Raw genomic sequence first — 58,144 nt, 5'->3', positions numbered from 1 at the left:
TAACCAACGTTGATCAAATGTTAGCCAAAATCAAAGTTACCGGTCAAAACTTCATATTTTTAAAATAAGCATACATTTGGATATGTCATTCAATTTCAACAAAATTGGTTTTAACAAAATCAACTACATTAAAATTACCATCTTACCCTAATCAACCAAACCCATAAGATTACTACTCCATTAAACTAAAATTGAAAAACTGTAAAAAAAATAAAACCTAAACATCATTCTCAAATTAAACTGTGTGCAACTGATGAAACTAACACACAAAGCTATTAAACATAAGTTACAGTAGCAGATGATAAATAGACAAAGAAAATGATAATAAACGATTAAAACAAAGTTAAGAAATTAACCAATTCATTCGTTCCATTTCCCATATTGTGCGCCTCTCCATCTCATAGCATCCGTGTGTTTATGGATTGTGCAACATCAAAATAATCGAAGGTGGACGGTGGTGAAAAATGTGTGAAGGAATGGCGGCCGTGGTTTTTTTTTACTTTGCGTAGGTTTTTTTTCCGTCTTCTCACATGTGATTGTATGCGTTTAATCACATATAATATATGTGGAAAATATTTATCTTTGTGTTCTCGATTCAATAGTTGTTCTCGTGTATATAATAATATGTGATTATATGTATCTAATCACATATGATTTATATAGACATCATTATTTTTTGTTCATATAAATCATATGTGATTAAATACATATAATCACATGTGATTATATGTATTTAATCACATATGATTACAGTTGACAAAGAACAATTACTAGATCGAGAATGTGACAATGAATCTTATCCACATAAATCTTATATGATTGGATACATATAATCACATGCGGTTATATGTATTTAATCAGATGTGATTTATGTAGACAATATTTATTTTTGCAGTTTCGATTTGTAAACGGATAACTTAGAAATAGACATTTATCATTCAAATGTTTATTGTATGATCCATATATTTAGGATCTGATTTCTATCTCTCTGTAACATTTACTTATAAATACAAACACATAACCCTATTGGGTTTTCACGGCTAATAGATATTTCTACTTGGTATCAGAGCCAATTCTAGGGCTATGAATTCTTTTCTTCCTTCTCTTCACTTCGGCTACTGGTTCTCCATCCAGTACTTGTCATGTTTACCTCTTCTTCTTCAATCAACTCTGCTAAGATTGCCACTGCAATCTCATGCAAACTCACACGCACAAACTTTCTCTTATGGAAGGCCCAAGTAGTCCCGATACTTCGAGGTGTCCAATTATTTGGATACCTTGATGGTACCATACCCAAACTGCAGCCAAAATCACTACCGGAGCAGGCGAAAATGTCACAGAAGTCGATAATCCTCACTATGCCCTCTGGTTTGTTCAAGATCAAGCGATCATAGGCACACTTCTGTCCTCTATGACAGAAGAAGTTCTCGCCCAACTTACAAGGTGTTCCAACACATCCAAAGAACTTTGGACCTCTTTACAAACGATGTTCTCAGCCCAGCATCGAGGCAACTCCATTCAGATACGAACTCAACTCTCCACAACTAAGAAAGGCGACATGACAACTTCAGAATTTTATCACAAGATGACCAGTCTTGCTGATACCATGGCCAATATAGGTCATCCAATGACCGATGAAGAAGTTATTGGATACATCCTTGCTGGGCTTGGACCAGGCCACGGTGATTTGGTCACTGCCATCACAGTAATGAGCACTCAAAACCCGGTAACCCTACCTGATTTTTACTCCTATTTAATCGCTCATGAGGCACAGACCAGTATGGTGAATAACATGCCCGAGTTCTCAACCTCTGCTAACACTGTGACTTGTCAAGATCAGAATCCCCCACGACGAAACAACAACAATAACTCTTACAATAACAGAGGCAACTATCGTGGTGGAGGCAACAATTGTGGGCGTGGACGAGGCAGGGGCAGAGGAAACGGCGGTCTAAGGTGCCAGGTATGTGGGATTCTTGGTCATGGTGCTTTGACTTGTCGCAATCGGTTCAACCATGCTTATCAGAATGAAGACTATCGTGGTGGAAATAGTGCAACCACTAGCATCTACAACACTGATCCCCACTGGTATGTTGATTGTGTAGCAACAGATCATTTGACAAGTGATTTGGATCGTCTCACTGTCCATGACCGCTATCAAGGCAAAGATCAAGTACAAGTTGCTAATGGCACAGGTTTGAATATCTCTCATATTGGTCATTCAAAAATTTATGGTTTAGGAAAAACTCTTGCTCTTAAAAACATTCTTAGAGTTCCTCAAATTTCGAAACACCTACTTTCTGCTCATAAACTTGTTTCAGATAATCCTGTTTTTATTGAATTTCATGATCATGCTTTCTTTGTTAAGGACAAAACAACGAAGAAAATCCTCCTGGCCGGTAAAAGCAAAGGCGGTATGTACCCGGTTCCACTTCGTCACTCACCATCTTATCAAGCATTTGCAAGCTCTAGAGTGACAAGGACACAATGGCACCAATGGTTGGGACATCCAAGTTCAGCAGTCATTAGTTCCATTTTAAAGTCTAATAAATTAGGAGTGTCTTTTGATGTTAATAAACACTTGGTCTGTGATGCATGTCAAAGATCCAAGAGTTATCAGTTACCTTATAAACATTCTTTGCATGTTTCTTCTTTTCCTCTTGAGCTAGTCCACACGGATGTTTGGGGACCAGCTCAAGTTTCTAGTGGCGGTTATAGATACTATGTTAGCTTTTTTTGATGATTTAGCATATTTACTTGGATATATCTTATCAAACAAAAATCTGATGTTGAGCAAATCTTTTACAATTTCCAACACCATGTTAAACGCCTTTTGAACACCAAAATTCGCATGGTGCAATATGACTGGGGAGGAGAATATCATAAACTTAACAAATATTTTCAAACCATAGGTATCTCACATCATGTCTCCTGCCCACATACCTCCCAACAAAACGGTATTGCAGAGCGCAAACACCGTCACATAGTTGAAACAGGTTTGGCTCTACTTGCTCACTCTTCACTTCCACTTCGTTTTTGGGATGAAGCCTTTTTAACAGCTTGTTATCTTATTAATCGTATGCCAAGCCCAACTACTCACAATATTGCTCCAATTACTCGACTGCTTCACATCACTCCTGATTACTCATTTTTAAGGAACTTTGGATGTGCGTGTTGGCCAAGTTTACGAAAATATAACTCTCACAAGTTAGATTTTCGGTCCAAAATGTATATTTTTCTTGGCTATAGCTTTATGCACAAAGGGTACAAATGCCTTGATAGAAGCACCGACAGAATTTACATCTCTCGTGATGTCATCTTTGACGAATCTCGTTTTCCTTTTGCATCCACATCCAACAATCATACACAAGTCTCATCAAGTGATCTTGTCTCTTTTCCTCCATTAGAACCAGAAATTAATAACGACCATATGAGCAGGTATGATCTCTCTTTGCTATCCCACACTTCTCATGCAGGTACAGGTTCATCACAAGGCCTTCCCACCATGATCACTCATCAATCAACTACAACAGCTCCATCTGTAGCACCCATTATTGTGCCATCACAGCCACCTTCATCGCCACCCTCTCCACCAGTTGTGCAGCATGACGAACAAAGTAATCACCCAGCTCCCCCATCTCTAGGTGTCTCATCTCCAGCAATCAGTGACCAGCCCTCTCCTTCTCCACCAGGAGTCACTACTAAAGGTCAAGCAGGTATTATACAACCATGGAAATTTACTGATGGCACGGTCCTCTATGATGTCACTAGACGAGCTTTTATGGCTGTTCCTACCAATCATCACAGCGCCTATGCTGATCCGGCATGGCGCCTTGCTATGGAAGACGAATTTTTAGCACTCCAGCAAAATCAAACATGGTCTCTTTTCCCTCAACCATCAGGGGTTAATATAGTGAGCTGCAAATGGATATTTAAAGTTAAAACTAAACCCGATGGGACTCTTGACAAATGCAAGGCTCGTCTTGTCGCTAGAGGTTTTACTCAGCAACATGGAATGGATTTCCATGACACCTTCAGTCCAGTTGTCAAAGTTGCCACAGTTAGGTTAATTTTTTCCTTGGCTGTCTCCAAACAGTGGCCTCTCCGTCAAATCGATGTTAGTAATGCTTTTCTCCATGGTTTTCTCAATGAAGAAGTATACATGCAACAGCCCCCCGACTTTGAGGACTCTACTAATCCTAGACATGTTTGCAAGCTTCATAAATCCATCTATGGCCTAAAGCAGTCCCCTAGAGCTTGGTTCTCTCGGTTAAGTGAGAAACTATATCAGTTGGGTTTTGCTTCATCAAAGGCGGACACATCCTTGTTCATATTTCACCATGATCGAGTCACCATTTATATGCTTGTTTACGTCGATGACATTGTCATCACTGGTTCCTCGCCAGTTGCTATCGACAAACTGGTTCATGCTCTAGCGAGTTCCTTTCCCATTAAAGACCTTGGTCGCCTTAGTTACTTCCTTGGACTTGAGGTACTTCACAACTCAGGGGGAATCACACTTCTACAACATAAATATGCCATTGATTTGCTACACCGAGCTCATATGGAGAATTGTAAAAGTATCTCAACTCCTATGTCAGTAACAGATAAGTTATCCCTCAATCATGGCACACCACTTTCTGAAGAAGATGTGTTCAAATATCGAAGCATGGTGGGTGGATTACAGTACCTTACATTAACACGCCCTGATATTTCCTTTGATGTGAATAAGGTGTGTCAGTTCTTGTCTAAACCCACTGAAATTCACTGGGAAGCTGTCAAACGTATACTGAGATATGTAAAGGGGACAATTGATACTGGGCTGCGTTTTACTCGATCTACCTCAACACTTATAAGTATTTTTACTGATGCAGATTGGGCAAGGTGTACAGACTATCGACGATCTACTGGTGGTTTTGCAATATTTCTTGGTCCAAACTTAGTATCATGGAGTTCTCATAAGCAACCAACTGTGGCCCGATCCAGCACTGAAGCTGAGTACAAGGCACTCGCAAATGGTAGTGCAGAAGCTACATGGATTCAGACATTGTTAAGAGAATTAGGAGTACCGCAGCCAAGGCCTCCTGTGTTGTGGTGTGACAACCTTGGTGCAACATATTTAACAGCCAATCCTGTTTTTCATGCACGAACGAAGCATATAGAGGTAGATTTTTACTTTGTAAGAGAAAAGGTGGCTATAGGTGTTCTTGATGTTAGATTTATCTCTTCTGGTGATCAACTAGCGGATGGACTCACAAAGCCGATGACTAAACAAATGTTACAGCATCTACGACACAATCTAAACCTTGTATCCGTTAAGATTGAGGGGGAATGTAAACGGATAACTTAGAAATAGACTTTTATCATTCAAATGTTTGTTGTATGATCCATATATTTAGGATCTGATTTCTATCTCTCTGTAACATTTACTTATAAATACAAACACATAACCCTATTGGGTTTTCACGGCTAATAGATATTTCTACTCGATTGAATAATTTTTTTTGTGTATTTAATCACATGTGATTATATGTATATAATCACATATGATTTGAGGTGGACAAGATTCATTTTTGCCTTCTCGATTCAATAGTTGTGCTCATGTACTTAATCACATACGATTATACATATAATCACATGTGATAAAATACATGAGAACAACTATTTAATCAACAAAATCAAAAATGAATTGTATCCACATAAATCATATATGATTAGATTCATATAATCACATGTGATTAGATTTATTTAACCATATATGACTAATTTGGATACATATTCATTTTCATTTTCTTTGTTTAATATTTGTTATCTTGTATATAATCTCATATGATTGTATGTATATAAACACATATGATTTATACAGACAATATTTGTTTTTCCCAAATAAAATCATATTTGACTAGAAACATATAATCACATCCGATTAAATGTATTTAATCACATATGATTAAAGTGAAAAAAAAAAAACAATTACTGAATCGAGAACGCGAAAATGAATCTTAGCCATATAAATCATATGTGATTAGATACACATAATAACATGTTATTATATATATCTACTCACACATGATTTATTTGGACAATATTCATTTTCGTGTTTTCGATTCAATAGTTTGTTCTCGTGTATTTAATCGTATGTGATTATACATATCTAATCACATATTATTTATGTGAATAAGATTCAAATTCACATTCTCAATTCAATATTTGTTATCATATATTTAATCATATGTCGTTTATGTATTTTATCACATACTATACGATTAATATGGACAAAGAACAACTATTGAATCGAAAACACAAAAATGAATATTGTGCATAAAAGTCATATGTGATTAGATCATATAATCACATGTGATTTAATACACGAGAACAACTAACGAATTGATAACGCAGAAATGAATCTTGTTTCCTTGTCTCACTAGAGAACAAACTACATTCTGTCTTTCCTTGTTCACTCTATCGGATTAGGGTATCCATGAATAGTAACATAAAACAAGTAATACTTACATAATATAAGAGTTACTGTAACTCACCTCCTTGAACTTGGAAATTAGCTAGCGTGAGATAGATGAATCCTTTCCTTTCCGAGAACCTACACATCAATTATAACATTATTTAGTTTGTGCTTTGTTGTATTACTCTTATAAAACTTATACACATATTTCCTTATTTTCTCTTTGATTGTAGTACTCTATTTGGGATCTGGTTTCTTACATTTCAACCCATTATTAAATTTTGATAAAATAACATTGTTAAAGTTCCACCTTTTATATTTTCAGAAATATAAAGATCTCATTCTAATGATTTTTGGTTGATTTTATATTAAATTTACAAGTTAGTAACTTTAAGTTGTCACTTTCTAGACCACTCAACACTCTTGGAATAAACTGTACCAATCTACTACAAATTACATCAGACCCTTTATATGTGAGAAACTATACATCCATATCTAACTGTAGGCTTTGGAATTTTGGTATTTGGAGTTTTGATGAGTTTATTATGATTTTTTGAAGACAATGCATGAAATTTATGACTACATGGACCAACCTGAGAAGATTTTACCCCTTAAGGATTTGGAATTTCGAAATGTGATTCAAAGTTTGAAGAAACTAGACACACTAATATTTTTAGAAAACTAAGTCTCTTGATTTTTAGGTGTTCTTATTGACTTGTAAAAATTTTAGAAGTTGGAGGACAGATTTGGGAAAATTGATCATAATAGCTTTTAAATCACGTGTGGTGTTCTATTAAGGACTTAATGGTTAAGCCCAATATTGTAATATATCGTTTGTTAAATAAATAAATAGATAAAATCGGTGAATGAATTGTAGCCCTAAAATCCATAATATTTATCGGGGTGTTGGTTTCGGGGAAATGGCATGATTTAGAGTTTCGGGGGTTAAAGTGTAATTTCAGAACTTATTTTGTAAAGATTTTCAGTAGTCAGAGGTGTTTGGTATCATTTGGACTTAAAATGAAAGGAATTACAGGAGCATGGGTGTAATGGATAAATATGGGAGTTGTTTCGAAATTATTTATCGAGGGAGGGACCATAGTTGTCATTATGGAAATAAGTTTGGGATGGAGCCGGGTATATAGCACTCCCGTAACCCTAACCATAGGAGCGATATCAGCCACCACTTCCACCCTTATGTCTCCCCCTTCGTCTCCGACGCTGATACCACCCGACTTCAGCCCGTTTCCGATCATCAAACGATGGCAAGCGACCACGAGATGGCCTCCACCCTCACTTCCTCAACTTCCGGCACGCACCACCATCGTTGTTGAGATCGCCGCCGCCTCCTAGCCGTTGTCTAAGTTGCGAACCACCGACTACGCCACCTCAGTGCCTCCAATGATGGAAGGATTGATGAACCAGTGGTTGGACGTCGGGGCAGAAGAGGCTAAAGAGACGATGCGATGTTGCTGCCGACGAAGACGTCCTGGATACAGTTTCATTGTCACCGAACCGCCGAAGCCACCTGTCGATTCTGCTGGGGATCGAACACCGCAAACCTGTACTGCCTGTTCCGTTGAAGACCAAGATTGTCGTCGCTTCTTTTGTGGTGGAGGACGAAGACCGACGGTGGGATGTCGGGAGTGAAGGGGCAAGCCATTGCCGCCGTAGCCACTGTTGTGACCGCCTTCCAGCTCCATCTGCCGCCGGTAACATCGATTATAGGCGCTATTGTTGTTGCTGAACCATCGTACGCCACCATGATGTGGGTGGTTGTGTTCATTCCCGAGCAAGAGACGTGTTTTGTGTTCGTGTTTCAATTGTAGTGTGTGGTTTGTTTGGCCAGAAAAACCAAGAACAACTACCACCACCACTACCACCGTGAGGTGGTGGCTGCCACCATCTACCACCACTGGTCACCACAATGGTGGTTGTGTGTGTGATTATATTTGTGTGTATGATTTTTATTAGGATATGTGTTGTAAATTGTAATCAGTGCTAATATAACCAAAAGAAAACTCATAACCATGGTGGTGGCTGCCGCCACCAGCCGCCGTGTTGGGTGACAGTGTGCTTTGTTTGTGTTTAGATTTCGTTTGGGATGCTTGGACAAAAATGGACTAGAACCATAACCACCACCATGAGGTGGTGGCCGCCGTCGTGAGCCGCCATTGACCACCACTACCCGAGGTGGTAGTGGGTGGTGCCCGACTTGTTTAACCCTAATGGGCCCAATGAAGCCCTAATTGACCTAAAAGCCTAACCATGTGACTAATTGGCAAGTATTTGGGTTGGAAACCCTAATTGGGGTTCCCTAATGTCATGAAACCCTAATTTTGGGAATTGAGCGGGACCCCCACTAGAATTATTTACTAAACTTAAAATATTAGTTAATACTCATTTGCATTTAACCTAAGTAATATTGGACTTAATGGATTAAGTCCTTAATGGGTTAAGTAGGAAGACTTAACACTAATCGTCATTTCATGTGAAACCCCTAATTTCACGTGGGCCTTAAGTTGGGCATTTCTTTTGGGCTTTGGTGATTGGGTTATTGATGGGCCATCCAAAAACAAGCATATGGATTAGAATATTTAGATGGGCTTTAGGATAAGGCCCATTGGAAATGCTTGGGCCTAATTTGGAAAATTTGGCCATATTTGGGCCTTGGTAATTATGGGATATTGGGCCATTGGAGTACCAAGATTTTGGACTAGAATAAAGGGATGGGCCTTAAGGAAAAACCATGTAGAGGTTTGGGCCTAATTTGGAAAATTAGGCCATATGTTGGGCTTTGGCCCATTACTTGACTTTTGGGCCTTTAGAGTGTGAGTTGGACCTTGGACTTGAATCAAGCTAGGTTTGGGGTAAAGTAGTCTTTTACCCCAAGTATGGACTTATGGTTATGTATTGGAACCCAATTATTAATTGGGTGTTGTTTTGATGATTGACAGCTAGGGAATCTGTCAACCAGCAGCTGAAGTTTATCCACGGGACTTCAGCAGTGTGAGGTAAGTTATCCTCACTATACTAAGGGGTCAAAGGCACCAATGTCGGCCCATTGGATTTGATATCCCAGTAGTTGATGATGTGTTGAATATGAGATAGTTATACATGCTAGTTTGCTATGCCAGTTTGGTAGATCTGTAGGACTACTTGTGTCATTGTTTGATTATATGTATGTGTAATTAGCTGTATATGTAGACATGTTGCGTGGGTAGGGTTAAGGTTGCACTGCTTCGTGCGGTGACCAACAAACCCTGGAGTAGGGATGAAAGTGGGTCCAAACCCCGAAACCATTTAACGATATTTTTTAGAACTGAAACCGGACCGGTTTATATGAACCGGTTCCGGTTCGGTTCCGGGGCAAGTGGGTCTAGAACCGAAAAACCCGGAAATAGGAAAGTGGGTAAGGTAGAACCGGGTCAAATGGGTTTAGAACCAGAAAACCTGGATTTTTTTTTGTAATTACCTCAATCGCATAATCTTTCAACCGTTATAAAAAAAATTAACAAACAAAAAATTACATTTAAGTTATTAGGTTATTGACGACATTGATTTTTTTTTTTTAAAGTAACTAGATATAACAAAGTTGGTTTAAAAAAATTATATTTTGGAGAAGGTATTACATGATAATATATTAGCAACTTTCATTTTGACTTTTCTTGGTTAAATGTATCAAATTTCATCCCTACTATACGTCATATTTGATAGTTGATATTATTATTATTTTTTTATTTTTTTTAAGAAACCGCTGTGGTTTTGGTATAAATATATGTGAATTTTGGAATACGTCAGCTTGGTGTTCTAGACACTTATAGTATGAAACTTTATGTGGTACTTTTGGAATTTATATCTTACTTTTGTTTTGTTTCTTTGGTGCCCCTTTTTTAGGAAGTGAGATCGAGTTAATAAGAATACTGTGGAACCCATTGCCATTACTGTAATCTACACAAAACGTGAGAGGCTCTAATGAATTCAATACTAAAGTACAAGAACAAAAGATTGGGACTTCATGGTATTGGATAATTTATTTTGGGTTGTTTGTTTTAATTTAAGATATATGGAAATTCTAAATTGTTAATTAATTATTTATTTGCAACCACACTAACTTGTCTTTTTGTATTCTGGAGCTTGACGACTTCAATTTTGAAAATATGAACATAAAAGCAAGAGACAATTTTTTTGACATTAACGATCTTTTGATTTTCATGTTTTGTCAACATCTCACAACTTCTCATTATAAATAGGCCCTTCCACCTCTACATTTTCACTTAACTTATTATTCACTAAGTTGAAGGTTTTAAATTGTTTTTTCTTTTCAAGAGCATTCATGGAAGCTAACCGCCCAATTCAAGTATGTTTCTTTTTAATTTTATGCAAATATGCATTTAAAGTAATTGACTATACTTCAATTAGGTTCCGTTTTGAATCTATTAGTTTTATGTCTTTGATACTTCATTTTTTTACATGTTTTAAATCTACCTATATTTTTTTACTTAATTTGTTTCGCATTTGAAATTGAAGGAGAGTTCCACATGTTGGCAACATTTCGATATGTTGTGGGTAGTAGAAGATGATGGGGTTGAATGAAGGCAAGCAAGGTGTAAGTATTGTTTCGCTACACTTAAAGCCGATCCATCAAGACACGGTACAAGTAGTCTTAATAGACATTGTCGTACATGTGCCAAAAATCCGAATAATATAGCTAGGTAATAAGTTTTGTGCTTTTAATTTATTTGGTAATATTTTTATAATACTAAATATGTTAATTTTTGTTTTGTGTATAGAGATTGAAGATGCGTTAACTAGACAAGATGGTCAAGGAATAAGTGTTGTTTTGTTCTTAATTGTTTAAGAATTTTGATTTGAATTGTTTTGAATATTAGACTTTGATTTTGAATTGTTCAATAGGTACCATGAACTTGGACCCAACCATTGTCCCTTTCTTCGATTGTGTTATGTTCTTTTCATTGTTATTTTACCACAACATTGATCAAAAAGAAACATTCATTAAAATGATTATTAAAATGACGAATTGCATTGATAACAAGCATGCGAAAGTAACAAGAACAAGTTGACTAAGACAAAAATTACAAACCACATGCACGCACAATACCAAACAAGTAAATTTTGATTCAAGTTCAAAAACATTAATCAACCAAAACACACTTACAAACCAATAATCATTTATCAACAAAAAAAAAAGTATAACTACTCGTTAATATCTATCGGCCTTTTTCCATTTCCATTTTGGGTGCGTATGGCGTCTTCCAACTCTAATACATACCAGAAAAAAAAATTAATGTGAAAGATAGCATGAAACAAATGTTTTGTTATTAGATAATAAAATGAATTTGTTTGCTACCTTTAGCTATGTCATCATCTTTAAGAATGTCATCGATGTTGTCAACAATCGGCTTCTTTGATTTCCTCACCCAATCTTGGGTGCAAACCAAAGCCTCTATTATAGGTGCGGACAAGTTTGCTCGGTAACTATCAATTATGCGACCGCTTGTACTAAAAGCGGACTCGGATGCCATTATAGATATTTGAATGCCCAAAAGATCTAAAAACATAAACATATAATGTTAAATTATACTACATTATAATAAAAAAAAATATAAGTAATTAAAATTATACCTTTTGCCATCCGCGAGAGAATTGGGTAACGAGATGCATTATTTTTCCACCAAACCAGTATATCAAAGTCCTTAACGCCTTGGGCTTGTCCTTCGTTCAAGTATCGTGTTAATTCCGTTTCCTTTGAAGCCGATGAATTCACCGATTGAGCAAAATAGTCACCCACAAAGTCGTCGTCATCATCATCAATATGCACGATATCTTGACTACCACCGGTTTCAAATGGTACATTAGAGTTGGTATTGTAACAATTAAAAAAGTTCTCAAATCCCGATTCAATATCCTTGATTAAATACTTAGTCTTCACAGTAATATCTAATTCGGAAAGGGGTTTATTTTCCGACATCTTGTACTTGATTAATGTTTCAAAAGGATGTCTAAGAAATTCTGTCTTCATTCGCGGATCCAAGATAGTCGCAACGTACATGTAGTCATTCAAATTTTCAAAATCTCCCCAATACTTCTTATATTTATCTATCATATCCTTCCCAATTGAATAAAATCGTTTGTTTTTCGACCAAACCCGTATATGTTTGTAAATGCCACATACATCTCAAAAAAACCGATTTGCCAATGGTTTTGGAGTCGTCGACACCAATTCTGTTTTGACCTTGAACTTCTCAAGAAAGAAGACCATTGCTCGACAAGTTACAAAATCTTCACTCACGGGGGTTACCACATCTCGTGCAAAGGAACGATCTATGAAAAAAATGTTACAAAAAAAAAATAATATATCATTTTTTGGGGGGCTGTAAATGACTCCGTACATATGCAAATAAGGTGTTTCCAAAGTCTATAACTATTGTCAAACAATGAACTACAATTTTAGAAAAAAAAAATCAGCTCAAACGGACTCATAACGAAGTAGATATGACAGTTTAAAGTTAACGAAAAATTCTAAAATAATGATGTTAACAGATTCAAAACAGCTTTGATATATCATTTTTGGAGAGCTGTAAGTGACTCAATACACATGCAAATTAGGTGTTTCCAAAGTCTATAACTATTGCCAAACAGTGAACTACAATTTAAAAAAAAATCAGCCCAAACGGACTCCGAATGAAGCAGATATGACAGTTTAAATAAGGCTAAAAATTCAGCAGCAATGCAGAAAAAAAAATTACCTTCCATTTCATACTCGTAGAAAGCTTTTTCTAAATCCACTGCGATCTTCAATAAGTCGTAAGTTGAGTTCCAACGAGTGGGACAATCGTTGCACAAAAATTTGGTTGATTCCACCCCAACGGCTTTCATGCACTTTTTAAATAGAGCAATCCGTTGTGTCGACTTTCTAATATATCTTACGACGTCTTGCAAACATTTAACACTCTCGTCATTTTTATTCATCCCGTCTCTCACAATTAGATTGATAATGTGTGCCATATACCTAACGTGAAAGTGTTTTCCTTCATTGTACAAGTTTGGTAATTTGTTTTTTAGAAACTCCATTGCTTTGTCATTAGAACTTGCATTATCAACCGTACAAGTCATGACATTCTTAATACCCCACCCTTGAATACATTTCAACACTTCTTTTCTAATATCTTCCCCCCGTTGACTATCTAATTCTTTAAAGTTGATTATCCGTTTGTGCATCTCCCAATTATCATCAATAAAGTGTGCGGTAATGACAATATAATGCACCCTTTTACTCGGACTTGTCCAACAATCGGTGGTCAAATGAACCGTGTTAAGGGGATTACACAAGAATGTTACCAACTTATTTCTTTCTTCTTGATAATAAAGTGACACTTTTTTTGAAATTGTTGTTCGACAAGGTACAACCACCTTCCCGTTTAGTGCGTTTGTGTATTCAATAAAGACCTCATTTTCTACAAATTTAAAAGGTAGACCACCCACTACAAACAAATTCAGCATAGCCTTTTTAATTCGCTTGTCGTCATGTTTCCAAGTGCTAACACTACCCTCCCCGGTTGGTTCTTTTTTAAATTGTAACGTTTGTTGGTTTTTCAATTTCTCGGGGTTTTGCTTACAATTCTTTGCATGCTTATTTAAGCTAGACGTACCGGTATTATTCATGTCGGCTTTGAGAACCCTCTCACACCATTTGCACTTTCCATGCCAAACTCCATCAATAAAAATCTTCTCAAATGATTTCCAACAATCGGACCTTGTTTTCCCTACTCTTTTTCTCTTTTGTGTTGGTTCCTCATTAATTTCTTGTTGAGTGTTGTCAACAAACACCTCATCATCATCAAACTACAATAGATAACAATAAAAACACAATTAAAATACAATAACACAATCTTAATAACAAAATAGTTGTTCTATTCATATTATTGCAGCAAAACATCCATCTATCTTTAAGCAAAAAGGCTTGAATAAACTTGCAATTCATAATATTAACAAAAAAAAGACTTTTGCTTTGTTATTAACAAATTTATATGTTTGAAGTTATTAAATTTTACTTAAAAAGTTGTATATTAATATATCATTTTACTCCAAATGCAATAGTGAAAAAGACCCATTTGACTGATTAATTCCTAAAGAGGACCAAAATACCCTTTAGTTAGCCCCTCAATTTTACTCCATTTGTCTTTCATTTTCCAGCTTAGCCAACACAGAAACATGAAAAAATATTAGACATGTCTATTTTAACAATAAACCAAAAAAGAGCATATTGCCAAGCTCAAGGAAAAGACCATAATGCCCTCGTGTGAAAGGCATGAGAATGGGACCAAAAACGTTAATAACTTCATTTCTAAAGTTATATTATGAATATCACCAAAAAACACATTCTTTTGCTCATCAACACTTTTAAAAGTTCATAAAAATAGATCTTGAAGTGTAATGCAGTATGGGTAAAAGGTGAAGATATAGACACCCATAGCCTTTTAATTTCCCTTTCATTTTCAAGTGAACAGGTACGTCTATCTTTTTGTTAACTTCTTTAATTCCATTTGATTTACCTCTTTCTGTAGTTATTCCATCATAAAGATTCTATATGGGTTTGGTGTAGATATAGAAGTCAATAAATGATATTTTTTCCAACTAAATCTGTCAAAGAAATTGATTGATTCAAATAAAAAAGATTTTACCATAACATGCTACTTGTATTTGATTCTGTCAACATATAGTTTCTACTCATAATTTGATCAAAGTCAACAGATTTGTGTTCTTTCTTTATTTCGTTCTTTCTTTCAATCAACACTCAACAAATTGTTTTTATGTTGAAATTTTATCAAACTCAACATACCCCATTTGCTAGACATGTCTATTTTAACAATAAACCAAAAAAGAACATATTGCCAACCTCACGGAAAAGACCATAATGCCCTCGTGTGAAAAGCATGAGAATGAGACCAAAAACGTTAAGAAACAGTAAAAGACCCATTTTATTACAAAATACAAATTGAATTGAATTGAAACATGAAGACCTGTTTTACTACTCAATTATCGACTCTAGTTCAAACTTCAAACTACATGGCTTAAGCTTAAGAGTGAAAGTAATAGGCTAATAGCAAACTGTGATTCCCACAAGGAAGTAAAAAAAAAACACAAACTTCATAACACATGAAATAAAAATTCTTGGCAACTTACTTGTGTAGATTCATTGTTATCTACCCAATTGTCCACCATTGGTCTTTAATTGATTGTAGGAGATTGATTTGAAGTTCAATTGGGAATGAATGGAAGTTGATGTTTTGATGATCGTTAACTTGGACTTGAAGTTCGATGGATTGGAAGCACAAGACGGGAATGTTTTGTTGATTGCCCTCGTCGATCGCCCACAGAGAAAGCTAGAAAAAAAAACGAGTCACCGATCACTTAGAATTAGATCGTCGATTCAAGTCGCCCAATTACACGAACACTGGAAAAGAAACTGATGGTATTCCGGTTCTACAATAAGCACGTTGCCTATACCCGGTTCCACATTAAACCTAATCCGGTTCTTTGACTCACTAAACCCGGACCCGGTCCATTAAACCCGGTTCCGGTTTTTTAAACACAAACGGTTCAAAAACCCGAATTAACCGGACCCGTTGGACCCATACCCGAAATACCCGGAACCCGGATAAGAGTAATTTTGAAACCCAATACTCGGACCGTTTAAGTATTTTCCGGTTATACCGGTTCCGGTTCCGGTCCGGTTTTCCGGTTTTATGACTCATCCCCACCCTGGAGTATGTCAGATATGAGCTGAGGGTCAGGAAGGCATACCATACTCATATTGAGGACTCATTAGCATACCATATACGAGTTAAGGACCAAGTTGTATGCCAAACTCGTACTGAGGGCTTGAGGGTATTGGAGCATTCCAGTTGCGAGCTGAGGGCCAGAGGAGCATGCCAAACTTGCACTGAGGGCTGATCAGTTATATTTCAGTCTTAGGACTAAAAGGGGTAAGCCAGTCATAAGTTGTCGGCTCAAAAGCAAACCAGACTTATGATGTGGGCTCGGAGGCAAGCCAGATGTGAGATGTGGGCCCAAAAGGCAAGCCATACTCACACTGTGGGCCCATGGGGTAATCCAGTATGTAGATCTGTGGACCCATTACATGCTATTATTATGTGTATTATTTTTTATGTATCGGTATTTTGGGGGAACTCACTAGGCTTCGGGCTTACAGTTTCTGTTTTGGTTTCAGGTACTTCAGATGATCGTGGAAAGGCGAAGGTGTGATCGTACAACTCCTCATATTTTTATGATTTTGATTTCTGGGATACTTTAACATGAAACTATTTTGAAAACACTTTGTAATTATTAATGGTTTTTAATTGGTTGAAAAAGTTTTAAATTTGTTTGAATTTTATGGATGTTACAAATACACCTCTCTGCTCATAATCTTTAAATGCTTGCAAATAAGCTAAATTGATATTCTGTGTTGAAATATCAAGATTCATACCTGTAGTATGTATTATACTTGTATTGTTGGAAGTGGTTGTACATGGAAATCCATTTGTAACAAGTTTAATATGTGTACAACTATGAGTATTGTTGCAAGAAGTTAAAGTAAAGTTAGTTTGACACAGGGAATCGACTCTCCCAAAGCATCCAAAACCTGTAAACCATTACCAGCTTAATTTCCACCATATCATAATTAATTTAAAAGTTGTTAGAAATCGTAGGATTACCTTTGACTAAACAAGACAAATATTGTAGATGACTAAGGCACAATTGCTTCGATGGAATTCTTTTAAGATAAAAAGGTCGTAGAGATCAGGTATTACCTTGTCATCATGTACACTAGGTGATGTCATAGGGTTTGATTTAGGCAAAACTGCTCTTTCAAGCATTTAGTCGAATACCTGATGTGCAAGGCTCATTTCCCCTTTTTGCTATCATATTTAGAGTACCGCAGTTGACCAAATAACTTCACAATAGGAGCAAGTAAGAATCATTTGACCCATTGCATTTTCCACTTTGGATATATTAAACCTGAAACATGCAAAATGTATTTAGATTAAGCTTCGACAGGTAAACCATGTACCAGAGGTGCGTATGAGAAGAGACCACCAACGAACTGATTTCTAGTTGTAATAGCTAAGATTAAGCATCACATTTGTAGATCGGTGGCATGATTTCCAACTTCTGATGCTTAAAAAATTGCTCAAGATCAAAACAGACATAAGCAAATAGAGAACTTATGATGCGTCGTAATAATTTTATAAGAGTATTTCTGAAAGAAAATAATACGCAACTGATATAATGGATTGTGAATTGTAAGGTTCATAATGGATAGTCTGCATTGTAGCCCTCCTTTTTCTGAATTGCTTCTTAAAAAGAAAACAAACATCACCTAATAGCTAGCATTTTCTTTGAGCTGAACAAAGCAAAATCTGAGAGTAAAGTTTGGAAATGATAGCCTCTCTCTCGGTAAGCTGCTGCCGGAAGTCGGAGACTCTGATTCGAGATCGAGAAACCAAACAGATCTAGAGAGAATGAAGAATCAATTGTCCGATGATTCTGGCGTCGTAATGATGATTCCGACAATGTTATGTGGTTCTGGCATCATTACGATGGTTACAGTTGATGTCGATTGATGGTGATGGTGGTTGAGATTACCTCAAGAGATACGTAGAGAGAGAATGAGAAGAGAGATATGTAGAGAGAGAAAGATGAGAGATACATAGAGAAAGAATGTCTAAAAAATGCTCTCAAATCTTTTCGTTTTAGAAAATATTATCATTTGAACATACCCCGATTGAAAATTGATCATCAGTTGGTCCATGTCTCGACCTTCAACTGACTAACTATTTATAACAATATCTTTAGTATTTCTCAAAATCATATTTTTCATATTCCAAAAGATTGCTATTCTGTCATATTTTTCTTTTCACATACGCATGGCATGCGATCAAAGATAAAGTATAAAATTAGATGAACCAATGAGACCCATGTCAATTGTCAAGTACAAAAGAGTTTCCATTTTTTTAATAATATAACCCAATCTTATTCGGTATGACAAAACGGGTAACGAAAAGACAAATCCACCTCTCCATTCAAACCCATTATCCGCGTCGGTCGTTGTCCATGGAACTTCCATGTTACCTATTCATCTATAAACAAACATCATACTTCGACAACTGTCTGTCGATTCATCATCTCTCTCCTCCTTACTTTTCGCAACTCGCATCACGTCTACGCGATTATGACAGACAAGTCTCATGGTCGAGTAGATGCATATGAGGACGCATCAAGATCCTGACACGTACATTTACATAAATGTATCCGTGAATTAGCCTACAACTGTGATCCATGGTATTAGTAGATCGAAAAAGATAGAGAATTTTTATGACTTCTGATCTGGGTATCGCGTAAACTTTATGCGTTTTGGAATTTAATTAAATTCTGATTTAGAAGATGGCAGGTAAAGCGAAGGACACAGATTATTTCGCGATCGAAGACGATTATGATGACAACGAGAATGATGATATAGAAGCAAATAACAGTGATGATGATGACACCGATGATGCTTCCAGTCGTAGATCGTCGTTTTCTCAAGCTACCGGTCAATGGCCACAGAGTTACAAGTTAGTTTCAGTTTCATCTATTGCTTTCATATGCTTCAGTTTTGGTTTTTTTTCTTGACGTTTATATATATATGCCTGTTTTTTTGTGATTTACATTTATTTATTTTGTTAATAATCTCGAACACAATGCCATGTAGAAATGATAAGCCTATGTTCTATGATGGTTTGCAGTAAAATTAGGGTTCAACGTTGATTTTAGAAGTAGTATATATTGAACTGTTCGCTTGTTGGGTTCTTAATTTACTGATATTATAAAAAAGAAATTGAAAAAAGATGAATTAATTTTGTTTAGTTTTTTGAAGTCTTATACCCACAATATATCGATCATTATTGCAGGTATACACTTGATTCGTACTCAATTTCAGCAACACCAAGTGTGGCATTCCTTAGACGCCCATCGGGTTCTATATATTCAATGTATGAACCGGGGATTGATAGTAGTACCGCTAACTTTGGTGATAATATAAAGTCTAAGTTGCTGATAGAATGTTCAAAGGTTTTTAGCAAAGAGGATGTAGATAGGATTTCAAGAAAGATATCAACATGGTCAGGAAAGGGTTCTTTGCCTGATCAACTAATCGATGAGCTTCCCATTGCCTTTGGATGTAGCGTCACTCAGACTGTTTTCAATTGTGAGAAAAGCTCAAAATCATATATAACATCTTATCACGTTTTTGTTGATCATTCTATTAATCAGACTTTTACTGGTATATGTGTTGTATCAGCGGTGAATGTGATGGTTGGAGTTGGAGTTCTTTCTATGCCAAATACAATAGCTACCGCTGGCTGGGCTGGCGTAGGAATCCTACTCCTTTTTGCAGCAATATGTTGCTACACGGCTTATCTCATGAAACTTTGCTTCGAGAGTAAAGAAACCATTCAAACGTATCCCGATATTGGAGAAGCTGCATTTGGGAAATACGGACGCCTTACAATAGCAGTAAGTTTAATTTATTTCACTTGGTGTCCAAGATCACTAACTTATGTCGACAATAGTGTATTTGTTGCATCTTTGTAACTTATAAGAAAGATGATCTCGTTGCAACATAAATCCAAGCAAGATTGGTTTGAAAAGTTAACCACTCTATTTATTGTTAATTAATAGTTTCAGTTCGATACTGATTAATCCACTCAATTCTTTTCGTGCAGATCATTTTGTACACGTCACTCTATGTAAGTAAACTATTTCTTAGTTGTCCATGATTGGTTATTTTATAGCTCAAACCTTGATTTTGGCTATTAAAATTTAGGCATATTGTGTGGAGTTCATTATATTGGAAGGAGACAATCTCACCAGTTTGTTCCCTGGTGTATCGCTGCAATGGGGTAGCGTCAATACGGACCCGGTTCACATGTTTGCAGTTCTTTCTGCTGTGGTTATGGGATCCACGCTTTTAGTAAAAAACCCCCGAGTGATCTCATTATTTTCAGGTAAAGTTTATCATCATTAATGGTGTATATATTTCAGCTCTCCCGTTGTTGAGTTAAGAATATACAATCTTCTATCGATTTGCATGCAGCTACTGGTGTTGTGGCTACTCTTATGGTCATCATCTGTGTATTTTGGCTGGGTACAGTGAATGTGGGCTTTCATGAAAGAGGTCCACCCATAAAGTTGGGTGGCATTGCTTTCGCACTTGGTATTTATGGATTTTGCTTTTCTGGACATTGTGTGTTCCCAAATATATACCAGTCAATGGCAGATAAAACCAAGTTTACCAAGGCAATGATAATATGGTGAGACACTTTTAATTTCAATATCAATCTAAGTACTACTTGAGAAAAACGTGAAAAACTTCTCTAGAACTTGATGAGTGATGTTTCATTACTGGCTATGATATATCATAACTCTTGATCAACCTTCCACTCGATTCTTTTGCAGCTTTATTTTGTGTCTTCTGATGTATGGGAGTGTTGCAGTTGCGGGTTTTCTCATGTTTGGAGAACAATCGTTGTCCCAGATAACATTGAACATGCCTGAGGATGCAGTTGCTTCTAAAGTTGCTTTGTTGACTGTAGTAAGTGTTCATTGGTTGGTTTATTTTCATGGTTTTACTTTCGATTATGGATTTTAACATACTTTTACATATTTACAGATTATCAATCCGGTCACGAAATATCCTTTTTGTGATATAATATAACTTATAATTAAAGAAACGTAAACTTTTAATTCCTGTATTTCCAATCCCTCATGTGATCATTTCTTTAAGGTCTACAATGGAAGTTTTAAATTCATATTTGAAATGGATTTTTTTACCACAAGAGGATTATGCAAACTATTTAACAGTCGCTCCTTAACATTTCATACGTATGCCCTGTTGATGAACCCTTTGGCAAGTGCCATCGAAGAGCTGTTTCCTGCTAAAGTTGCACGTAGCAATTGGTGTTTTATTACTCTACGGATTGCACTTGTTGCATCCTCTGTCTGCATTGCGTTATCTATTCCCTTCTTCGGTATTGATCAATTAAATTACAGTGTCTTTACAATAATTTCACAACCACATTGAATGATACAGATGATTTTGTTTCTTGAATACAGGTCTTGTGATGGCTTTGATGGGTTCAGTCTTATGTATTTTGGTGGTAAGCATGCAATTTCGAGTTTAGCATTTCGTATCCTTGTTCGTTTTGTTTTATCTCTTATCATGGCTCATACGTACGTGTTTTTGGTGCAGTCTCTCATATTGCCATCTCTATGCTTTTTGATGATCAGTGGGAGTAAGGCCACGACTACGCAGGTAAACTATAAGACATAATCTGGATCATTTAATCAAAAGATTTTGTACTTCTATCCTTGTTCTTCGAAATTGACAATGAGGGTTGTTAAAATGTTTGCAGATTGGTTTGAGCATTTGTATTATGGTGTTGGGCATCGTTTGCATGGTCGTGGGAACGTACTCATCATTGGCAGATATAGCAAATGAACTCTAAATTAAGACTGCACAGTCTGGCTTAATTGTCCCATGCCTGTCTTTTTGTTGTAGTACTTCCATACATACTTTGGATCAATAAACATCATGAGTCGAATCTAGCATAGAGGCTACGAGTTGAAATCTTGGTCGAAGTTTGACTCCGGCAGCTCTAGTTTTAGATTTTTCGACTTGTGTCATTATGAATTTTGACAGCTCTTTCTCGATTCATACCATATTGCGCCAGATCCCCAATTTGCAATTGAAGACTTTAAAAGCGGAATACTTCTTTTCATTATTTTTAATAGCTCAAATAATCTTATAACAAATAGCCTTGTTTTCTTTAAGTCTCCACCATTGTAACCTTATAATAAATAGCCGATAGGGAAAGATTGATAGTCCTTAAACTTCCAATCCTACTTCCAAATCTAATAGTATAAAATGTTGTGTATTGAGTTTACAACTACATATTTTCTTGACCATAGGGTTGATGTAGATTCAAATGATTTGTTTTCTGAATTGAAATTAAGAAGTTTTCAATACTCCAGGTTGTTATTTGGAATGTTTACATTGCATAGACTCTTATTGACCTCTCAATTTGTAAAGAGAAGTTTTTGAAAAATTATTTGACGTCATCATTATCACAAATAAGATTGAATGATTTGACTACATGTCCAGAATGACATATTGAACCGTATTGATCTTGATACAACTATTAGGCTGGAGGGAGTGGTGCCACCGAAACCGCACTCCCTCCCCCGCCACATCAGCGTCATGTCATCTTTTACCACTCAAGTGTGGTTTCTTGCCACACTTTTCATTTCTTTTATTTTTTTGTTTTTTTTAAGTATTTTAATTTAATAAAACTTTTTTTAACTAATTTAATTTAATATACCTTCTATTTTAATAAAAAAAAAACATAATTCTTCATTACTTGAAAATTAAAAAAAAAAAACAGTGCATTGCGTTACCAAAAAAAAAAAAAACCACACACATGACATTTAAATAACCTTAGAAACTTAAAAAACATAAATAAAATAACTAAAGGAGAGTGGTGATTTAAAAAAAAAAAAAATTAAGAGAGAAGATTGTGTTGTGAAAAAAAATTAAATTTGATATGTGTATATATATAGGAAGGAAAGAAAAAGCAAAAGAAAAAAAAATAAAAAAAAATAAATGAATATTGCATTCAACGGTCAAATAATGACCAACCAATCACATTTCACGGTCTTCAAAGGCCGCACTGCGGTCTTAACCGCAGGAAACCGCACCCTGGGGGCGGTGTTCCCTGCTGAGGTGGCAGCCAAATGCGGTTTGGGACCGCACCACACCGTGCAGCCTTACTAATATCATTGGAATTAGCCATCATGCATATGATGGCTAGATTCCCACTTTGTAGGTTAGGGAATGATTTGGTGGTTTCCATCCATCTCAACCATTAAGAATATCCTTTCTAATCTCTATACTAATAAAAGAGTAGTCATTTTGCCAAGTGTTATAATATTAGAACTCCTAATTAATATGATGTCACTTGTTATTCTATTAATTCTCTATTTTAAATTCATTAAACCTCCTAATTAATGTGATGTTATTTGTCAATATATTTATTCTTTATTTTAAATTTTAAATTTTATATTATTGTTTTCATTAGTTTACAAATAAAAAGAGTCTAATATATATAATAAATGAATTCCACATATTTATTTGAATCAATAATTATAATTTTACATAACTAACAAAAAAAATCTCTTAATTAATAATGTATTTAAAATTTTATACAAAATAATTAATTAATAATTTTAAATTTTTTTACTATGAATATTTAATTAATTTTGTAATCGTGGTTTCCACGGGTTATAAACTAGTAAATGAAAATATTTTTGTCACATGATACTCTCTCATTAATTTGGACATATGTCATTTTTTGGTATTTTTGAATACATGTTTTTTTCCATGTGTCATTTTCTCATTGTTTGTCTTTCTTTAATTAGCACATCATATTTATACCTCAATTAATAATTACCTTAATCGAAAATAACCATTAAATTACAATATTACAACTCATATACTATTGAATATGTTTCTTTTTAAATTCAAATTTTAAATTTTAAATTTCAAATTTAAATAAATTTTTGTTTAAATCTTCATATTTAATTTTTTTTGTTTTATTTAACTCGTATAACATACGGGTCTCACAACTAGTGTTTACTATATATGTGTTCACATTAAGAGGGCGCTTGCTATAAAGATCACTGGCTATATGCAAGGTTATAAATGTTATAATCTACAATGAGTTAGACAATTAATCACAACAATCTTAATCAAATTATAACTACAACTTAACATTGTATAAAAAATGAATCTTATCATGTAACCCAAGGCGACGCATAAGATATCAAAACAATTGGAGTCGTCTTTTTTGATATGGGTAACTATTACTCTAGAATTTGTTTTTTGGATTGCAACAATACACAAGTAGGCTTTTTTCATTGATTTGTTTGGATGAACTCATTTCTAGCATTGGATTTTATAACTATAGATATATTATATACGTGGTGCTTGAGATAAGATTGCCAAAACCTCAACCAACAAATATGTTAGTAAGAATTTGAAGCCATGAATGCGATTTTAAAATATTAGTTATATGAAATATCAAGCCAAAACACTTTAGGCCCAATCTATGCTAATACATGTGAAATGTATTTTCCAAAAGGGTTGTATGAAATATCAAAATTCAAACAATTTAAGACTAATCATGTCAAATTTTGAAATTGGTCCTAGACCGGCCTAAATTGATCCTAAAATGGACTATAGTGATTATAACCAATCCTAGTCCTAGACTGGGTATCTAGTTCTTAAATAATTATGTTTTCGGTTTAAGTACCTATTTAAAACATACTTAAATAAGTTCGAAACTGAAATTATCGAACTGAAATTAGTTTCGGTCCTAAACTAGTTAAAGACTAAAATCGGTTGAAAAGTACCATCAAATCAATTAGTGTGTAGTTTTATATTATAGATTAAAATCAACCATGTGATATGTCTTTCTTTTTTTTTTTTTTCTTTTTTGGGTAAACATGCAAATTTATAGCTAAACATAATGAATGGATTGATTGTCTATGAAAGCTACCACTATGAATTAATTGATAAAAACACATTATACATGCTTCTCTCACTTGTCAATGGTTTTAAAATTGATTAAATTATTTATTAAATATTCTTCAAATTGTATAAAGCACAAATGAATCATGCAGTGAAATCTGAAATTTAATGAATGCTCTTTAATGATTTTATCTTGTAATTTATATAACAATATTTTCTTTTAAAGTTCTAACCATCTCACTTTCATCTATATTCACTATTGGTTACCAACAAACAAACGAGTGATATGTGTCCAAGTCCTCAACAACTAATTAAATAAATAGTAGTTATATTCTCACATTACTTTTTTATTAATAAAAGTAGAAATACTTGATATTTTATTATTGTATTCTAGGAAGTTTTAACTACGAGGAAATCAATGACTTTGATTATATCTTTTATATATTGAGGAAGAGTAATTATGAAACTTTGAAGATTGAATATTTAAAATATTTGAAAGACCGAAAAATTGAATATTAAGGTGCCTTTGGTTTGCTGGAATTTAACGGAATTCGGAGGAAAATGAATCTAAATCCTTATATTCCAATGTTTGGTTCAACTTTATATGATGAAATTGAAATCTTAAATGAAAAAACTTTCTATTAAATATGGAAAAATACTTTATTTTCAAGAAAATGATGGAATTAATTCACTACCATCATCACCCACCTCACCCTCACCATCACCGTCACCATCGACGCCACTACCACCATCTACCATCTCTACCACCACCATCACCTCTACCGTCACCACCACTACGATCTGGACCACCACCACCACATATCATCATCACCGCCTCCACTTTCACCACCGCTACTGCTACTGCCATTACCACCACCACCACCACCACCATCCACCACCGCCACCACCTACCGTCACCGCTACCACCATCTACCACCCCACCGCCACCACCACCACCACATATTACCGCCACCACCGCTACCACCAACGCCACCACCACCTACCATCACAACCGCTACCACCTACTGTCACCGTCGACACCATCACCACTACCACTTCTACTGCCAATTCCACCATTATCACCACCACCACTATCAACCCCCACCACCACCTCCCACCACCTCCCACCACCACCTAGCACCGCCACCGCCATCGCCACCACTTATTGTCATCATCATCACCATATACAACCCTCGCCACCGCCACCACCACCCATCATCCTCCACCGCCACAATCGCTACCATCACCATCACCTATTATCTTCTTCGTCACCATCCCCACCACTAGGGGTGTCTAAAAGAACCGCAAAACCGAAAAACCGAGCCGATCCGGTCAATCCGAAACTGAAAAAACCGAAACCACAATAAACTGAAACCGAACAAACCGGGTACATACAGGTCGGTTTCGGTTTTTATATTTAGATATCCAAGGATACCCGAACCACATAGTAGCATAAATCACGTTCATATGCTTTTTATCAACTCTAACTTATTTATCAAATGTATATTTTATGTCTATGTACTTATTCATAAGATATTCATAAAATGTACGTTTTTATGCGTAAGAGTTGAATTTTTTATTTTTATTTTTGTGAGTTTTTGGTTTTTGTAAAGAAATGATTGAAATAAAGATAGTAGTTTCGATTGATTATTATTTTTTATATTGAATGGATACCCGTGAACCGAACCGTGGTTACCCGTCTTTATATGGTTCAGTTCGGTTCGTTTTTTTAGCAATTCGGTTCGGTTTCGGTTAGTGTATGCAAGGTACCCACCCCGTTGTCACGGTTCACAATTTTATTAATATCCGATCCGAACCACCCCGTGAACACCACCACCACCACCTACCACTGCCACCGACATGGATGCTCAATTAATAAAATGAAAATTTACTATTTTATAGGTTATATAATATATCTATACATCTAAGATAGAAAACAAAGTAAACTTAATTTAAACACACAAAAAAAAGACAATTCTGCCATTTTACATGGATTACAATTCTATTTTCTATCAACCAAACATAGAGCGTGTTTGGCAAAAGTAGTTGTTAGCTGGAAGCGGGTAGCGGTTAGCTGGTAGCGGGTAGCTGGTAGCGTGTAGCTGCTAGCTGGTAGCGGGAAGCTGTAGCTTTTATTTGTTATATGAATGTTTGGCAAAAGTAGCTGGAAGCTTTTGAAATATATAAAATTACATAAAAGGACAATTGATTAAAAATAAAAAATATATATATAAATATATTTTTAAGGGTAATTATGGAAATTGATTTCAAAAGCTCTGGAGCGTTTTGTTAAAAGCTACATGAAGTAGCTTTTAAAATCGGAGCGTTTTGTTAAAACTAAAAGCTAAACGCTCGTACTGCCAAACGAAGTGTTTTGTTTAAATCAGAGCGTTTTGTCAAAAACTAAAAGCTAGAAGCTCCCAAACGCTTCCAAAAACTCCGTGCCCAACATGCCCATAATCTGGAATTAATTTTAACTTCATTTCTTGTCAACCAAATAGTATATGAAATTTGATTCAAATTCCTGACATATTCATTTTTGAATTCCAATTTCTTTACACACATTCTGCAAACCAAAAAATATCTAAGAATTATGAGTAAATTACACGAATGGTCCCTATGGTTTAGGGTAATTTGCGCGTTTGGTCTCTAACTTATTTTTTTAACTCGAAAGGTCCCTATTGTTTGTTTTTGTTACTCGCTTGGTCCCTATCTTACCTAAAAAACTTATTTTGCCATTGGTTTTTTAATTTATTTAAATAAAATACCACCAATCTCATCCACTCGTCTTATCTTACATACCCCATCATTTTCACTATTTAAATAATAATATTTTTCGGTAAGATATGGACCACTCATGTAATTTACTCAAGAATTATATATATTTCACTTTTGAAACTATAATATAAAATTAAAAAAGAAATATATTCTTGTAGGTATTATGAAAATTATATTACATAAAAATATTAACAATTTATTTTATATAAAAGAAAATCCCTTCACGATGAAAAAAAACCAAGGTTCTAAATGGCGTGTGCCGTGACTTAGCAGCAAGGTCAAACCTATGATATGGTGAGCCTTTGCGAGTCAATGACGTTTTTCAGTACGTGATAAGTTTATATACATTAAAACAAATAAATCATATAATTATAGAATTATATTAAATATATCATGTTTTAGAAGTGTTATATTATCATTTAATATAAAAAAAATTAACAAAAAAAGTCAATTGTTTTAGGTCCGATAAAAAAAAATCTCGCGTCTTGAAAAGAACTCATGTCATAACGCGATAAGGCGCGCCTTGACACGTTATTTAGTCATCAGGTTTAACAAACCCGTCTTAAATATTTTCGTAACGGCTACACCATGACGTGACTATTAGAATCATGAAAAAAATGACCCATACTAAAACTTGCTTGAACATGGACGAAAAGAAAAAGTAAAGAAAAATTGGATCGAAACCGGTCTTTAAAAAAACTCATATATTTTTTTTTTCATGTTTAGAAAAACAGAACCATTAAAAGTAAAATTGAAAATCATATTTGTTCATCTCTCCTCCCAATCCAATATATTTTTATTCCCACAACATAACATTTTGGAAATGGTAACTTTGCAAATCCTAAAAATTTAATCATTTTCCTATATTCCGCAATAAGATAAGATTTGATATGTTTTTGTGAATATCCATGTATCAGTTATTTAAAATTTAATAATCAAATGAATTGTTAGTTGTTTTGTAAAAAGAGATGGGGAGACGAGGGCAGGGCGATGAAGGCGGATGTAACGAATTTGATAAACCGATCACGTCCGGATGCAAAAGCCAAAGGAAATCAAGGAACACCACTAATATCCCATTTGCTGGTATATAACGCTAAAGCCAAACGCCATTCTTTTTTCCATTTCATTCCCCCATTTTTGATTTTTCTCTCTCGCTCGCTCTCTACTTCCCACTTCTCCACCTCCCAAACAACCAACAAATGGCGGAGCAGCTCACCGATGATCAGATCTCTGAGTTCAAGGAAGCCTTCAGCCTATTTGACAAGGATGGCGACGGTATGTTACGTCTTCCCTTATGTGACTGTTTTGTTATTGATTTGTATTTTTAATGGTGTTTCTCCATAGAATCCTATTCATAGTTTCTGATAACCTTTATATAGATGTCATTCAACTTTTTTTTTTTGAGCGAGTTTGTCTTCGTCTGATTTAGATCACGATTTGCCTTTTGAATTTCGTAAACAATTCGAAATTGCTTTTTCTGGATAGGTTGTGATTTGGATCGTCGATGTATTGACAAAATTAGAAAGAAAAACAAAAAGATAAGTGAGCAACACATATCGGGATCGAATTGAGTAATCATCGTTAGCCTATCTAGATTCTTTTAATTAATAGTTGATCTGATACTCTGATGATTATATATCATTTCTTAATGGGGTAAATGCCTTGTCCGTACATGCCGAACAGGGAATTCCGTGTTTTCTTGTAAGATTGGTTGCATATATTCAATGATTTTTGTCTGGAATAGAATCATAAAAACAAAAATCCTTCAATTATTTAGTCGAATTCGAAAATTGATTTGAAAACTGGCATGAATATATAGGTTGCATCACCACAAAGGAGCTCGGAACTGTGATGAGATCCCTAGGGCAGAATCCGACGGAGGCTGAACTCCAGGACATGATAAACGAAGTTGATGCTGACGGAAACGGAACAATCGATTTCCCGGAGTTTCTAAATCTGATGGCGAGGAAGATGAAGGACACAGATTCCGAGGAAGAACTGAAGGAGGCGTTCAGAGTTTTTGACAAGGATCAGAACGGCTTCATTTCTGCTGCGGAGCTGCGTCATGTGATGACGAATCTTGGGGAAAAGCTTACTGATGAAGAAGTCGATGAGATGATCAGGGAAGCTGATGTTGATGGTGATGGCCAAATCAACTACGAGGAGTTCGTTAAGGTTATGATGGCCAAGTAATAACCCTATAACCCTATATCTCTTTTCTTAAAATTAGTATTGTTTTTAAGGGCAAAAAGGGTTTGAAAAAAACGTTAAAACCTCAAGAGGATGATGACGATGATGATATGATGATGATGATTGAATATTGATGATGATGATAATGTTTATTCTACTGGAGGCCATGATGTTTAATTATGATGTATGTATTGTTGACAATTATATTCACATCTCCTTTCCACTTCCCCTCTTGTTCGTTGCTATTTCTTAAGATTTTTCAGGCCAAAACTTTCAGTTTGTTGTTTCGTTTCTAGGAATCGGTGGACTTGTTAACATATTTTTGAATGGTTTATTCATAAAAATGACTCTTTTTTTGGCATACTATCATAAAATATGACTTTTTTATTTTTTTGTAAAATGAATTATGCGAAAGTATATCAGTTTGCGAAATTTCTTATGGCGGAAAACAATTTGCAAAATCATAGATTGGACGAAGTCATTGACCCAATAGATTTTATAGTCGAGGAAAGCATATAAATACCACTTCATTAGTATATGTGTGTGTACATATGTTAAAATCCAAAAGTCAAAAGCTAAACTTTCTCTTTACATTCGGACAATAAGGAGAAAGTACAAACGAAATTTAAAGTCTCTCAAACCATAAGCACGTTAGGGTCTTGAAATGGAAGCAGGAAATGGCATCAAGAACCATGTAAGGAAGAAGGGGAAAAAATTAAAGAAAGATGATCCTAATTATGAATTGGAATTAGATCATGAGGTGCTTTTAAAAAAAAATATCCCCATGGATTACGAAAGGGAATTGGTCATAGTTGCAAACATTCAATTTGTCTAACGACTTATTTCTTATAACCCTTTGTGAAAATCAATGAGTTATGAGTTTTATGAAATAGATGAACATCTTGATGATGATGAATTGATGATAACATAGCCCATCTTGATGATAATGAGAACACTTATTGGTGAAGTTAATGTCGATGATCCCACCATATACAAAGAATCCATATCATTTAATGAGGCCAAGTCAGCACCCTTGAAACAGGCTTTCCAAAGGAAATAGTAATAGTAAAAATGTTGGGTGTTTTTGGTAAAAAAAGGATTTTTGTTTTAACAGAAATGTTAATAAGTATTATGTCTTTATTGAAGCTAACTCATAAGAATATTATAAAAGAAAATTGATCGTTAAAATTATCAGATTATTCCTTATATATTCCTAGTGTATACTAAGGACAAAAACAATGTAAAAACATATTGTTTTGTTCGAAGAAACTCTGAGACGCTATTGCATTTGTCGTGAGCTTCGAATTGATGGGTCAAGTCCAAAGAATAAAAGTTAGTAATGTGGCTAAAATATGAAGAATGAAAGTTAACAAAATAGTTATGTTAAATAATTCCATACAAAAGCTTTTACTTCAACAATGTCACTTCTAACTTTTAAGTTGTAATCAACCATCCAAACAAATTTCAAACCAAAAAGTTAAATTAAAAGACCCTTTCGAATCATTTTACACATGCACTATTATAGTCTTGTAAAATGCACTATTATAGTCTATAGATATAAACCACAAAATTTCACAAAATCATTCATTACATTACATAACCTTTTTATACCAAAAATACACATCAAGCATCATTTAGATGATTAATTATTCCAACTTATTCTCAACTTAAACTATGCTCAAATTCACTCATAACACTCGCTAAACCTTCACAAATCAACATGAGAAGCATGATGAACACACATACACCACCTCCCATCAATCTTCTCAAACACATTAGTCGCAAACTGTCTTCCCCAACTTTTACCCGTTGTTCTCACCATTTCAACACAAGTGACATACCCCATCTCACCTTTCACATAAACTTGCACATCCTTCACATCAATCGATAATGGAAACTCATAATCCGCCCACACAAATTCCCAACTTCCCATCACAAGTTCATAACCCGAAATCCCACTAACACCCGGGTGCACCACACACACATTTTCGTTTTTTGACCATAGTTCTTGCATGGCGGCTAAATCACCGTTTCTGAATGAGTTGTAGAATCGGGAATTGGCAGCTAAGACGGCGGTTTTGCTGTCTTCTTGGAGGAGTTTAAGGTTGTCTCGGATTTTGGCAGCTTGGGTGTAGTTTTCATCGCGAATGGCGATTTGGAGTTGTTGTTCTAGGGTTTGTTCATCGTATATGATGCTTTCGTTGCTTAGGGTTTTATCCGAATCTTCTCTTTTCACTTGACATGGTTTTGGGAAATGTGGAGATGCGTGTCTCAAAGGTACTGCACTGAACAAGTATGAAATTAGACATGACATGACAGTACAATACAAGACAAGGCAAAATGTTTTATTTATTTTTTTCTGAGAGAAGGTAAAAAGTAAAGAACGCTTACTAGGAATTCCCTTTTGCTGATTGAAATGAGAACCAGAAAAATGTTTGAGCTTCATTTCTCTTTTAGGTTTCCAGATTGCAACCAATTTGTATTGCTTCCAAGAAGACTGCAAGGAAAGTTTATCTTTTTCACCAAAAGAACTTACACAAGAACAGGGTATGCTACTAAAATCCTTGTTATTACACCAACTCACCTAAGAATTAAAAGGACTAGCATTAGACATATATACACAAATAAATGAAACTGTGTTGTTATTTCTTGCATTTTATAATCATGTAAGTGCTGAAACAGAACAAGAAATCTCACATATATCACACAACTTCTATTGGTCTGAAATAAAGTAGAAAACAGTTTTCCTCTTTTCCCAAAAAGAAGGAAGATTTTAACTTTTCATGTTACATCTATTTACATTTGATATTTGGAGGGAAGGTTTTTGAAGGGTATCCTATAGAAGGGCTCAAGATCTGGCAATAAAGGAGCACGATGGATGAGTCTTTTAATGAATGTTGTTTTTGAAGTAATATTATTTGTACTACATCTTAATCTCATCATCAAATAATAATAAAAAAGATACATGATACAGATGAGAAAGAAGCATAACACTTTGACTTCTCTAGAAACCTTTCAAATGGTCATTTTTCTATATGACAAATACTAGATCCAAAATCAGATCAAAGCGTAGTTCCTTTACAAGAAAGAGGGTATAATGTTTTATCATCTAATAGTAAAACTCTTCTCCTATTCTTCGAGCTTTGCATAATGTTTAAAGTCAAAAATCTAGAAGTCAAGATGCTAAATGATCAAAAGCTAGAAATTGATGTTGCAAACAGTAGTAGAAGGTGCTACGATCTCAAGAAACCCAAGTAAATTCTATAGTAACAGCTAAGATAAACAGCCGCAGAAATCTCGTAATGAAATCAATAACTTAGGAGATAATGGTTTAGAGAAAATAGGATATGTGTGCTTACATTGTTGATAAAGGTTGGTCGGATAATCCCAGGTCGCCCTGACAGAGTAGTGAAATTTGATACCTCCATCAATCGTGGACGAAGACGATTGAAAGGATTTGCTGTTGATCCTCAGGGATAGGATTTCAAAGGATTTGTTGGTAGTTAGCAGGAAATAAGCCGTTGCGACAATTTCTAGGGTTTATAGCATTTTGTATTGTTAATCTTTCTTGCTTATTTTTTTAGTTTAAATATCTAATTATTTTAAGAAAAAAAATGAACATAATAGCTAAGGTTTTATATAAAATAGAAAATTTTCATAATAACCATAAGTTTTGCAGGTTACTATATGCTAAAATCTAGATGGGCATTTGAAATATTTTATTTATTTATTTATTTTTTTAATTTTCATTGGCAAACAGCTATGAAAAGGGAAAATGACTTATGAAGGTAACTAACTATTTCGATTGTCCATATATAGGTAATGTTTTTTTTTTGTTCTCATTAATGAAACCAACTTGTTATTTATGTTCACATTTAGGTAATATGACCGACTATCACCTGTTTATGCTTATGTGGCAGCCACCTGACAGATTACTTGAATACGTTGCACCTACGTGGCATTGTGCATATATTCTCTTTGTTTACAGTATAAGAAGTCATTCAATTACACCCCTGATTTTGAACCCTAGATTGACGATGGCTTCTTCTTCCTCATCTTATTCTTCAAAACGGCAAGATGAATTTCAACCTAATCATCCATGTGATTGCAACTTACCATCTCGTGTGAAGACTTCAAGAACCCCTAACAACCCTGGAAGAAAATTTAGAGTTTGTCAAAACTCGATGGTAATCAGTATTGTTGAATACATTGCAACTTTCTTCTTCTTCATCTTGTTGAATACCCTTTCATTCTTCTACATCCTTTAATTTAACATTTTTTAAATTTTTCTTCAAGAATGGAAAAAGTCCAAGCTGTAAATTCTGGCAATGGCTGGACGAGGATGAAGGGAGGACAGATGGAAGAAAGCCTTACTGGAGGAAACCAGAAGAAAGCTGTAATCTAACCTTGAAAATTTGCACTTTGGAGAATGAAATCAACATATGTAGGATGAAGATCGAACAAGAAAACAACACCAATTTGGTTAATAGACAAGAATTGGACAAAGTCAAGTGGAAGTTGTCTACTCACTAAGTGGCACTGATTTTGTTATTTGTATTGTAAGTGAAAATGTTGTGTTGATTGTAGTTTGTGATGTATTAGGGTTGAATGATGTAGTTCATGAATGAAACTTGATTGGTATTAGAATGATGTAATCCACCTGTTTTTGTGTATGCTTATGTATGTAATGAATGGATGAAACTTTTGTTACTTGTTTTTAATTCTGATGTTTTTGTTACATGTATTAGAATGAAAAATACTTAAACACTGGAATGTAATACAATCAAACATGGGAATGTAATATAATCAAACATTGGAATGTAATATAATCAAACATTGATTCCTAGGAAACATTGTTTACAAAACATTGGAATTTAACACATGTACACATGAATTACTGCCAAAAGGTACACACAAGATTCCAAAAGTTACACATATTACTAGACAAAAGATTCCCAGTCAATGATGCCAAAAAATAACAAAGTGTCTAATTCTAATCCAATTCCATTGGATTTTCACCAGTACTCCCCTGCTTTCCCTCCCACTTCCTTCTTATCTGAATTTTTGTGATTCTTTCTGAAGGTTTCCTTTTTCTCTTTCCTTGTAGAACTTGAAATGCTGTCACTTCTTGCATATTCTCCTCTTCCACTGGATCTTGAAGTGCAGCCTGTCCTTGGTCATCTTGTCCAACTGGATCTTGAAGTACAACAAGTTCTTCACCTTCTTGACCTTCACCCTGTCCTTGAACTTCAACTTCAACTTGATCTACAACTGCAGCTTGGTATTCACCTTCTTCAACTTCAACTTCAACAAGTGCTTCAACCTGTGCTTCAACTTCAACCTGTTCTTCAACCCCTCCAACTTCAATATGTGCTTCAACCCCTCCAACTTCAGCTTCAACCTCAGGTTGGTCTACATCTTCATATGTTTTATTACCCTCTTCAAAATCAACTTCATAAGACTCCACCTCACTATCAGGCTCCCTTTGAACTTCACTGTCACTATCACTTTCCACATCAACTTCTTGAACCAATTCAACCTTCACTTTACCTGTTATAAAATAATTCAAATAAATTAAGTATTAAATAAAGAGAGCATATAAAATCATTACTTTGTGTTGGTCTGATATTAATGTCAACCCATGTCCATTTCCCATTCCAATGTCATCAAGGAGAAGGTCAACAAACCACTTCCATGTTTCCTTACTCTCCACTGCAACCACAACCCAAGCAAGAGGGTAGATATGGTTGTTTGCATCCCTACCTATAGCAGAAAGCAACTGACCTCTGCAAACACCTTTTAAGAAGTAGCCATCTAGGCCAATTACCCTTCTACAACCTTTAACCCATCCATCCTTCACACCCTTTAAACATACATAAAACTTTGAGAAGTAAGTGGCTCCATCAGGCATGACATCTACATCCATCTTTACTGTTGATCCAGGGTTGGTTCTTCTTAGCTCTTCTCCATAGCTCCAAGTTTTAGCATATTGTTCCTTTAAAGTACCCTCTATCTCCTTAAATGCATACCTCCTAGCATTTCTGCATTGTCCCACACTTGCAATCAAATTAAATGTCTTGCTAACTTTAGCCTTCAATTTCCTCACACTCATCTTTGGATTTGGAGTATCTCATTCATGAAATGATTCCCTATCCATTTATAGCTAATAATGGACCCAAATTTGAAGACTCTTGAGCAATTATGGTTATCAATTAAAGATTTAATCTGGAATGACCTTTCATTGCTCATCCAGGTTGCCCACAACCTAAAGGGACAACCTTTATTCTTCTTGTTCTTCTTACATTTACAACATTTCACCAGTAATCTGTTATGATCACTTTTTTCATACCACAAATCATACCCATTCTTCACTACATAATTGGTTATACATAGCTTCAATTGCATTGGGTTAGCAAACTTCATACCTAGAATTGGCACCATCTTATCCCATTCTTGATTCTCATCATGGACAGGGAATACAACCTTATCATCTTTTCCATCATTATGTTCATCATCATCACTAAGCTTACCAATAACTGAAAGTTTGTTTAAAAAATCGTCACCAACAGTTTTGTTAAAGGTGTGGACTTCTTCATCAACTTCATGCTCATATGCGATAATATCATCCAAGTTATCATATTCATCACTGTCATCCTCTTCTTCCTTGTGATCCTCTTCTTCATTGTCATCCTCTTCTTCATTGTCATCCTCTTCTTCGTTGCTATCTGATAACACCTCATTTTCAGCCCAATCAAGGATTGGATCATTTTGGTGGTCAATGTAGACATCCAACTCAGCTTCAGAAGTATAAGTAGCTTCAACAAACTCCCAATAATCAACATCACTGTCGATTCTTATAATACCCTCACCCAAGGTTTCCTTTCTACTATAGTAGTACACATTATCACAACTTCCATTGGTTAAATTCCTAAGCCATAAAAGAAACTCTTTGTATGTAAATCCTCCAAAATCGACATCACGCACTGTTATTTTTTCGGGGTCTAAGTATTTCAACGGATTTGGGGCAAATAGTCCACTGTAATGAACATCTACAGTTAAATACTTACCTGTAGATGATTGGGATGCCATCTTACAGTCGCCTTCAAGACGTAGCTTCAACTCTAAACTCTAATCTTCAATTTGATGAAGCGAATCTAAAATCGGGAGGTGATTTTGGTGAAATTGAACTTGTCGAACCCTAATTAAATGAGAAAAGGGGGCAATGGCCACGTAACAGTCCATGTATTTCGTTTTAACTGAGTTACATTGATGCAACCGGGTAAAATGGGTGATAGCAGGTGATAGCCGGTCATATTACCTAAATGTGAACATAAATAACAAGTTGGTTTCATTAATGAAAACAAAAATAGAACATTACTTATATATGGACAATCGAAATAGTTAGTTACCTTCGTAAGTCATTTTCCCCTTTGAAAATCTAGGTCGTATGTGTTTTTTTTTTTTAATTTTTTTGAGATATTTGCAAGTCGCCTTTGTAGAAGGAGCTTAAAAAGTATGATTTTTCAACATCTAAATTTGAAGTGTGATATGTTTACGGACAGTCTTTGTTATAAAAATCATAATGAAAAGAATAAGTTTAAATGAAGTTCATAACAAAAAGTTATGAATGATCAAAGTTAAATTTTTTTTTCCAATATATTTTACTGAGTAGTCTACTTTTGAGCTAAAAAATATGATTTTTAGACATACAAATTTAGAGTGTAATATGCTTATGGATAACCTTTATTACAAAGAACATAATGAAAAAAAATTAGCTCAAATGAAGTTCGTTTTAAGTAGTTATAGATGTTTGAAGTTGAAAAAACGATTTCCTTAGGCACCTACAATACAAAAACCATGGCTATTTTTGGCTTTTGTGAAAATTTTGGCTAATTTTTTGAAAAAACGTGGAGAGGTTAGCTATCATTATTTTATGGTCATACTAGTATAAAATAGTCGAGTTTATAGATCCATATATAATAGAATTGAATTGATTCTAATATCTACTTGTGATTCAATGTGTTAAACTACACAATAGTAGAATAATAAGTTAATGTTCAATGAATTTAGAGTTTAATGAGGAGAAAAAAAAATCCAATTTTTATATATGTTTAATTGAACTATATAGAGTTAAATGTATTATAGAAAATTTTAAATATGATTCAATGTGTTAAACTACATAATAGTAGAATCATTCGTTACATTTTACTGAGTTCAATACAATATAAATGTCTTTGTTTTAATATTTTTCTATACATCTTAGTTCAAATTATTTTCTTAGAATTGTGAAACTTTTGAATTAATATACTTTAACTATCAAACTCTTGGTTGCTTGTACAAATTTATAAGTTTATGTTTTGGTATAATAGTTATTGCATACATGTCATAATGTGAATCGGATAAACCATTATAATGATATTAATTATAATTTAAATATTCTTCATTATAAATTTATTATAGATGTGGCGTATACTGGCATGCCTTAAACACTTTAAAATTGGAAGAGTAGTTTAATTTTATATTCTTATAATTTGTTAAGATGAAACTTAGAGTTGTTTTATAGTTGATGACTGATAATGTTGACTAAGTTAAAATTTTTGATTGATTCCACATCTAATTACAATCATGTTGTTTAATCATGCCAAATTTAGGGCATATTTGTCAAAACTAACTGGTAGCGGGTAGCTTGTAGCAGGTAGCGGGTAGCTTGTAGCTTGTAGCATTTTGTTAAACGCTACATGAAGTAGCTTTTGGATTTGGAGCGTTTTGATTAAACTAAACGCTAGAAGTTTGTAGTGCCAAACGAAGCTTTTTGTTTTAAACGGAGTGTTTTGACAAACGCTTGAAGCTAGAAGCTCTCAAACGCTCCAAAACGCTCCGTGCCAAACATACCCTTAAACTTTTAAAAACATTTCAAAACCATTAATCATTACAAACTTGTTTTCAAAATGTATAATATCATAGTATCCTAGAAACATAAATATGAGGAGTTGTATGATCACGTCTTTGCCTTCCCGCGATCACCTGATGTACCTAAACAATAAACTGAAACTGTAAGCTCGAGGCTTAGTGAGTTCCCCCAAAATACCGATACACTGCACATAACACATATACAAATAACAGCGTGTATTGGGTCCACAAATTTACAGACTGGATTACCCCTGGGCCCACAGTATGAGTCTAGATTGCCTTCCTGGCCCACAACTCACATCTGGATTGCCACCGAGCCCACAGTACGAGTCTCCCTCAACTCGTATCTGGAATACTCCCGAGCCCACAATACAAGTCTCCCTCAGCTCGTATCTGTAATGCTCCCGAGCCCACAGTATGAGTCTAGCATGCTTCACCTGGCCCTGAGCTCGTATCTGGAATGCTCCTAGGTTTATTGGTTACCGCACGAAGCAGTATCACCTCAACCCATCCCACATAATATGTCAACATATAACACAATTAATGTGCATACAAATAATCACATAATATTACAAGTAGTCCTATAGATCTACCTAACTGGCATATCAACTAGCATGCAACACTAACCCATAATCAACATACTACCAATTGCTAGGATATCATATCCAATGGGTCAGCCTTGGTGCCTTAGACCCCTTAGTATAGTGAGGTAACTCACCTCGCAAGTAGTGCAGAAGTACCGAAAACCTCTGATCGCTGTCTCATCGGAAATCCCGAACTATTACATAATAAATACCAAGTCATTACACAACATAACAATCTTGACTAAAGGTCCACACAATCCATCTTGTCCATTCTCTTCATTGGGCCAAGGCCTAATGCCAAGTTCATAACCTTGAAAGTCCTTATGCAAAACCCATTATTGGCCTAATTTACAAAATTGGGCCCAACTCCCTAATCGGGCCTAATTCCAAGATTCATTATCAAAACTTGGCCCAAAACATTATATTCATAAAGTCCAGCAAAGTCCCAAATCCAACTAGTCCATAAACAGCCCAAAACCCGAAGCCTAATTGTCAAAGGCCCAACAGAGGACGTATGCGGGGCGTACTCCTCTGGTACGCTAGGCATACTCGTCCTGATGTTGACCACCATTGGGGTGGTTGACCCAGTACGCTGAGCATACTAGATTTACGCTGGGCGTACGTAGAGGTTTGCCAAAATCTGAATAAGTGTTTAATAGCTTAAGCACTTAAGCCCAAACTTCAGATCCAGTGACCAAATGTGCCTAGGACCCATAAAGTCACGAACTTTATCACTTTGGATGTCCAGAACGCTCTTAATACTTGTTCTTAATCCATTAAGACCTTCTTACTCCATGCATGGGACATCTTAAGCCATTGGGACCTCATTTTTATCACTCAAAACCCCTACAAGAGTCTAGAAGGACAGTTCATTTCGTCCAAATCACATCATGCACCATCTTGGGAATTTTGGGACAAGAAATGACTCTTTACAGAAAAATGGCAAGATCTATACATATATGCATAAAGTTTAAAGCTTTTTACCTTCTGGAGCTTCTAAGGAACCAACCAACTTCAGATCTACAAGCTTGATCTTCTTCTCCAACTCCTTGATGCAACAACTTCTTCTTTAAACACTCAAGAAGCACTCAATAAGCTCAAACACTCAAGGAAATGGCTAGGGTTTGGGGAAAACGACTCTAAGCAGTGGAGGTTGGGGTAAGGGAGGGTTTTGTGCTCATAATGTTGCTTATATAGCCCCCAAACCCTAAATATTATGGTTTCCTGCTGTCATGAGTACACCCAGTGTACTAGGGCGCACATAGTATGCTCAGCATACCCTTATGTACGTGCAGTGTACTCCTCCTGATCCCAAAATTTCAATTTAGCCCTTAGACTTTTCATGGATTCACCCTTCCATCCCAGTGTCGTAAATGATAAAAATTGATCATATTACCCTTATATTGTCTCTTGGGCTGGATAAAATATGTACAAAAAATACAAACTGTCACACGAAATCTAAATTAATCAAAAATCATTTAAAATCCAAATACAAAGTGTCATACAAAATCTGAATTAAACATAAATCATTTTAAATCCAAATAGAAACATATGGAAAATTAAAAGGAGCATAATAATTTGCAAACATATTTAAAGTTAACAATTTGAAAGTAGTTCATTAGCAATCTAGTCACACAATGTAACGTCCCAAAAACCCAAAACCAAATTTTTTGTTTTATATTAAATAAACATCAATAAACGTGACAATCAACCAAAAGAAAGTCATATTGTATCAATAATCATTCAAAATACATCAAAGTTAATAAGCAGAAAAATCATGGTGCGGGTGCAATGTGATCATCTCGAGCTCTTCCCCTTCGAACTGGAAGTACCTGAAACATAAACTAAAAATTGTAAGAACAAAGCTTGGTGAGTTCCCCAAAATACCACATACCATACATATCATGCATACATACATACATACATACATACATACATACATCAGGCCCCGACTAGCATTGGGTCTCGCCTGGTATAAATACAAATACATACAATACATGCAAGAGTCACACAAACAACTAGCAAACTAATACCCATAAACTACAGGCCAACATTGGTGTCTTCGACGCACTAATCACTAGGAGGAGACTCACCATGATCAGAAAGATAGCAAATCTCACACCCGAGTCTGTTGCACAACAGCTCCGATCCTCACACTAAACACAATCAAATACCAACCCTAGTTCCTATCTACGGTTAAGCCCATAAATCATAAGGCCCAATAATGGCCCAAGCCCAAACTAGGGAACTCTAAGGCCCAATATAGGCCCAAGAGTTACAAAATAGCCTAAAGTCAATGGTCCAAGCTTCCACGGTTTGCCCTCACATTGTGAACAACTCATGGCCACGTCGTGAGTATGAACTCAACCCGGTCCCAACTCAGCCACTCAACTCACCCAAACTCCATTCCAGTCATCGTCACGTCGTGACCTAACCGGAATAAAACAGTTATGCATGACATGCATTCTCACGACATGATAGGCTCATCCTCAAGTTGTAAGCACTACCTTGGCCAGCTTTGAGCGTTAAGCTCTTATTCCTTTACGTCACTACTTGGGACTTTCTAGAGGGTCTTCCCTCAGCCAAAGGATAATAAAAATTGTATCTTTATAGTTATGCATGTCCAATACATGACTTAAACACTCACTAGGTCAAAAGAGGGAAAATGAGATCAAGACTCATGCTTGGAGTCTAAAACAACTCCAAAACCCAGATCTAAAGCTTATAATACAGAAATTATCCCAATGATCCATAAAGTTGTCAACTTTATGGATCCCATGCATGCTATCCAACTCAACCATGAAAAAAGGAGATTGAAACCTAGATCTAGCATGCAAGAGGTAAAAAGGCCAGAGCTTTATGACTTACAAAGGTTCAAAAGCTCTGCAAAAAGGTGAGGTAGAAGTTGGATTGCCAAGAGAATGCTCCACAAAAGTCTTCTTCCACTTCAAAGAGCCAAATAACACCAAATAAATTCTCTAAGGTCACCAAAAATGGCTAAAGACCTCAAGCAGGTTGAGATTAGGGTTTGCAGGAGACTTGAGAGTGAGGGAGGCTGAGGATGGGAAAACCTAGCCCTCTCATTCTCTTAAATACTTGAGAATTTGGGTTTTGGATCATTAGGACGTTCTCATACAGTGAGGCTTTATACCTCACGTCGTGAGTTTCGAAAAAGGTTGAGATTACATTGCATCAATATTCGAGGTCAGGAGACTAAAGGTTGATTTCATAACTACTTGTAGAAAATTTACATAAAGGACGATTACATCACATCAATATTCGACTTTTAGTTGGTTGATCTACATTTTTAAAGAACATGTACACAACAATACTTGAGGAAGGAAAGAAATGGAAACAAAGGAAGTAGCTTTGAATATAATCGCACATGCCAAGAAGATTGATTGGGAGTATGCATTTGAAAAAGTAGACCACATACCTTTTTTTTCACTTGCGATGTCGACGAGGAAGAAGTTGGTTGTGTGCGTCATTCTACTACTTGCGACGTTTTTATACTACGGAAAAATGGGCCCACAATCTTTTTTTCACCAGCACGACCTAGTCCTACCCCTTTTTTAGTCGGAGTGGATCAAAACAAATTGTAAGGACCGAGTCCAATGAAAATATGCAAAACAAATATTCGGTTTCGAATTGAGTCCACAATTTGACCCACTCCACATCGTATCAAACATGCCCTTATATTACTTAAAACTAAATGGTCTACATAATTTTATAATTTACTTAAATGACATGGTACACATAAAAAAGTAGCACCAAAATAAAAAGTTACAATATTTTTGTATACAACCAAACATTTGGATGGTCACACCTCTTAAGAGAATGCAACAATTTTGGGATGGAGACAAACTAAAAGCAACATCTACCTAATACAATTGAATGATCAACGTAGAACAATCATCACAAATTGTTACTATTTAGTGACATGTGCAAGTTAAAGGCTAATTATATATCCCCCTGAATTGCTTTGTGTATCCCTCATGTATGAGTGGGTGAAGTGTGTGTACCCCACCATGATTTCACTATTCATATGAGTGAGGGCGTACATATAGTTGCACCCATGATAAATCTAAATTAATAACTAAAAGTTATGTATAAAATAATAATAAAAGTAACTTTCATGAATCATCCATGTAGTGAGATTTAGGTATAAAATAATAATAAAAGTAAATTACATGAATAGTTAATGTAGTGGCAAATGTACAAAAAAAGGTTAGGGGTTGTATAATTAAGGGTTTCATTACTAAAGAAAACTTATTTTTTTATGGAAGTTTGAGTCACAAATTTAAATCCATCACTAATAGGGTTACACCAACATATTTACATTAAATTTATACTTATTATGACTTTGTGACGGATTTCCAACATATTCGTGACGGATTTCCGAAGGATTTGTGGCTAACTTGTGACGGATTTGATAGATTTGAAAATTTTACACAAAATTTTGCACTTGATGGTAAAATTTAATGGGTTGCCCATGCTGCCCCGGGACACAATGTAGGTCCGCCCCTGCATCCATGTGATATGGTCAAATCTGTGCATTTAATCCCTAACTTTTGATCCCCCCCCAACCGTAACTAGTTAGTTTTAAACTTACACACTTTAACCATGTCAAACCTAAAATGACTTACGCTTAATATTTTTTTTGATTTACTTATAATTTATTTCTAACTTAAGGCTTCTAATAATAAATTGAACCCCAACCCCACCCCACCTCACCTACCAAAAACCCGGAGCCTGATACATCTTTCTATCCATTTCTCTTTGCTACAATAAACTCAAAAAAAAAAACTAAATCATGGACCAACATCATTAGGTCGTTATCACCATTAGATCCTTTAGATCATCACTGAAGACCACTCCTTCACGTCCGATGACCTCCCACAACCACCAAATTTGAGTAATGGAACCTCGGTGAATAGAAACCCTTGTATGGAACCATATTTCTTAAACCTAAACCCTTTCTCCCGGATCAACTCCTTCTAAAACAAATTCTTGTTAACCTTAATCATCCTTCCATTCTTGAGCCCATCAAAGTTATTGTCGTCCTGGTTTTCTAGGAGAGAAAAATGGACATGTGAGTTGTGATGGTGGTGTGGATACTTAAAAATCCACACCTTTGTCGCCTTGTTTTGTAAAGATAGAAACCAATTATGGTATTGGTGGGCAATTTGTTGGATGTTGGCTAAATAAATAGTGGTTCTCATCCCACATTGTTACAAGGATGAAAGTTTATGAGAACTCCAAGCTTATAAAAGAAGTCCATGGATTTGGTATCAAAGAACCATATTCAGTACACTTTAAGTATTTGATTCTTTTTTTTTTCTTTCTCTTATTTTAGAGAGTAGACAATATTAGTCAAACTCTGGAGAGTATGGGTGTAATGTATGGGAAGCTTAATATATTAGTCTATGTGACACTAACAGTTTATAATAGAGTGGAATCTTTTTCTCTGGGCCCGTGGTTTTTTCTCTAGTTTCAAGTTCTTCGCATATATTCCTGTGTAAAGTTATTTTAACTATATTGTCATTGGAGGATTATTAAAGATTTTTTAAACAATTTTCCCAACAAGTGGTCATGGAAACACCTACACCTCTATTGTCTTGTTTTTTTTTGTTTAGTTGACCTCCAATTAGAAGCAGCAGTTTATATCCATATAATGATTTTTATGCATATTATTGTTTGATTTTAATTGGAATTAAATACATTGATTTTTTTTAAACAGTTGTTAAATAAAAGAGTAAATTACATATTTGTGGTTTAAACTTTTGTGTTAATTTTTCAATTTAATCAGTAATCTTTCGGATTTGTCTTAGATTTTGGAGTACATTACATAATTTGTTTTATGTATTTGAGCTCAATATATCAAACCATTTCATTTATGTCTTCTAATATGTTGATTCATCCTCTACTTGGAAGATGAAGAGTTGCCTAAAGAAGCATCATCGGTGTATTGAAATTTGTCTCCCACCAAATTACCACCCGAATCTCCCAATGTCGTGAACATCCCACACCGAAAACTATGTGTAATTAAACTTGTTTTGAACTTCCAAGAACATCAATAGCACCCTTTAACCCCCCCCCCCCTACTTAGTCATTGGCTTTGTTAGTGCAACCAAAAAAATCCAATTTGTGATCAAGAGTATCAACGATAACATGAATCGATGTAATGATACTTTTGTCGTGAAAGGTGTCCTCCTTCTCACATTCCAATGTATATTCATCCTCGCTAGAAACCTCCTCTATTGTCCCATCCCTTTTCATCTCGTGGAAAACATTAAATTCATGGCTTTTATCCTCTTTTTTAAACTTTGTTCTTTACTAAAAGAAGTTGTTCAAGATTTTGAAGCTTTTCTCATTATCTCACTTTTCCTCCATGAAAGTACCCGAAATTCCATCTTTAAACTCTTTATTATCACTACCCTCAACTTCCTCTTCGAACCCTTCATTATCATCAGTGTCATCTTAGTTATGATGTTTGGAATTTTCCTTGTCTTTGACCAAATCATGGCTCCAACTTGAGAACTCGCCTACATAAGCTTCTTAAAATAAACCATCAATCAAAACAGAAATATTCTCTAAAATATACAAATGAATCAATGTGTTTATACACACTCTCCCACAACTAACATTCTTTTTGTCTTCTTCATAAAAACATGAAAGTTCCCCATCAAGAGGCCACATTTTTAAAGACATCATCAGTCTGAGCACAAAGTAAGACCTTCTATATCCAATCAAACCATACACTCCTTTACAACAAAGCCTTTTGTGATCGGTTTCATTTCTTTGAAATTTCATTTAACTCTTTTATGTTGTTTGAAATTTAACCAAGTGTTGGGAGATTTGAATTCTACCCACACCCTCGCTCATCCCACATACTTAATCACCAATTTAAGAAATCATTCGAAATTTTTTAACATTTTTGAAAATTTTTTGTAGTGTGAAACTTATCCTACACACTCGAGAACCATTCATAATAATCATAAATAAAAAAAAAAGTTTGTTAGCATTAAGTATAATTTGTTATTCCACATTTCTTTTCCTGATTTTGAACCATAATAGAAGGCTTTCCATACACAACATTGGCAAATAACACTTTCATTAGGATTCCATTATTTAAGGTTATAAAACCTCATGTTTCTCTATAGGCATTAATAAAACATGTAATTGACATCGGTCAAAAGTTGTAATCTTTTTATGAATAAATGAAAGAAACTTGTTTGAATATATGTGATATTTGTGTATACATTATGCATAGATAATATTATGTAACAATATAATAAATATAACTAAAATAAGCGTAAAACATAAAATATTATTTAGGAAAATAATCTAAACAGAAGTAGTAGTAGTTGTGATGGTGATTTTGTACACATAAAGAACGCCTATGACAAAGTTATGATCATTTGAAGTTTCGCGTCAACCCGATGCGACAAATTGTATCGTAAATAGTGAATTGGAGTCAGGTTGCCTATTAGATTAAATTAATTTAAACGATAGTTGTAGTAATCGTAAAAGTGAACCCGTGCATACAGAGAATGTCCAAATCTGACTTCATACGAAGAAATTATGATTTTTCAAAGTTTCAGTGCAACTGTGATAACACAAAAACCGAAATTTAGATCAGTTGATTTTTAGCTGAAACATTTTAAACGAGAGTCAAAGATCCCGTCAATAAAATCTCATCTATATAAAGACAGTCGAGAACGGATGTTATATGCAAGACTTATGATTTTTATATAGACTTTAACAATCTAAGTATGTTAAAAATATAACTTTAAAAATAAAGTGAGACTTAAAGTCTAAATGAAAGGTTTAGTACTCGTCGATGGCTACGTGTGTATATAAAAAAATGTCGAAAACAAAGCTCGTATGAAGAAGATATAAAATTTTGAAAATCTTGAAATCCGCACGTACGTGAGGCGCGACGTGCGCTTCTAGAAGGTGTGGATGTGGCCCACAGGTTTTTTCGACACGTGGCAAAAGACTGGAGGAACAATGGGCCCTAAAGGCGTGTCGTACCTTTCCTTTTTCACCCTATAAATATCCATTCAACCCCATTCACATCTCCACACCTTCCAAACACCCTTTCTTGAATTTTCACTTCTCTAGTCCGAAAATTTTCTAGTATTTAGGATATTTTGGCTAGCTCAGAGGTCCCTGAGAGCCCAAAAATTAGAATTTATTGATTTGGAGTTCTATAGTGCGATTTCCAGACTTTTTTCAGGAAAACCTATGTAAGTTAAGCTACACTTATATTGTTTTCAGTGTAACTTATATTTATATTCATAGTCGTTGTTATGAATTTATAAATAAGATTTATCTGTAATTCCATGTCATAATACAGATTGATCTACTTATGGGGGTTATGTCTAAGTTATCTTTAGGTGTTTAAAGTGGGATTTCCAAAAAGTATACTCTGTATGCCTAACGGACCCTACCTCCGATATGATCTTACGTGGTTGCTCCATACTTGATAGATCTAGATGTAGACATTAGGATTGTTAAGGAGTCTACATTGTCATTAGTCACTAGGGATATATGACTATTACTTAGTAATATGTAGCTAGGTCACATGTAATGACCCGTTTCCGGTATGATAATTCCTTGGTTTTTATTTTTAAGTTTTATAGGAGGGACTCGGCGAGTTCATAGCCTGACTCGCCGAGTAGGGTCGGGATTTCGAGCACGTGTTAGCTGGCGACTCGGCGAGTCCATATTCTGGACTCGGCGAGTCTGTCCGTCTGGGAGAAACCCTAAATCCCCAGGTTGCCCACTATTTAAGCCACCTTATAGCCCCCAATCTCGCCTCCTTCACCCTCAAAAGCTGTGAGAAAACCCTAATTCGTTCTTGAGTGATTCTAAGTGATTTTTGTGTGCTATTGTGAAGGCTTGAAGAGGGAGAAGAAGAAAGGATCAAGGAGAAGGATTGTAGAGCAGAGATTCAAGGGAAAGCAAGAGCTCTTTGAGGTATTCTTCAGTTTTCCTTCTCTTTTATGCCTTAAAACCCTTTCTAGATCTTGTTAATGCCTTTCTCAAAGCTTTATGTTGATATGGAAGCTCTCTTATGCCGACATAACCTTAGATCTGTTCATTTAGGAGTTGAAGAGCCCAGATCTATTGCCTTTATGGAGTTATTTTGCATATTAACCCTAGATCTACCCCTTTTAAGCATCTTTTAGCCTTTATTCCCTTGTTCATGTGTTTGTACACGTAAAGTTAGAAACTTTACGTGGTAAATCAGCTTATTGGACTCAGATCTATCATTTGTATGTTTTGGATTCGAGCAGAATCGAGTGTAGAATAGTTGCATGGCGGTGACTCGGCGAGTCGAAAGAACGACTCGGCGAGTCGAGTCGCGAGTCCCCGATTTCTTCCTTTTGAGCAGTGTCGAGTGGGACCAGTGAGTAGTGGAGTGGACTCAGCGAGTTTGAGGGTAGACTCAGTAATAGAGGGACTCGGCGAGTTGTTCATACAACTCGGCGAGTCCAAGGCAATCTTCTTACACTCAAGAACAACTCGTCGAGTTGTTCATAGGACTCGGCGAGTCGGATGAAGATTGTCTGAGTTCTTGGATCGGGAGAGTACTCGTCGAGTATGCCATACTCGACGAGTAGCAGCGAGCAGGGTCGAGGAGTGAGATTAGGGACTCGGCGAGTTGGCGGCCCAACTCGGCGAGTCAGGTCAACTGTGGGTTGACTTTGACTGAGAGTTGACCTTGACCAACAGTTGACTTTGACCAAGGGTAAAAGAGTCATTTTACCCAGTGCAGTGTTTAGTATTTGATTGAGTGTGTTTATGGACTTGTAGTCGGGGAGATACCGGAGCAGCAGCAGTTAGCCCTCAGAGCTATTCACTCAGCAGCCAGTTCACGAGGTGAGTTTCCCTTCAGTAGGAACGGGTCTACGGCCTCAATGCCGACCCGTTTAATTATCAGTAGTTCCGGACTTTGGTCTGATGCAGTAGTTGGAGTGCTTGATGTCTTTGTGATTCAAGCATATTTGTGTTATGTGTTCCGGACTTCGGTCCGATGCAGTATGCAGTAGGTGTGATTATAATAGTTGTTATGTGTTATGCTATGTCATGATCAGTCAGTTCCGGACTTCGGTCCGATGCAGTTAGCTCCGGACTTCGGTCTGATGCAGCTAGTTCCAGATTTCGGTCCGATGCAGTTAGTTCCGGACTTCGGTCCGATGCAGTTAGTTCCAGACTCTGGTCCGATGCAGGGGACAAGGTCCCAGTCAGTTCCGGACTTCGGTCCGATGCAGCTAGTTCCAGACTTCGGTCTGATGCAGTGGGCAAGGCCCAGTATGTGCTTTATATGTATTGTATGGTATGTGGTAGTTTGGGGGAGCTCACTAAGCTTCGTGCTTACAGTTTTAGTTTTGGTTTCAGGTACTTCCGCTAGCAGAGGGAAGAGCTCGGGATGATGGCATCGCACACACCACAGCTTCAGCTTTTTCCTGGGAGTTGATTTAGTTTGTGATTTTTATATGACATGGATATGATACAGTTTCCGCACAGTGTTGTTTTTATTATGTTTGGGATACATCACGTATGGTTTTTATGATATGACACTCAGATTATGGTTTTTGGTTATATTAAAAAAAAATGAAATTTTTGGGTCGTTTCAAGTTGGTATCAGAGCCCCGGTTTGAGGGATTCGGATGCACTTCCGGGTGTATCTGAACTCAAACTAAGGGGAAATAAAAAGGTTTTTTTTTTCTAAAAAGGAAAATGTTTCCTAAAAGAATTTTGAAAGCACTTAGAAAGAAAGAAATTTTTAATCAAGATAAGGGTGTGGTGCATGCGATCAGCCGAGCTCAAGTAAGTACTCCCAAATTACCCATACAAGTTATTTGTTCAGTTTCAGTAGAACAGCATGCTAGTATAGAACTAAGGATCTAGGAGGATGCCTTATGTGCCTGCTTTATGTGTTACAGCTTATGAGTATTGCATGCTAGTATCGAGTAGACAGCAGTAGGATAGCCTGTTTAGGTTATGCCTTATAGTATGAGCTTAGCATTGTATGCTAGTACAGTTTTTCGTTATGAGAATAGTTTTGCCTGAGTATGTTTCCTTTATCCGAATGCTGTTTGCTTCGTGCTTTGTGGGAGTTCTAAGTGATGGGAGTTAGCCATTAGGTGAACACGTTACACCACGTGTGATCAGGGTTGAATAATCCCAGAGTGCTGGAACTGGCCCTATTGCGCAGCTCTTGTTTGAGTCCAACCGTTATAGGGACGGGTCTTTTACTTGAAGGATTATCTGATCCTCGTCATGTGTGATGGTGTTCAGGTGGTGGCTAACTAGCATTATAAGGAGGCCTTCAGCAGCTGAGGACTAGTTGAGTTGAGTCTGAGGTTTCCCTAGGGCAAGCCTAGGATGAGAGTAGCAGAGATCAGTAGTAGTAAAAGTGACTTGGTGGAGTCAAGGCAGTTCTTGAAGAAAGTACGGATAGATGTGGAAGGTAGTATGGGCCCGTACTACTGAAAGCAGAGGATCCGTACTCGAATCAAGAAAGGCTGAGACAAGACCAGGAAGCTAGTTGTAGTAATTAATGATCCCGCGAGATATTTTGGTTTTCTGATGTAGTTGTGATATGTTTCAGAATGGTGGTTTTACGTTCGAGACCAGCAGCCGGCAGTGGAGGTGCCAGGGAGGGATCAGGTTCAGGCTCGGGGGGTGAGCGCATCGATGAGCAGACCCGAGAGTTTCTTTCTTCGGAGATTACGCGCATCATTATAGAGCAGAATCCTGTGATCTTCGGTTCGATCAAGGAGGGGATTCTAGAGCTGATGGATGAGAGATTGGGCACCTTTCGTGCCGAGGTGGCGGCCATGATAGGGTCGCACACCCTTACTTTCAGGGAGTTCAGGGCATGTGGAGCTCCGGACTATCATGGGGCGCGAGACCCCATAGCGAGCACCAGATGGTTGGCGGATGTGGCCAACGCTTTCCGTACTAGCAAATGTCCCGAGGGGGACAAGGTCAGATTGGCGTCCTGTCTTCTGAAGGACAGGGCACGGGATTGGTGGGAGGAGGTCGGACATGCCATTGGGGATGATGCAACATTGGACGCCATGACCTGGGCTGATTTCTCTACCAGGTTCAGGGCGGAGTTTGCACCGGTCATTGAGGTGCAGCAGTTAGCTAGGGAGTTTCAGGACCTCACCCAGACTACAGAGACAGTGGCGGAGATCACCGCCAAGTTCAGGGAGAGGGCTCTTCTCGTTCCTCAGTACGTAGCTGATGAGGAAATGAAGAAGGCCCGTTATCATGAGATGTTGCGGAGCGATATCCGTCAGTTTGTGAGCCGGTCCAGCTATAAAACGCTGGAAGATATGATTGCTAGGGCTCGGGAGAGGGAGATTGATCTCGAGATGGAGAAGAAGAGGAAACCGGAGGCGGTTTCAGGTACAGGCGGTTCGGGCAAAAAGCCCAAGGTTTCGGATCACAGATCTAGGAGTCAGCAGAGCCACGGTCGATGTGGCAAGTGTGGGAGATTGCACGAGGGAGCGTGCAAGGCAGGGAGTTCCGGCTGCTACAAGTGCGGTCGGATTGGGCATTTGAGTAGGGATTGCACGGCCCCTGCTACTGCCGTCGCAGCATCAGATCTGATTTGCTTTCAGTGCAATCAGAGGGGACATAAAAAGTCCCAGTGTCCGAGTTTAGCTGCAGCAGGGAAGGTGGCTGCACCTGCCCCTGCTACATTGAGGATTACAGATGGCCGGCAGGGCCGAGCCGAGACGCCGGTGGCGAAGAGCAGGGCGTTTCAGATGACAGCAGAGGAGGCGCGGGCGACTCCTGATGTGGTGACGGGTATGTATCTTCCCTTCATCTCTTTATTATTATTATCGTTTGAGTATTGCTTATGATTGTATGTTTTATTCAGGGTCGTTCTCTGTGAACGACATTTCTGCTATGGTATTATTCGATTCGGGGGCTACCCGATCATTTGTATCGCTTGCGCTTAGCAAGAGATTTAGTAGAGCTCCTGGGGAGCTGGATTGTCCATTAGAGGTTGAGATAGCAGATGATAGGACCGTGAGGGTCGGCAGAGTGCATAGAGGGTGTTCTCTTCAGTTATTTGATGAGCAGTTTTCAGTGGATCTGATACCTATTTCCCTGCGAGGGAATAAGGTTATTGTGGGCATGGATTGGCTAAGCCCCAATGGGGCGGTGATTGATTGTGAGCTTCAGCTAGTGAGGGTCCGCACTCCCAGTGGGGGAGAGTTAGTGATTCAGGGCGAGAGGCCACAGCGGGGACCGACCTTTTGTTCCGCCGCAAGGGCGAGGCGCTATGTTCAGCAGGGTTGCGCCGGTTTTGTAGCTTACGTTTTGGATGCCCGGGAGAAGGGAAAGGCAACAGTTGATGATGTTCCTATTGTTCGAGACTACCCGGACGTGTTTCCCGAGGATTTGCCGGGGATACCTCCTGAGAGACAGGCCGAGTTCAGGATCGACCTAATTCCTGGTGCGGCTCTGATAGCCAAAGCACCATATCGATTAGCTCCCCCTGAGATGCAGGAGTTGTCTACACAGCTGCAGGAGCTGTTAGACAAGGGTTTCATTCGGCCGAGCAGTTCGCCTTGGGGAGCGCCGATCCTGTTTGTGAGGAAGAAGGATGGGTCGCATCGTATGTGTATAGATTATTGGGAGTTGAATAAGGTAACAGTGAAGAACCGTTACCCACTTCCGAGGATAGATGATTTGTTTGATCAGCTTCAGGGAGCGTCTTGGTTCTCCAAGATCGATCTACGCTCCGGTTATCATCAGATGCGGGTTAGAGATGAGGATGTACAGAAGACTGCTTTCAGGACCAGGTATGGTCATTATGAGTTTGTGGTGATGCCATTTGGGCTCACCAATGCTCCAGCCGCGTTCATGGATCTCATGAACCGCGTGTGTAGGCCGATGCTGGATCGGTCAGTGATAGTGTTCATAGATGATATCTTGGTATATTCCAAGACGCAGGAGTAGCACGAGGAGCACCTGCGGGAGGTGCTGGAGGCTTTGAGGAGGGAGAGACTTTTCGCAAAGTTCTCCAAATGTGAGTTCTGGTTGCGCCAGGTGCAGTTCCTTGGTCACCTCGTCAACCAGAAGGGTATTTTGGTAGATCCGGTCAAGATAGAGGCCGTGATGCAGTGGGAGGTTCCGAAGTCTCCATCTGAGATTCGGAGCTTCCTAGGGTTGGCAGGGTATTATCGGAGATTTATTCAGGATTTCTCCAAGATAGCAGTGCCACTCACCCGACTGACCAAGAAGTCGGTGGTATTTCGTTGGGGGCCTGAGCAGCAGGCAGCGTTCGAGACCCTCAGACAGAGATTGTGCGAGGCTCCGATCCTTACCTTGCCAGAGGGAGTAGAGGACTTCGTAGTCTATTGTGATGCCTCGATCACAGGTATGGGAGCAGTTTTGATGCAGCGAGGTCATGTGATAGCTTATGCCTCGAGACAGTTGAAGCCTCACGAGGCTAATTATCCTACCCATGATTTGGAGCTGGGGGCAGTTGTGTTTGCCCTCAAGATTTGGAGGCATTACCTTTATGGGGTTCGTTATACTATTTACACGGATCACAAGAGTTTGAGGTACCTTATGGATCAGCCGAGTCTGAACATGAGGCAGAGGAGGTGGTTGGATGTGCTAAAGGATTATGATTGTGAGATCCTTTACCACCCAGGGAAGGCCAATGTGGTGGCCGACGCCCTGAGCCGCAAAGTATCGGCAGCCCCTATCAGAGATCTATGTTTGAGGATGACAGTGATCACTCCGTTGTTGGAGCGGATCAAGGAGGCTCAGGTGGAGGGTCTCAAGGAGGAGAGACAGAAGTTTGAGAGGATCGTGGGCCGAGTAGCCTCGTTTGATTATGATAGTCGTGGTTTGCTGACGCTTCACGGGAGAGTGTGGGTACCGTACTGGGGTGGAGTACGGTAAGTGTTGATGGATGAGGCTCATAAGTCTCGGTTTTCTATCCACCCAGGGGCGACGAAGATGTATCGAGATCTTCGACCTGATTATTGGTGGCCCTGCATGAAGCGGGACGTCGCCTGGTACGTCGAGAGATGCCTGACCTGCCGGAAGGTCAAGGCGGAGCACCAGAGACCTCACGACAGGATGCAGCCGTTAGACATTCCCGTGTGGAAATGGGAGGACATCACCATGGATTTTGTCACCAAGCTTCCCCGGACCGCACGTGGAGTGGATTCGATATGGGTAGTAGTGGATCGGTTGACGAAGAGTGCTCATTTTATCCCGATCCAGGAGAGTATATCGGCGGAGAAGTTAGCCGATATCTATGTGCGAGAGATTGTGGCACGTCATGGAGTGCCGGTATCAGTGGTGTCAGACCGAGATGTCCGTTTCACATCCAGGTTCTGGAAGCGGTTCCACGACGAGATGGGTACTCGTCTCCATTTCAGCACCGCTTTCCACCCTCAAACAGACGGGCAGAGCGAGAGGACGATTCAGACTCTCGAGGACATGCTTAGGGCATGTGTCCTAGATTTCGGTGGCAGTTGGGATACGTATCTTCCGTTAGCGGAATTCTCGTATAACAACAGTTATCATGCGAGCATTGATCGACCTCCCTTTGAGATGTTGTATGGGAGGAAGTGTAGGACCCCGATTTGTTGGGGCGAGGTCGGTCAGCGGGTCATCGGGAGCACGGAAGTGGTGCTCAAGACGACTGAGTTGATCCAGCAGGTCCGTAGTAGACTGCAGACTGCTCAGAGTCAGCAGAAGAGCTACGCCGATAGGAGGCGTTCGGACTTGGAGTTCCAGGTGGGGGATATGGTCCTTCTGAAGGTCTCACCTTGGAAGGGTGTCATCAGGTTCCGGAAGAGGGGCAAGTTGGGCCCCAGATTTATTGGTCCTTTCAGGGTTTTGGCCCGGGTGGGTCGGGTTGCTTATCGGTTAGATCTTCCTGAAGAGCTTAGTCAGATCCACAACACTTTCCATGTGTCTCAGTTGAGGAAGTGTTTGGTGGATGAGTCAGCAGTCGTTCCCCTAGAGGATATTCAGGTTGATAGTAGCCTGAATTATATCGAGAGGCCGGTCGCGATTCTGGACCGGAAGACCAAGACCTTGAGGAACAAGGTAATTCAGTTAGTGAAGGTGCAGTGGCAGAACTGGAAGGGATCGGAATGGACGTGGGAGGCTGAGGAGGAGATGAGGGAGCACTACCCAGAGATATTTGCAGATTCAGCCATAGCAGACTTCGAGGACGAAGTCTGAGATAAGTGGGGGAGAATTGTAACGACCCGTTTCCGGTATGATAATTCCTTGGTTTTTATTTTTAAGTTTTATAGGAGGGACTCGGCGAGTTCATAGCCTGACTCGCCGAGTAGGGTCGGGATTTCGAGCACGTGTTAGCTGGCGACTCGGCGAGTCTGTCCGTCTGGGAGAAACCCTAAATCCCCAGGTTGCCCACTATTTAAGCCACCTTATAGCCCCCAATCTCGCCTCCTTCACCCTCAAAAGCTGTGAGAAAACCCTAATTCGTTCTTGAGTGATTCTAAGTGATTTTTGTGTGCTATTGTGAAGGCTTGAAGAGGGAGAAGAAGAAAGGATCAAGGAGAAGGATTGTAGAGCAGAGATTTAAGGGAAAGCAAGAGCTCTTTGAGGTATTCTTCAGTTTTCCTTCTCTTTTATGCCTTAAAACCCTTTCTAGATCTTGTTAATTCCTTTCTCAAAGCTTTATGTTGATATGGAAGCTCTCTTATGCCGACATAACCTTAGATCTGTTCATTTAGGAGTTGAAGAGCCCAGATCTATTGCCTTTATGGAGTTATTTTGCATATTAACCCTAGATCTACCCCTTTTAAGCATCTTTTAGCCTTTATTCCCTTGTTCATGTGTTTGTACACGTAAAGTTAGAAACTTTACGTGGTAAATCAGCTTATTGGACTCAGATCTATCATTTGTATGTTTTGGATTCGAGCAGAATCGAGTGTAGAATAGTTGCATGGCGGTGACTCGGCGAGTCGGAAGAACGACTCGGCGAGTCGAGTCGCGAGTCCCCGATTTCTTCCTTTTGAGCAGTGTCGAGTGGGACCAGTGAGTAGTGGAGTGGACTCAGCGAGTTTGAGGGTAGACTCAGTAATAGAGGGACTCGGCGAGTTGTTCATACAACTCGGCGAGTCCAAGGCAATCTTCTTACACTCAAGAACAACTCGTCGAGTTGTTCATAGGACTCGGCGAGTCGGATGAAGATTGTCTGAGTTCTTGGATCGGGAGAGTACTCGTCGAGTATGCCATACTCGACGAGTAGCAGCGAGCAGGGTCGAGGAGTGAGATTAGGGACTCGGCGAGTTGGCGGCCCAACTCGGCGAGTCAGGTCAACTGTGGGTTGACTTTGACTGAGAGTTGACCTTGACCAACAGTTGACTTTGACCAAGGGTAAAAGAGTCATTTTACCCAGTGCAGTGTTTAGTATTTGATTGAGTGTGTTTATGGACTTGTAGTCGGGGAGATACCGGAGCAGCAGCAGTTAGCCCTCAGAGCTATTCACTCAGCAGCCAGTTCACGAGGTGAGTTTCCCTTCAGTAGGAACGGGTCTACGGCCTCAATGCCGACCCGTTTAATTATCAGTAGTTCCGGACTTTGGTCTGATGCAGTAGCTGGAGTGCTTGATGTCTTTGTGATTCAAGCATATTTGTGTTATGTGTTCCGGACTTCAGCCCGATGCAGTATGCAGTAGGTGTGATTATAATAGTTGTTATGTGTTATGCTATGTCATGATCAGTCAGTTCCGGACTTCGGTCCGATGCAGTTAGCTCCGGACTTCGGTCCGATGCAGCTAGTTCCGGATTTCGGTCCGATGCAGTTAGTTCCGGACTTCGGTCCGATGCAGTTAGTTCCGGACTCTGGTCCGATGCAGGGGACAAGGTCCCAGTCAGTTCCGGACTTCGGTCCGATGCAGCTAGTTCCAGACTTCGGTCTGATGCAGTGGGCAAGGCCCAATATGTGCTTTATATGTATTGTATGGTATGTGGTAGTTTGGGGGAGCTCACTAAGCTTCGTGCTTACAGTTTTAGTTTTGGTTTCAGGTACTTCCGCTAGCAGAGGGAAGAGCTCGGGATGATGGCATCGCACACACCACAGCTTCAGCTTTTTCCTGGGAGTTGATTTAGTTTGTGATTTTTATATGACATGGATATGATACAGTTTCCGCACAGTGTTGTTTTTATTATGTTTGGGATACATCACGTATGGTTTTTATGATATGACACTCAGATTATGGTTTTTGGTTATATTAAAAAAAAATGAAATTTTTGGGTCGTATTTTTGGGTCGTTTCATCACATCAAAGGAAAAGCTAAAGTGCAAGGTGAAGCGCTACCCAATTTTTGAGACTTCCACTTTTAGCAAGTGAGTGCATTGTTAACTTTACTTACACATAGATATAAGTATCTAGATGATTAAATGCTATATGTGGTTGTTATATGTATTTCATGATATCTATGTTAGAGGAAATATATGAATTTTACTTTATTTAATCGCATATGGATTTTCATTTATAAAATATATTGAATAGTGATGGGTGATGAAAGAT

The 58,144-nt window shown here is 37.4% G+C and overlaps 3 protein-coding genes across 5 annotated transcripts; 2 read left to right on the top strand and 1 right to left on the bottom strand.

Annotated features, from left to right (window-relative positions):
- Positions 1-18,675: 18,675 nt before the first annotated feature.
- LOC145074955 (amino acid transporter AVT1A-like) lies at positions 18,676-22,305 on the top strand. Of its 2 annotated transcripts, XM_079021264.1 has the most exons (13): positions 18,676-18,829; positions 18,932-19,101; positions 19,438-19,733; positions 19,827-20,041; positions 20,251-20,274; positions 20,352-20,532; positions 20,622-20,838; positions 20,984-21,119; positions 21,198-21,217; positions 21,410-21,555; positions 21,641-21,684; positions 21,777-21,839; positions 21,940-22,305. In XM_079021264.1, the coding sequence occupies exons 1-13, from the start codon at positions 18,827-18,829 to the stop codon at positions 22,030-22,032; spliced, it is 1,608 nt and encodes a 535-aa protein (XP_078877390.1). In that variant the 5' UTR covers positions 18,676-18,826; the 3' UTR covers positions 22,033-22,305. The 2 variants fall into 2 exon arrangements, with proteins under 2 accessions (XP_078877390.1, XP_078877391.1); XM_079021265.1 differs by having other exon boundaries at positions 18,679-19,101.
- A 6,574-nt stretch (positions 22,306-28,879) lies between these two features.
- LOC145072394 (calmodulin-7-like) lies at positions 28,880-30,305 on the top strand. The gene is made up of 2 exons (XM_079018806.1): positions 28,880-29,165; positions 29,710-30,305. The coding sequence occupies exons 1-2, from the start codon at positions 29,090-29,092 to the stop codon at positions 30,081-30,083; spliced, it is 450 nt and encodes a 149-aa protein (XP_078874932.1). The 5' UTR covers positions 28,880-29,089; the 3' UTR covers positions 30,084-30,305.
- Positions 30,306-31,650: 1,345 nt separating this feature from the next.
- Positions 31,651-33,626, bottom strand: LOC145074536 (Nuclear transport factor 2 (NTF2) family protein). Of its 2 annotated transcripts, none has more exons than XM_079020892.1 (3): positions 33,440-33,626; positions 32,472-32,577; positions 31,651-32,360 (listed from the first exon to the last, which is right to left on the bottom strand). In XM_079020892.1, exons 1-3 carry the CDS (start codon positions 33,506-33,508, stop codon positions 31,789-31,791), a joined length of 747 nt encoding a protein of 248 aa, XP_078877018.1. In that variant the 5' UTR covers positions 33,509-33,626; the 3' UTR covers positions 31,651-31,788. The 2 variants fall into 2 exon arrangements, with proteins under 2 accessions (XP_078877018.1, XP_078877017.1); XM_079020891.1 differs by having other exon boundaries at positions 32,472-32,664; positions 33,440-33,608.
- Positions 33,627-58,144: the final 24,518 nt, after the last annotated feature.

This window comes from Lactuca serriola, chromosome 9 (assembly GCF_051521515.1).
Source record: "Lactuca serriola cultivar US96UC23 chromosome 9, Lser_US96UC23_V15, whole genome shotgun sequence".
Lineage (NCBI taxonomy): Eukaryota > Viridiplantae > Streptophyta > Magnoliopsida > Asterales > Asteraceae > Lactuca > Lactuca serriola.
Note: the sequence above shows the minus strand (reverse complement) of the source record. Positions and strands in the feature narration are given on the sequence as shown.

What these genes read in the sequence shown, in the direction of transcription:
- LOC145074955 (XM_079021264.1), top strand. An exon ending in TTTTGTACACGTCACTCTAT is followed by an intron (nt 20,275 to 20,351) that starts GTAAGTAAACTA and finishes ATTAAAATTTAG; the next exon opens with GCATATTGTGTGGAGTTCAT. An exon ending in GTTATCTATTCCCTTCTTCG is followed by an intron (nt 21,556 to 21,640) that starts GTATTGATCAAT and finishes TCTTGAATACAG; the next exon opens with GTCTTGTGATGGCTTTGATG.
- LOC145072394 (XM_079018806.1), top strand. Translation starts at nt 29,090, where the DNA reads ATGGCGGAGCAGCTCACCGATGATCAGATCTCTGAGTTCAAGGAAGCC. An exon ending in ATTTGACAAGGATGGCGACG is followed by an intron (nt 29,166 to 29,709) that starts GTATGTTACGTC and finishes ATGAATATATAG; the next exon opens with GTTGCATCACCACAAAGGAG.
- LOC145074536 (XM_079020891.1), bottom strand. Translation starts at nt 33,508, where the DNA reads ATGGAGGTATCAAATTTCACTACTCTGTCAGGGCGACCTGGGATTATC. An exon ending in GACCAACCTTTATCAACAAT is followed by an intron (nt 32,665 to 33,439) that starts GTAAGCACACAT and finishes TTTAATTCTTAG; the next exon opens with GTGAGTTGGTGTAATAACAA. An exon ending in TCAGCAAAAGGGAATTCCTA is followed by an intron (nt 32,361 to 32,471) that starts GTAAGCGTTCTT and finishes TGTTCAGTGCAG; the next exon opens with TACCTTTGAGACACGCATCT.